General features: G+C 31.5%; 2 protein-coding genes across 2 annotated transcripts; both read right to left on the bottom strand.

The window, feature by feature from the left end:
• Positions 1 to 27782: 27782 nt before the first annotated feature.
• On the bottom strand, positions 27783 to 31225 carry LOC139872954 (PLASMODESMATA CALLOSE-BINDING PROTEIN 1-like). The gene is made up of 4 exons (XM_071860889.1): positions 30981 to 31225; positions 30444 to 30686; positions 30208 to 30241; positions 27783 to 28252 (listed from the first exon to the last, which is right to left on the bottom strand). The coding sequence occupies exons 1-4, from the start codon at positions 31033 to 31035 to the stop codon at positions 28009 to 28011; spliced, it is 576 nt and encodes a 191-aa protein (XP_071716990.1). The 5' UTR covers positions 31036 to 31225; the 3' UTR covers positions 27783 to 28008.
• Positions 31226 to 46203: 14978 nt separating this feature from the next.
• On the bottom strand, positions 46204 to 48787 carry LOC139870678 (uncharacterized). Its single transcript, XM_071858459.1, has 11 exons — positions 48632 to 48787; positions 48205 to 48472; positions 48015 to 48111; positions 47789 to 47919; positions 47582 to 47666; positions 47335 to 47476; positions 47116 to 47167; positions 46992 to 47049; positions 46790 to 46910; positions 46472 to 46708; positions 46204 to 46386 (listed from the first exon to the last, which is right to left on the bottom strand). The coding sequence occupies exons 1-11, from the start codon at positions 48785 to 48787 to the stop codon at positions 46204 to 46206; spliced, it is 1530 nt and encodes a 509-aa protein (XP_071714560.1).
• Between the last annotated feature and the right edge of the window lie 23302 nt (positions 48788 to 72089).

The raw sequence follows: 72089 nt of genomic DNA, 5'->3' as shown, positions 1-72089 counted from the left end.
TTGTAGTAAAAATATGCATACGACGGAACTGAACAATGCAAGGTTGGCCTCGGATTCACGAACCTATATCATTTATATATATTAACACATATAATCATAATCGAACAAGTTATATATATATATATATATATATATATATATATATATATATATTATTTCAATTGTTTATATTTTTATATGTATATACTTTTTATATGTTTTATATATGTATTTTAATAACAAATTTTTATTGTAATAATAATAATGTTAAAAATAATAATATTAATGTTAAAAATAATAATAATGATGATAATAATAATAATAATTATAATTTTTATAAAAATAATAATAATGATAATAAGAAAATGATAATCTTAGTAATAATAATAATAATAGTTTTGATAATAATGATAAAAATAATAATAAAGAGTTACATATATTTATACTTAATATTTCAATGATCGTGACCATAACTATAATCGTTCTAATATCTTAATAACATTATTATATCACCATTTTTATTATAATAGCTATAGCCATATTATTTCATTCTAAATTCATATCATTAATCCATTTAAATCATATCTTAACTTTAATCGCTCTTGTAATAATATTTGTATTTATAAGTTTTATTCTAATAATCATAACTTAATATTCATAATTTTAATTATCTTAGTTTTAATGATAATAATAATAATACTAATAATAAAAATATTAGAAAGGCTACCTTGATGTATAAGCCTTTAAAAAAAAAGACGCCACTGCCCAGGCTCGAACTCAAGACCTCTTGGTTATACCAAATGACACCAAACCATCCCTCTGATCTATCATATATGTTTTATTCCGGATTACAGTTTATATAACCCATATTTGCTGCCTTCTTTTTCAACATCATCATTCCTTACTTATTATGGCCCAACATATACACAGAATTGTGGCAGCACAATTATTTATGGTCCAGTATTTACAGCCCATTAATACTAATCTAACTCATGGCCCAAGTAGAAAATCCACCAAATAAATCCTAATTTAACTAATTGGCCCGTCTTTGAATCATCATAGTCAAAAAAAATATTAGAGAACACGACCCATTTATTTTAGGTTGGTATAACTGGCTCGTCACAGAATTTGAAGGCTTGCGGCCTGATTTCCATTCAATTTTAAGTTTCCTTGCCACTTGCACAAAAGATGAATGGTTTTGGACACGTATACTTGAGGGAAACAACCATGGTCCACCATATTGATTAGCTAGCAAGTGGAGATTGTTTTGTTTAGTGAATGTCAGCTAAAAAAAAAGTATAAATTAGTAGTTGTAGGTTTCGATGGTGCCATGTTGGGTCTACACGACTAGAAGGAAAAGAAAAAAAATATAACAACAAGTGAGCATTTTACGATAGTTCAATTAGTGGTGTTCGGTTGTAATGGTATATGGGGTTTTGCATTGAATTAGACTAAAAACTGATAACGGAATAGCAGTCGGTGGTTGTTTGTTCTCGGTTAGCAAGCTACAACAACAAAGATGAGTTCATGATGGTTGGCGTGTGAACAAGAAACAGAAACAACAATGGCTGTAGCAGTAGTAAAACAGTGATATCATGATCAAGTTGCACACTAGAATTTTGTAGTGGTGGGGTTCACTAGAACAACAATCACGTAGCTTTTAACTTATTTACAGCTCAATCAATCTTTTATGTGAGGTTTGGCTTTTGGCTCAATCAATAAAAAGAACGGACTGCATAAAAAGTAAACGCGACTTAATCCCCTTAATCTTCATATTGGTCGGCCATTTATTTGTATAAAGCCTCACATGAGTATTTTGTCATTGAATCGAGAAATCAAAATTTGCAGCTTGTCATAGTAAAAAAAATATAACGTTGATGGTTCTTCTTTGAAGTGTGTGGTTGTCGGATGAAAACAGAAAATAGATTGTAAGAACTGCAGTTTGCAAGTAACAGATACAATTAATATAGCAGCCGTAGTCTAGAAGGTTTGGCTTGGTTCGTTTAAAACAGAAATATGCAGCAGTGATGATGAACAAAAATATAAATGGGTTTCGATCATAAAGGTGGCTTATTGTAGGTGAACAAATTAAACATACGAAGAAGTGGTGTAGAGGTGACGGTTTTAAGTGGCCAAACAAGAAACAGAAAAACCGTAATAGTAGTGCTTCTCATGGTGGTGATTGTTAGAAGGTGGCGAGGTGGGTGTTCAAACAGGAAGAATAACAGCTGCCGTTTTTAACTTTGGTGATGATTAAATGGGTGTTGGTGGTTTTGAGTTGTTTTACACCTATCTGTAAGTATGTCGATATTTATATATGAATATAGTATATATGTATGATTATAATAATGTAAATCGAATAATTGAATTTGTAAATTTGATATGATCGATTTGGTTTGTAGTGTAGCTATCGTCGACAAGATATTCGAGCAGGAAGAAGAAGATAAGGAAGATGGGGACTTGAAATAGATTCAATTGAAATTGTTTTGTAGTGTTAATTGAGGTCGACCAAGAATCTTGAGCAGTGGAAGGAAGGACAGGCGACATGTATCAAGACGCAGACAGGGTTCTTCAACCAAGAAGAAGAAAACAAAAAAAAAAGTCAGATTATGACAGGTAACAAATTCGTATATTTTTCTGTTACTGATTTCTATCCAAATTTGTTTTATATTATTGATTGAATTCAGTTTGTATTGAATTGCGATTGACGTGTAACAAGATTCAGACAGGATTATGCAGTAACCAGATTTGAAAGACAATTGTATTGTAGTGTGATTTGAGATCGACAAGAAGAATCAATCAAGAAGAAGAATACAGAAAATAAAAGAAAGGAAAGCGATGGCTAACCGATTCATACTACATTTTGATCTCAATATGTAACAATTTGTATCTGACAGAATTATTATATTAAATGTTGATTCCTATCAGTTCTTATATATTATATAGAGTGATTAATACATGGTGTCGTAGATATTTTTGATTCAATATTGTTTTATAGTGTGATTATGGTCGACAGAATTTTCTTCAAGTCTGACAGGATCAATTAGGAAGACAAAAATAAAATACATCATTCAATCAGATAGTGATGCGTAATAGATTCTGTATAATATCTGAGATCAAATTCGGTTTGTAATTTAGTTTAGATACATGAAACAAAAGTGATACAGTGTGATTGAAACATGAAACTGAATTTGATTCCTTTGTTTAATTCGTATATAATTATTATAAATTAATAATTATATTATTAATAATATTAATAATAATACAAGTACTAATAATAATAATAAAATTAATAATAATGATAATAATATCAATAATTCAAATAATAATAATAATTATATTATTAATAATAATAAATAATAATGATACTAATCATCATAAAAATGATAATTTTAATAATAATAATCATAATAAAAATGATAACAATAATATTATTAATAATACTAATAATAACACTACTTATAATATTAATATTGTTAATGATAATAACAATATTAATAATAATATTATAACAATTTTTACATATTTATTTCTAGCAGTTAAATAGTAATTTATTTCAAATTATATTTCAAATTAATATATATATATATATATATATATATATATATATATATATATATATATATATATATATACATTTAAATATATATGTATATATTTACAAATAGTTATTCGTGAATCGTCGGGAATGATCGAAGGCCAATTGAATATATGAAAAAGTTCAAAATTTTTGAGACTCAACCTAACAGACTTTGCTTATCATGTCGGAAACATATAAAGATTAAGTTTAAATTTAGTCGAAAATTTTCGGGTCGTCACAATTGATGCGAATCCTAAAGGTTGATCTACGGGAACTAACAACCCCCATTCTGGAATTTGGAATGCTTTAGTACTTCGATATTATCATGTCCGATGGGTGTCCCGGAATGATGGGGATATTCTATATGCATCTTGTTAATGTCGGTTACCAGGTGTTCACCATATGAATGATTTTTATTTCTATGCAGTTTGCGAAATGAAATGTCCCGTTCTTATTGATTAAAAACGTTCCATATTAATTGATTTCGTTGCGAGGTTTTGACCTCTATATGAGACGTTTTTCAAAGACTGCATTCATTTTAAAACAAACCATAACCTTTATTTCATCAATAAAGGTTTAAAAAGCTTTACGTAGATTATCAAATAATGATAATCTAAAATATCCCGTTTACACACGACCATTACATAATGGTTTACAATACAAATATGTTACAACAAAATAAGTTTTTTGAATGCAGTTTTTACACAATATCATACAAGCATGGACTCCAAATCTCGTCCTTATTTAAGTATGCGACAGCGGAAGCTCTTAATAATCACCTGAGAATAAACATGCTTAAAACGTCAACAAAAATGTTGGTGAGTTATAGGTTTAACCTATATATATCAAATCATAATAATAGACCACAAGATTTCATATTTCAATACACATCCCATACATAGAGATAAAAATCATTCATATGGTGAACACCTGGTAACCGACATTAACAAGATGCATATATAAGAATATCCCCATCATTCCGGGACACCCTTCGGATATGATATAAATTTCGAAGTACTAAAGCATCCGGTACTTTGGATGGGGTTTGTAAGGCCCAATAGATCTATCTTTAGGATTCGCGTCAATTAGGGTGTCTGTTCCCTAATTCTTAGATTACCAGACTTAATAAAAAGGGGCATATTCGATTTCGATAATTCAACCATAGAATGTAGTTTCACGTACTTGTGTCTATTTTGTAAATCATTTATAAAACCTGCATGTATTCTCATCCCAAAAATATTAGATTTTAAAAGTGGGACTATAACTCACTTTCACAGATTTTTACTTCGTCGGGAAGTAAGACTTGGCCACTGGTTGATTCACGAACCTATAACAATATATACATATATATCAAAGTATGTTCAAAATATATTTACAACACTTTTAATATATTTTGATGTTTTAAGTTTATTAAGTCAGCTGTCCTCGTTAGTAACCTACAACTAGTTGTCCACAGTTAGATGTACAGAAATAAATCGATAAATATTATTTTGAATCAATCCACGACCCAGTGTATACATATCTCAGTATTGATCACAACTCAAACTATATATATTTTGGAATCAACCTCAACCCTGTATAGCTAACTCCAACATTCACATATAGAGTGTCTATGGTTGTTCCGAAATATATATAGATGTGTCGACATGATAGGTCGAAACATTGTATACGTGTCTATGGTATCTCAAGATTACATAATATACAATACAAGTTGATTAAGTTATGGTTGGAATAGATTTGTTACCAATTTTCACGTAGCTAAAATGAGAAAAATTATCCAATCTTGTTTTACCCATAACTTCTTCATTTTAAATCCGTTTTGAGTGAATCAAATTGCTATGGTTTCATATTGAACTCTATTTTATGAATCTAAACAGAAAAAGTATAGGTTTATAGTCGGAAAAATAAGTTACAAGTCGTTTTTGTAAAGGTAGTCATTTCAGTCGAAAGAACGACGTCTAGATGACCATTTTAGAAAACATACTTCCACTTTGAGTTTAACCATAATTTTTGGATATAGTTTCATGTTCATAATAAAAATCATTTTCTCAGAATAACAACTTTTAAATCAAAGTTTATCATAGTTTTTAATTAACTAACCCAAAACAGCCCGCGGTGTTACTACGACGGCGTAAATCCGGTTTTACGGTGTTTTTCGTGTTTCTAGGTTTTAAATCATTAAGTTAGCATATAATATAGATATAGAACATGTGTTTAGTTGATTTTAAAAGTCAAATTAGAAGGATTAACTTTTGTTTGCGAACAAGTTTAGAATTAACTAAACTATGTTCTAGTGATTACAAGTTTAAACCTTCGAATAAGATAGCTTTATATGTATGAATCGAATGATGTTATGAACATCATTACTACCTTAAGTTCCTTGGATAAACCTACTGGAAAAGAGAAAAATGGATCTAGCTTCAATGGATCCTTGGATGGCTCGAAGTTCTTGAAGCAAAATCATGACACGAAAACAAGTTCAAGTAAGATCATCACTTGAAATAAGATTGTTATAGTTATATAAATTGAACCAAAGTTTGAATATGATTATTACCTTGTATTAGAATGATAACCTACTGTAAGAAACAAAGATTTCTTGAGGTTGGATGATCACCTTACAAGATTGGAAGTGAGCTAGCAAACTTGAAAGTATTCTTGATTTTATGAAACTAGAACTTTTGGAATTTATGAAGAACACTTAGAACTTGAAGATAGAACTTGAGAGAGATCAATTAGATGAAGAAAATTGAAGAATGAAAGTATTTGTAGGTGTTTTTGGTCGTTGGTGTATGGATTAGATATAAAGGATATGTAATTTTGTTTTCATGTAAATAAGTCATGAATGATTACTCATATTTTTGTAATTTTATGAGATATTTCATGCTAGTTGCCAAATGATGGTTCTCACATGTGTTAGGTAACTCACATGGGCTGCTAAGAGCTAATCATTGTAGTGTATATACCAATAGTACATACATCTAAAAGTTGTGTATTGTACGAGTACGAATACGGGTGCATGCGAGTAGAATTGTTGATGAAACTGAACGAGGATGTAATTGTAAGAATTTTTGTTAAGTAGAAGTATTTTGATAAGTGTATTGAAGTCTTTCAAAAGTGTATAAATACATATTAAAATACTACATGTATATACATTTTAACTGAGTCGTTAAGTCATCGTTAGTCGTTACATGTAAGTGTTGTTTTGAAACCTTTAGGTTAACGATCTTGTTAAATGTTGTTAACCCAATGTTTATAATATCAAATGAGATTTTAAATTATTATATTATAATGATATTATCATGTATGAATATCTCTTAATATGATATATATACATTAAATGTCTTTACAACGATAATCGTTACATATATGTCTCGTTTAAAAATCATTAAGTTAGTAGTCTTGTTTTTACATATGTAGTTCATTGTTAATATACTTAATGATATGTTTACTTATCATAGTATCATGTTATCTATATATATATATCCATATATATGTCATCATATAGTTTTTATAAGTTTTAACGTTCGTGAATCACCGGTCAACTTGGGTGGTCAATTGTCTATATGAAACATATTTCAATTAATCAAGTCTTAACAAGTTTGATTGCTTAACATGTTAGAAACATTTAATCATGTAAATATCAATCTCAATTAATATATATAAACATGGAAAAGTTCGGGTCACTACACGAAATGCCTGATATGAGATGTATGTTCATGAAAATGAAAACTTGTGGTCTATTAAAATGATGGAAATGAATGTTTATGATAAACTAATGAACTCACCAACCTTTTGGTTGATACTTGAAAGCATGTTTATTCTCAGGTATGAAAGAAATCTTACGCTGTGCATTTGCTCATTTTAGAGATATTACTTGGAGTCATTCATGGCATATTTCAAAAGACGTTGCATTCGAGTCATTGAGTTCATCAAGATTATTATTAAGTCAATTATAGTTCAATATATTATGAAATGGTATGCATGCCATCAACTTTCGATGTAATGAAAGATTTTCTTTTCAAAAACGAATGCAATGTTTGAAAAATGTATCATATAGAGGTCAAGTACCTCGCGATGTAACCAAATGTAATGTATTCGTCCAGATGGATTAGAGCGGGTCATTAGAGGTGGTATCAGAGCAGTGGTCTTAGCGAACCAGGTCTTGCATTAGTGTGTCTAACTGATAGTTGTTAAGATGCATTAGTGAGTCTGGACTTCGACCGTGTCTGCATGTTAAAAGTTTTGCTTATCATTCTTGTCAAAAATTATATGCTTACCATCCTTAGTCTATACACATCTTACTGCATTGATTGCATGAATAGTGTATAGATAAAAATTCATTTCTTAGCGTATCTGCTAATTCATATCTTAGCGTACCGGTTACTGTAAACTTTGCCTGACATATTCCGTAGATTCTTCCGTAACTTATGGGATTTTGGTATTATATATGCATATGTAAATTATATATTGCAGAGTACTAATCTACATCCTATAATATATTTCTTATTGAAAATCCTTCATCTGATCGTACGCGATGAATCCCTCAACCAGTTCGAGTCCCTCGGATTCCGATAGCTATTCCGATAGTTATTCTGACAACTATTCCGACATGGATGTTCACCTAAGCTCCGGAAGCAAAGTCACCAGAATGAATCAGCCAATCAGCTATCCCCAATTCATCTGGTGGGTTCGTAGTCTACTAAATCATTGGAGACAAGAAGCAGGGGATCCTTTTCATCCACCACATTGCCCTCTTGGTGAAGAACCTGAAGCACTTACCGGCGAACCTGTCCGAAACACTAGTTTCTCTCTCATTTCCAGAGTATCTCATCATGATTATATACTACATCAAATTCTAGATTTTATTTATCCGCTCGTCCGAATCTACAATCACCCCGGTGTAATAGAAGAAGTCAACGAGCTTCAAGCTCGGGTGGTGGCTTTGGAGAATATGGTGCAAATGTTACAAACACCAGCAGTAGCATCAGCAGCATAAACAGTATCACCATCAGCAACACCAACAGTACCATCACCACCATCAACAGCAACATCCGCATCCCATGCCTCAACATCTCATTCTGTACCACGAGTATAATCATCTTTCTACGTGACGTTCTACATTATTTATCTTCGTTCGACATGATGATTATGTAATATCTAATGTTTTAGAGATTATGTACTCTAATTCTAACCGAAAAGCAAATGAGTTTAATATTATATTAACTCATTAAATCCATAATTACATCTGAAGAAAATATATATGTATATATGTTTTCATAAAGATTGTAATTAAAAATTCTTTTGTACAAACTGTTAATGGTGAAAATATTATAACGGGTAGGTAATACCCGAGGAATATTTAGATTTCACATTAATAAATTACACTGTACATTATTCGAAGCTGATTCAACAGACATTCACTATCCTACTTATAACCACCGATATACGTATCCGTTCACCGCAGAATAACTATTTTCATCCAGTTTCATATTTGGATTTTGATTTACCAGAATCCAACAAGTGGCATAATAAAGAAAACATTGGACAAAATAAAATTTGTTAGAAACAAACAAATTAACTATGAGAAATTTTGTTAAGAATCCACGCTAACTGTTCCTAGCTAACTGTTCCTAGCTAACTGATTACATTTTATTTATCGCAATTTAATTATCCCAATTTATATTCTCGCAATTTTATTTATCATCATTTAATTTCTGTTATTTATTTTACGCACTTTAAATATCGGGACACGTATACAAGGTTTTGACATATCATATCGACGCATCTATATATATTATTTGGAATAACCATAGACACTCTATATGCAGTAATGCTTGAGTTAGCTATACAGGGTTGAGGTTGATTCTACAATAATATATATACTTTGAGTTGTGATCGAGTCTGAGACATGTATATAATGGGTCACGATACGTATTAATTAATTCGAATATTATATATTAAACTATATATGAATTGTTGAACTACAAATTGTGGACTGCTAACTGTGGACTGTCAATATTGGACAATTAAAATGAATTAAAATATTGATTATAACATATGAAACTAAACAATTCTTCAAGTTTGCCACTAGATTTCATCTTAAACCTCATTTGTATCTTGACAATTACAATCTGCGTACAAATCTTTCATGATTCTTGAAAACACCTCAATCGAGAGGATGAACCAACCGCACTTCATCTACGGAAGAAGATATTGACGCATATAGTTATGCACCTGAAAACACTCGGAACTTGAGTAAACGTTTAACACGTAGCTGTGCTAATTCCTTTAGTGTTATTATTACCCAAAATAACTTTACAATCCCTTTTCAAGGTAGCAAATTTTGTCACAGCTCCAGCAAATCAACTTCGACTTTCATTCAAATAAACCTTATTATAAAGGTTACCCCTTCATCATCGTTACCGGAGAACCGTTTATATTCCACCACATTAGCAGTAAACTTACCAGCAACTTCATTACTCATTGGCTAATGTTGCTCCGAAGAACCATATTACTTGTTCATTAAGACCTTATCATATATTCATCCGTATATTATAACGATAATTACCATACCAAATACCGGGAGGCATCAATCGATAATCTCGGAATTTTCAGCGATTCTACGACAACAATTTTATATATATATATATATATATATATATATATATATATATATATATATATATATATATATAACTTCTATCTCCTGGATTTTCGAACTTCAATTCTAAATTTCTGAAAAGTGCTTTAGCCTATAAATTAGTTTTCTGAGTTTTGAAAAAGCTGATGAAGCAGTGAAAACTGAAGACTGCCTTAACAGTCAAAAGTTTGATAATAAAGAATGGTATGCAGAAAAAGCTCAAAAATTTTAATACTGAAAAACGAATTGAGCAAATCATGAAGGAGACTCTAAATAAATCACAAGGACTAAACTTGTACATAGAGAATCCAGATGATTCTGTTTCTGATGAAATCTTTAGCGAATACCTTGTTCTGTAATTATTCTAAATCATTGTGAATGAATTTCTTCATCACATTTTGATTGTAGAATTATAAGGTATTATCGTATCTTTCATAATAAATATTCTCAATATTTCTGAAGATATCTTCATAAATATTCTTGTTCGATATTATTTATCTCTCCGAGCTATCTGTGTTACATCATAAAAGAAACTGTTTTAGTTTCTAAAATTTTGAAAAATTTGAGTTTGAATTATGAATGTTTTGAAATAGTGTTGGAAATTGATGCATGATTTAGTATAATATAATGACACTTGATCAACGTGATTATATTACAGTAAGTCATGCTGAGTTTCTAATGAAACATCATGATTCACAGACCATAACGTCATCATGTGCCATGTTACACGATTCTTACATTCTGAATAATCTCCAAATATATCGAGAACATAGCTTTCTGATAAATCTATCTTTCTCTTAAATTCTGGTAATTTAACCAATTAAGATCATGCTATTATAATCACTCTCTTAGAACATTAACTATGTTCATTCTGAAAATTCATATCTACAAATTCTGGACTATTATTCGCTTGACTTAAAGTCGGGAAGAGAAAACAAAGGTATGGAACTCCAAAATTAAAGGAAACGAAGGGAATGGATTTATAGTGAAATATCCGACAGAGCAATCGAAACAGATTATTGCATTTAAGCAAAGGGAATCCTAATTTCCTGAATTACTTAAGAATTAAATCTTATATAGATTTCAAAGAGTATCTTTAAATCCTTGGAATTCCGGAATTCAACCAAGACAACGTCAAAAGTTAAGACACACCTTATTTACTAAATTCAACAGTGACTACGTCAAAAGCAAGACGAATCTTTATCCTCCACATTTCACACTTTTGTGATAGCTTCACTTGTACTCTTCGAGTAATCAAAATGTCTTATCCATATTACCCTATGGTAATAAAACTCTATTTATCAGCTCATATTCGTCAGGAAAACATTCTTATTGCTAGCCATGACGATCTCGATCAAATTTCGGGGACGAAATTTCTTTAACGGGTAGGTACTGTGACAACCCGAAAATTTCCGACCAAATTTAAACTTCATTCTTATATGGTTTTGACATGATAAGCAAAGTCTATTTAATTGAGTCTCAATTTGTGGAACAGTTTACATGAATACATTTGACCATGACTATTTTCAACGATTCGCGAACCTTTAATTGTAAGCAGAAATGTAAAAAATAAAAAAAATAAAAATAAAAATAAATAATTACATATGTAAATAATTATAGTAAATATATTAATAAACCATTATGTAAACTAAAACTTGTTACTTTAAATAGATAGGGCATATTGGATATAAACGATTTCAAACATAATTTGTCAATGTTATCAATGTATTAAAGGTGTAATATTATATTTTGAGTTTAATTGTTTAATATATATAATTAGTTATCTAACTAATATTTAAAAACATAAATTGTATATATAGTAGTATACATATGAATCTGTATATGAATTCTATTCATGATTATTATTAAATTGTAATATATACATATTAAATGTTCAATCAATGTTGTCAAATAATATATGATATGATAATATTACATAATTAATAAAATGTAATGTATTAAATGTAATTACAAGTTAAACAAATAGTTGTTATACTAAAATTATTATTACTTCCGTTACTATTAATAATATCAATATGAATATTAAAATCAGTGGTAGTCATATTATTATTTTCAATAGATAATATAGGAAAGTTGATACACATAAATTGTTATGATATTATTGTATCATTATTAAAATCATTATTTTATTATAATGAGTAATAAAAGTTTGATTAAGATTATTATTATTATGATTTTTGTATTTATCATTATCATTAAAATCATTACTATTATTATGAATATTATTAGAAAAATAATAAAATTTATTATTTGTATCATTCATATTATTACTATTATTTTAGATTGTATTATTATTATTATCTTTATTACTAGTATCACTAGTTTTATTATTAAAAATTAATATTAATGATTAATAGTAATATTTGTATTAGTAATAAAAATATGTTTACTTAATAGATAAAATGAAGACATAAATATATCTATATATAAAAATTCTGATAAATAGATATAAAACACGATATTATGTATATTATATTTATATATTTACAAAATACAGAATAGATATATATATATATATATATATATATATATATATATATATATATATATATATATATATATATATATATATATATATATATATATATATATATATATATATATATATAAACACATTATATATATATAAATACAGAAAAATTCTTAATCTGTTTCAAATTGTTAACAGCTGTAGTAATGGATATTTTATTTTCCAATTCATACAAATCACGACTATATTCACAGATATCTATCGAATCAGTTGGCCATCGTAATCAAATTTTCTCTTTATGTTATTTAAATTATTTTCTGTACTACCGAATATATTCCTGTCTAGTTGTGATTGAAATTGTTATACGTCCCTCTCAAAAATTCAATTATGATTAAATTTAAGTGCTAAATCATAATCTCAATTCCATTATATGTAGTACTATCTGCAACTTGAAGATTTAACAGCAAAATATATAAAAAAAAAAGTGTCGACCTCTGTTTCAAACTCAAATGATCAAAGGCTCAATTTCGTAGTTGTTTTCAAAATGTAATAATGCAGTTGTGCTTGTAATCTCTACTTCAAACTATCTGCAAGTTTTTAGTTCTTAATTTCTACGATTGATTTCGAATTTTGGAGTCAAAGGTTTTTGAATAAAAAGTCAATCAAGTGATCTAAGATCAAATTAGGGATTTATAAGTCGTTTCTGTTGAAATTAAGGATTCCTAAAGTTTTTATGAATCATTTGAAACATAATACATGTTGTAATTTTTTTCTAAAACATCCTAAAACTCAAAGTCAATGATTGAGTTCATACGTATTTTCTTTCTATCTGTTACAGCCTTTAATCCCATTTAATTTCTTTTCCTGTGTTAATAAATCAACTCACTCACATCTGTATTGTTTACGTTCATTTTTCAACACCTAATTTAATCCTAAACGCATTGCTATTGATTCTTGCTGTCATCAATTTTCAATTGTGAAGAAGGAGGGAAATAGGAAATATTTATATACAGATTAAATATAAACGAGTTCTGTGTTATTTCGAAAATTGGGCAACAGCTCAACTGGTTAAATGTGTTGACGGGTTTTCGAGAGGTCAGGGGTTCGAGCCTCGCATGAGGCATAATTTTTTTGGAACCAATTCTTTTGAGGTAGTATTTTGTTATTTATTATTATTATTATTATTATTATTATTATTATTATTATTATTATTATTATTATTATTATTATTATTATTATTATTAGTATTTATATTATTATTGTTGTTATTATTATTATCATTTTCATTATTGTTATTATGATTTTAACTATTATTATTATTATTATGATTTTAACTATTATTATTATTATTATTATTATTATTATTATTATTATTATTATTATTATTATTATTATTATTATTATTATTATTATTATTAGTATTAGTATTATAACTATATTATCACTATTACTAGTAGAAGTATTAATTATCAAATATTCTTATTATTACAAATATAGTTATAATTATAATTATTATTATTATTGTAAGTAAGTGTTAATGAGGATTATCATTATTGTAGTATTATATATATGTATGATGAACATTAATATTTTATTTATGATTATCATTACCATTATTAATTATTGTTATTATTACCATAACTATAATTGATATTATCATCATTAACATTTATATTAAGATTATTATTATTATCATTAATATGATTATAAGAATTATTAGTTATATTATCATGAGTAAAATTATGTAATTACAAAAATTATATTCACAACAGTCGTTAACAGAAAAATTAATATTTTTATAGTTACTATCATTAATATTATCATTTATAGAATTATTAATACTATTATCATTATTATTATTGTTATCACCTAAAAATATTATCTTAGTATTATTAACATACTACTTTAACAACCAAAGGATATTTCTATATAAATATATTTAATACATATAACATAACAAAATGTAATATTTTTATGTATCAAATGAATATATGAAACATATATATATTATTAATATAAAAAGAATTTAACTAGTAAATTTATATATATATATATTTATTCGAATACAACTTTGTATATTAATAAATATACAAATGATATAGGTTCGTGAATCCGAGGCCAACCCTGCATTGTTCAGTTGTTCAATATCGTCATATGTATTTTTACTACAAAATACAGTATTGTGAGTTTCATTACTCCCTTTTTAAATGTTTTGCAATATATATTTTTAGGACTGGGAATACATGCGCTGTTTTTATAACTGTTTTACGAAATAGACACAAGTAATTGAAACTACATTATATGGTTGAATGGATCGAAGCCGAATATGCCCCTTTTAGCCAGGTAATCTAAGAATTAGGGAACATCACTAATTTTGAGAATTAGTGCACCCCTAATTGACGCGAATCCTAAAGGTAGATCTACGAGAACTAACAACCCCCATTCTGGAATTTGGAATGCTTTAGTATTTCGATATTATCATGTCCGATGGGTGTCCCGGAATGATGTGAAATGTCCAGTTCTTATTGATTAAAAACGTTCCATATTAATTGATTTCGTTGCGAGGTTTCGACCTCTATATGAGACGTTTTTCAAAGACTGCATTCATTTTTAAAACAAACCATAACCTTTATTTCATCAATAAAGGTTTAAAAAGCTTTACGTAGATTATCAAATAATGATAATCTAAAATATCCTGTTTACACACGACCATTACATAATGGTTTACAATACAAATATGTTACAACAAAATAAGTTTCTTGAATGCAGTTTTTACACAATATCATACAAGCATGGACTCCAAATCTCGTCCTTATTTAAGTATGCAACAGCGGAAGCTCTTAATAATCACCTGAGAATAAACATGCTTAAAACGTCAACAAAAATGTTGGTGAGTTATAGGTTTAACCTATATATATCAAATCATAATAATAGACCACAAGATTTCATATTTAAATACACATCCCATACATAGAGATAAAAATCATTCATATGGTGAACACCTGGTAACCGACATTAACAAGATGCATATATAAGAATATCCCCATCATTCCGGGACACCCTTCAGATATGATATAAATTTCGAAGTACTAAAGCATCCGGTACTTTGGATGGGGTTTGTTAGGCCCAATAGATCTATCTTTAGGATTCGCGTCAATTAGGGTGTCTGTTTCCTAATTCTTAGATTACCAGACTTAATAAAAAGGGGCATATTCGATTTCGATAATTCAACCATAGAATGTAGTTTCACGTACTTGTGTCTATTTTGTAAATCATTTATAAAACCTGCATGTATTCTCATCCCAAAAATATTAGATTTTAAAAGTGGGACTATAACTCACTTTCACAGATTTTTACTTCGTCGGGAAGTAAGACTTGGCCACTGGTTGATTCACGAACCTATAACAATATATACATATATATCAAAGTATGTTCAAAATATATTTACAACACTTTTAATATATTTTGATGTTTTAAGTTTATTAAGTCAGCTGTCCTCGTTAGTAACCTACAACTAGTTGTCCACAGTTAGATGTACAGAAATAAATCGATAAATATTATCTTGAATCAATCCACGACCCAGTGTATACGTATCTCAGTATTGATCACAACTCAAACTATATATATTTTGGAATCAACCTCAACCCTGTATAGCTAACTCCAACATTCACATATAGAGTGTCTATGGTTGTTCCGAAATATATATAGATGTGTCGACATGATAGGTCGAAACATTGTATACGTGTCTATGGTATCTCAAGATTACATAATATACAATACAAGTTGATTAAGTTATGGTTGGAATAGATTTGTTACCAATTTTCACGTAGCTAAAATGAGAAAAATTATCCAATCTTGTTTTACCCATAACTTCTTCATTTTAAATCCGTTTTGAGTGAATCAAATTGCTATGGTTTCATATTGAACTCTATTTTATGAATCTAGACAGAAAAAGTATAGGTTTATAGTCGGAAAAATAAGTTACAAGTCGTTTTTGTAAAGGTAGTCATTTCAGTCGAAAGAACGACGTCTAGATGACCATTTTAGAAAACATACTTCCACTTTGAGTTTAACCATAATTTTTGGATATAGTTTCATGTTCATAATAAAAATCATTTTTTCAGAATAACAACTTTTAAATCAAAGTTTATCATAGTTTTTAATTAACTAACCCAAAACAGCCCGCGGTGTTACTACGACGGCGTAAATCCGGTTTTACGGTGTTTTTCGTGTTTCCAGGTTTTAAATCATTAAGTTAGCATATCATATAGATATAGAACATGTGTTTAGTTTATTTTAAAAGTCAAGTTAGAAGGATTAACTTTTGTTTGCGAACAAGTTTAGAATTAACTAAACTATGTTCTAGTGATTACAAGTTTAAACCTTCGAATAAGATAGCTTTATATGTATGAATTGAATGATGTTATGAACATAAATACTACCTTAAGTTCCTTGGATAAACTTACTAGAAAATAGAAAAATGGATCTAGCTTTAACGGATCCTTGGATGGCTCGAAGTTCTTGAAGCAGAATCATGACACGAAAACAAGTTCAAGTAAGATCATCACTTGAAATAAGATTGTTATAGTTATAGAAATTGAACCAAAGTTTGAATATGATTATTACCTTGTATTAGAATGATAACCTACTGTAAAAAACAAAGATTTCTTGAGGTCGGATGATCACTTTACAAGTTTGGAATTGAGCTAGCAAACTTGAAAGTATTCTTGATTTTATGTAACTAGAACTTGTAGAATATATGAAGAACACTTAGAACTTGAAGATAGAACTTGAGAGAGATCAATTAGATGAAGAAAATTGAAGAATGAAAGTGTTTGTAGGTATTTTTGGTCGTTGGTGTATGGATTAGATATAAAGGATATGTAATTTTGTTTTCATGTAAATAAGTCATGAATGATTACTCATATTTTTGTAATTTTATGAGATATTTCATGCTAGTTGCCAAATGATGATTCCCACATGTGTTAGGTGACTCACATGGGCTGCTAATAACTGATCATTGGAGTGTATATAACAATAGTACATACATCTAAAAGCTGTGTATTGTACGAGTACGAATACGGGTGCATACGAGTAGAATTGTTGATGAAACTGAACGAGGATGTAATTGTAAGCATTTTTGTTAAGTAGAAATATTTTGATAAGTGTATTGAAGTGTTTCAAAAGTGTATAAATACATATTAAAACACTACATGTATATACATTTTAACTGAGTCGTTAAGTCATCGTTAGTCGTTACATGTAAGTGTTGTTTTGAAACCTTTAGGTTAACGATCTTGTTAAATGTTGTTAACCCAATGTTTATAATATCAAATGAGATTTTAAATTATTATATTATCATGATATTATCATGTATGAATATCTCTTAATATGATATATATATATACATTAAATGTCTTTACAACGATAATCGTTACATATATGTCTTGTTTAAAAATCATTAAGTTAGTAGTCTTGTTTTTACATATGTAGTTCATTGTTAATATACTTAATGATATGTTTACTTATCATAGTTTCATGTTAACTATATATATATATATCCATATATATGTAAGCATATAGTTTTTACAAGTTTTAACGTTCGTGAATCACCGGTCAACTTGGGTGGTCAATTGTCTATATGAAACATATTTCAATTAATCAAGTCTTAACAAGTTTGATTGCTTAACATGTTGGAAACATTTAATCATGTAAATATCAATCTCAATTAATATATATAAACATGGAAAAGTTCGGGTCACTACAGTACCTACCCGTTAAATAAATTTCGTCCCGAAATTTTAAGCTGTTGAAGGTGTTGACGAATCTTCTGGAAATAGATGCGGGTACTTCTTCTTCATCTGATCTTCATGCTCCCAGGTGAACTCGGGTCCTCTACGAGCATTCCATCGAACCTTAACAATTGGTATCTTGTTTTGCTTAAGTCTTTTAACCTCACGATCCATTATTTCGACGGGTTCTTCGATGAATTGAAGTTTTTCGTTGATTTGGATTTCATCTAACGGAATAGTGAGATCTTCTTTAGCAAAACATTTCTTCAAATTTGAGACGTGGAAAGTGTTATGTACAGCCGCGAGTTGTTGAGGTAACTCAAGTCGGTAAGCTACTAATCCGACATGATCAATAATCTTGAATGGTCCAATATACCTTGGATTTAATTTCCCTCGTTTACCAAATCGAACAACGCCTTTCTAAGGTGCAACTTTAAGCATGACCATCTCTCCAATTTCAAATTCTATATCTTTTCTTTTAATGTCAGCGTAGCTCTTTTGTCGACTTTGGGCGGTTTTCAACCGTTGTTGAATTTGGATGATCTTCTCGGTAGTTTCTTGTATAATCTCCGGACCCGTAATCTGTCTATCCCCCACTTCACTCCAACAAATCAGAGACCTACACTTTCTACCATAAAGTGCTTCAAACGGCACCATCTCATTGCTTGAATGGTAGCTGTTGTTGTAGGAAAATTCTGCTAACGGTAGATGTCGATCCCAACTGTTTCCGAAATCAATAACACATGCTCGTAGCATGTATTCTAGCGTTTGTATCGTCCTTTCGCTCTGCCCATCAGTTTGTGGATGATAGGCAGTACTCATGTCTAGACGAGTTCCTAATGCTTGCTGTAATGTCTGCCAGAATCTTGAAATAAATCTGCCATCCCTATCAGAGATAATAGAGATTGGTATTCCATGTCTGGAGACGACTTCCTTCAAATACAGTCGTGCTAACTTCTCCATCTTGTCATCTTCTCTTATTGGCAGGAAGTGTGCTGATTTGGTGAGACGATCAACTATTACCCAAATAGTATCAAAACCACTTGCAGTCCTTGGCAATTTAGTGATGAAATCCATGGTAATGTTTTCCCATTTCCATTCTGGGATTTCGGGTTGTTGAAGTAGACCTGATGGTTTCTGATGCTCAGCTTTGACCTTAGAACACGTCAAACATTCTCCTACGTATTTAGCAACATCAGCTTTCATACCCGGCCACCAAAAATGTTTCTTGAGATCCTTGTACATCTTCCCCGTTCCAGGATGTATTGAGTATCTGGTTTTATGAGCTTCTCTAAGTACCATTTCCCGAATATTAAGATGCTTCTCCGATCCTTTGGGTATTTCATCCTTTAAATTTCCCTCTTTTAAAACTCCTTGTTGCGCCTCCTTTATTTGAGTAGTAAGGTTATTATGAATCATTATATTCATAGATTTTACTCGAATGGGTTCTCTGTCCTTCCTGCTCAAGGCATCGGCTACCACATTTGCCTTCCCCGGGTGGTAACGAATCTCAAAGTCGTAATCATTCAACAATTCAATCCACCTACGCTGCCTCATATTCTGTTGTTTCTGATTAAATATGTGTTGAAGACTTTTGTGGTCGGTATATATAATACTTTTGACCCCATATAAGTAGTGCCTCCAAGTCTTTAATGCAAAAACAACCGCGCCTAATTCCAAATCATGCGTCGTATAATTTTGTTCGTGAATCTTCAATTGTCTAGACGCATAAGCAATCACCTTCGTTCATTGCATTAATACACAACCGAGACCTTGTTTTGATGCGTCACAATAAATCACAAAATCATCATTCCCTTCAGGCAATGACAATATAGGTGTCGTAGTTAGCTTTTTCTTCAATAACTGAAACGCTTTCTCTTGTTCATCATTCCATTCAAATTTCTTCCCTTTATGCGTTAATGCAGTCAAGGGTTTTGCTATTCTGGAAAAGTCTTGGATGAACCTTCTGTAGTAACCAGCTAGTCCTAAAAACTGGCGTATGTGTTTCGGAGTTTTTGGGGTTTCCCACTTTTCAACAGTTTCTATCTTTACCGGATCTACCTTAATACCTTCTTTGTTCACTATGTGACCGAGGAATTGAACTTCTTCCAACCAAAATGCACACTTTGAAAACTTAGCGTACAATTTTTCCTTCCTCAATACTTCTAACACCTTTCTCAAATGTTCACCGTGTTCTTGGTCATTCTTTGAGTAAATAAGTATGTCATCAATGAAAACAATGACAAACTTGTCAAGGTATGGTCCACACACTCGGTTCATAAGGTCCATGAACACAGCTGGTGCATTAGTTAAACCAAACGGCATGACCATAAACTCGTAATGACCGTAACGTGTTCTGAAAGCAGTCTTTGGAATATCATCTTCTTTCACCCGCATTTGATGATACCCGGAACGTAAGTCAATCTTTGAATAAACAGACAAGCCTTGTAGTTGATCAAATAAGTCGTCGATTCTCGGTAGTGGGTAGCGGTTCTTGATGGTAAGTTTGTTCAACTCTCGGTAGTCGATACACAACCTGAATGTACCATCTTTCTTCTTGACAAACAAAACAGGAGCTCCCCACGGTGATGTGCTTGGTCGAATGAAACCACGCTCTAAAAGTTCTTGTAATTGGCTTTGTAGTTCTTTCATCTCGCTGGGTGCGAGTCTGTAAGGAGCACGGGCTATTGGTGCAGCTCCTGGTACAAGATCTATTTGAAATTCAACGGATCGATGTGGGGGTAATCCCGGTAATTCTTTCGGAAATACATCGGGAAATTCTTTTGCAATGGGAACATCATTGATGCTCTTTTCTTTAGTTTGTACTTTCTCGACGTGTGCTAGAACAGCATAGCAACCTTTTCTTATTAGTTTTTGTGCCTTCAAATTACTAATAAGATGTAGCTTCGTGTTGCCCTTTTCTCCGTACACCATTAAGGGTTTTCCTTTTTCTCGTATAATGCGAATTGCATTTTTGTAACAAACGATCTCTGCTTTCACTTCTTTCAACCAGTCCATACCGATTATCACATCAAAACTCCCTAACTCTACTGGTATCAAATCAATCTTAAATGTTTCGCTAACCAGTTTAATTTCTCGATTCCGACATATATTATCTGCTGAAATTAATTTACCATTTGCTAATTCGAGTAAAAATTTACTATCCAAAGGCGTCAATGGACAACTTAATTTAGCACAAAAATCTCTACTCATATAGCTTCTATCTGCACCCGAATCAAATAAAACGTAAGCAGATTTATTGTCAATAAGAAACGTACCCGTAAAAAGCTCCGGGTCTTCCTGTGCCTCTGCCGCATTAATATTGAAAACTCTTCCGCGGCCTTGTCCATTCGTGTTCTCCTGGTTCGGGCAATTTCTAATAATGTGGCCCGGTTTTCCACATTTATAACAAACTACATTGGTATAACTTGCTCCGACACTACTTGCTCCGCCATTACTCGTTTCGACACCATTTGTTCCTTTCGTTCTATTAACCCCTGGTCCATAGACCTCACACTTCGCCGCGCTATGACCATTTCTTTTACACTTGTTGCAAAATTTGGTGCAGAACCCCGAGTGATTCTTTTCACACCTTTGGCATAGCTGCTTCTGATTGTTGTTGTTGTTGTTGTTGTTGCGGTTATTATTGTTATTAGGATGATTGTTGTAGTTGTTGTTGTTGTTGTTGTTGTTGTTGTTGTTGTTGTTGGGCCGTTTGTTGTAGTTGCGATTGATGTTGCGATTGTTGGAATAATTGTTGCGATTATTGTTGTAATTGTTGTTGTTGTTGTTGTATTGGTGATTCTTATCACCGTTTTCCTCCCACTTTCTTTTGACTTGCTTCACATTGGCCTCTTCAGCAGTCTGTTCTTTAATTCTTTCTTCAATCTGGTTCACTAGTTTGTGAGCCATTCTACATGCCTGTTGTATGGAGGAGGGCTCGTGTGAACTTATATCTTCTTGGATTCTTTCCGGTAATCCTTTCACAAATGCGTCGATCTTCTCTTCCTCATCTTCGAATGCTCCCGGATACAATAGGCACAATTCTGTGAATCGTCTTTCGTACGTGGTAATATCAAATCCTTGGGTTCATAACCCTCTAAGTTCTGTCTTGAGCTTATTGACCTCGGTTCTGGGACGGTACTTCTCGTTCATCAAGTGCTTGAATGCTGACCACGGTAGTGCGTACGCATCGTCTTGTCCCACTTGCTCTAGATAGGTATTCCACCATGTTAACGCAGAACCTGTGAAGGTATGCGTAGCGTACTTCACTTTGTCCTCTTCAGTACACTTACTTATGGCAAACACCGATTCGACCTTCTCGGTCCACCGTTTCAATCCGATCGGTCCTTCGGTTCCATCAAATTCCAAAGGTTTGCAGGCAGTGAATTCTTTGTAGGTGCATCCTACACGATTTCCTGTAATGCTAGATCCAAGGTTATTGTTGGTATGTAGCGCAGCCTGTACTACGGCTATGTTTGAAGCTAGAAAAGTATGGAATTCCTCTTCATTCATATTCACGGTGTGTCGAGTAGTCGGTGCCATTTCCTTCAAAATAGTCAAATGGAACAAGTTAATCATACAGAATATTAAGAGTAGTTAATAGTATTTCGTAGCATAATATGAACTCATTTATAAAAGCTTTTTCTTCATATTAGCGTTTTATAAGTTTAAATTCGGGTAGTACTTACCCGTTAAGTTCATACTTAGTAGCTAATATACAATTCAACTACTACAATTCTATATGAAAAACTGATTATAATAATATTTCGCGTTCAAACTTTTATACAATATTTTACAAACTTACAATACCGCTTATTTTACATAAAGCATGAAATATAGCACACAATAACTTTGATACAAGATGGTTGTGAAGATAATTCTAGCTAGTACACAAGTCGTTCAGCAAAGGCAATAAAGACACGTAATTCATACGTCCAGAAACAAGTCATGCATTCTGGTTTTACTAGGATTACTTCCCATCCTTGGTCTTGTGGAACATAACCGTTATGGCCGTTGATAAGACAGCGTGTTGTAACGTCGTCAAAGGGACGAGGGTTACGTAATGTCCAACAGTCCTGTAACAATCTAAAAACCTCATTTCTTACCCCAATTACCGACTCCGTCACTTGTGGGAACGTTTTGTTTAATAGTTGTAGCCCGATGTTCTTGTTCTCACTTTGATGAGAAGCGAACATTACTAATCCGTAAGCATAACATGCTTCTTTATGTTGCATGTTAGCCGCTTTTTCTAAATCACGAAGTCCAATATTCGGATATTTTGAGTCAAAATAATTTCTTAACCCATTGCGTAAAATAGCATTTGGGTTCCCCGCAATATATGCGTCAAAGTAAACACATCGTAACTTATGGATTTCCCAATGTGATATCCCTCATCTTTCGAACGAAAGGCTTTTATAAACTAAGGCATTCTTGGAACGTTCTTCGAATGTCTTACAAACTGATCTCGCCTTAAATAGTTGTGCCGAAGAATTCTGACCGACTCTAGACAAGATTTCATCAATCATGTCTCCGGGTAGGTCTCTTAAAATATTGGGTTGTCTATCCATTTTGTGTTTTTATACTGTAAAATAGACAATAATATACAATACAAGTTGATTAAGTTATGGTTGGAATAGATTTGTTACCAATTTTCACGTAGCTAAAATGAGAAAAATTATCCAATCTTGTTTTACCCATAACTTCTTCATTTTAAATCCGTTTTGAGTGAATCAAATTGCTATGGTTTCATATTGAACTCTATTTTATGAATCTAAACAGAAAAAGTATAAGTTTATAGTCGGAAAAATAAGTTACAAGTCGTTTTTGTAAAGGTAGTCATTTCAGTCGAAAGAACGACGTCTAGATGACCATTTTAGAAAACATACTTCCACTTTGAGTTTAACCATAATTTTTGGATATAGTTTCATGTTCATAATAAAAATCATTTTCTCAGAATAACAACTTTTAAATCAAAGTTTATCATAGTTTTTAATTAACTAACCCAAAACAGCCCGCGGTGTTACTACGACGGCGTAAATCCGGTTTTACGGTGTTTTTCGTGTTTCCAGGTTTTAAATCATTAAGTTAGCATATCATATAGATATATAACATGTGTTTAGTTGATTTTAAAAGTCAATTTAGAAGGATTAACTTTTGTTTGCGAACAAGTTTAGAATTAACTAAACTATGTTCTAGTGATTACAAGTTTAAACCTTCGAATAAGATAGCTTTATATGTATGAATTGAATGATGTTATGAACATCATTACTACCTTAAGTTCCTTGGATAAACCAACTGGAAAATAGAAAAGTGGATCTAGCTTCAATGGATCCTTGGATGGCTCGAAGTTCTTGAAGCAGAATCATGACACGAAAACAAGTTCAAGTAAGATCATCACTTGAAATAAGATTGTTATAGTTATAGAAATTGAACCAAAGTTTGAATATGATTATTTCCTTATATTAGAATGATAACCTACTGTAAGAAACACAGATTTCTTGAGGTTGGATGATCACCTTACAAGATTGGAAGTGAGCTAGCAAACTTGAAAGTATTCTTGATTTTATGAAACTAGAACTTTTGGAATTTATGAAGAACACTTAGAACTTGAAGATAGAACTTGAGAGAGATCAATTAGATGAAGAAAATTGAAGAATGAAAGTGTTTGTAAGTGTTTTTGGTCGTTGGTGTATGGATTAGATATAAAGGATATGTAATTTTGTTTTCATGTAAATAAGTCATGAATGATTACTCATATTTTTGTAATTTTATGAGATATTTCATGCTAGTTTCCAAATGATGGTTCCCACGTGTGTTAGGTGACTCACATGGGCTGCTAAGAGCTGATCATTGGAGTGTATATACCAATAGTACATACATCTAAAAGCTGTGTATTGTACGAGTACGAATACGGGTGCATACGAGTAGAATTGTTGATGAAACTGAACGAGGATGTAATTGTAAGCATTTTTGTTAAGTAGAAGTATTTTGATAAGTGTATTGAAGTGTTTCAAAAGTGTATAAATACATATTAAAACACTACATGTATATACATTTTAACTGAGTCGTTAAGTCATCGTTAGTCGTTACATGTAAGTGTTGTTTTGAAACCTTTAGGTTAGCGATCTTGTTAAATGTTGTTAACCCAATGTTTATAATATCAAATGAGATTTTAAATTATTATATTATCATGATATTATCATGTATGAATATCTCTTAATATGATATATATATACATTAAATGTCTTTACAACGATAATCGTTACATATATGTCTCGTTTAAAAATCATTAAGTTAGTAGTCTTGTTTTTACATATGTAGTTCATTGTTAATATACTTAATGATATGTTTACTTATCATAGTTTCATGTTAACTATATATATATCCATATATATGTAATCATATAGTTTTTACAAGTTTTAACGTTCGTGAATCACCGGTCAACTTGGGTGGTCAATTGTCTATATGAAACATTTTTCAATTAATCAAGTCTTAACAAGTTTGATTGCTTAACATGTTGGAAACATTTAATCATGTAAATATCAATCTCAATTAATATATATAAACATGGAAAAGTTCGGGTCACTACATGATGGGGATATTCTATATGCATCTTGTTAATGTCGGTTACCAGGTGTTCACCATATGAATGATTTTTATCTCTATGCAGTTTGCGAAATGCCTGATATGAGATGTATGTTTATGAAAATGAAAATAAAATCTTGTGGTCTATTAAAATGATGGAAATGAATGTTTATGATAAACTAATGAACTCACCAACCTTTTGGTTGACACTTGAAAGCATGTTTATTCTCAGGTATGAAAGAAATCTTCTGCTGTGCATTTTCTCATTTTAGAGATATTACTTGGAGTCATTCATGGCATATTTCAAAAGACGTTGCATTCGAGTCGTTGAGTTCATCAAGATTATTATTAAGTCAATTATAGTTGAATATATTATGAAATGGTATGCATGCCGTCAACTTTCGATGTAATGAAAGATTGTCTTTTCAAAAACGAATGCAATGTTTGAAAAATGTATCATATGGAGGTCAAGTACCGTGCGATGTAACCAAATGTAATGTATTCGTCCAGATGGATTAGGACGGGTCATTAGATTGGTTATGACGTCACCTTTTCTTATGAATGCAAACTTATTTTAAAACAGCATATAGTGTTTGACCTTGTAATGATCCTGTTGTTGATGATCCGTACACGTTAATTTTGTACGGGGCGTCACAAAGCGCTTGTTGAATGACAAACCTTGACAAATCTTGCTGAAGAGCTTCGGCATCGTATTCAAAAATCGAACCATCGGCCCGAAGTGTTTGTTGTCTCGGGTCTTGACTTGCACTACAACTTTTTTCAAGATGTTTTCTTAACGTTGTCTTACCCGAAACACCCATGAACTACATACATTGTGTACAACGAGCTTTTTCTACACCATTCTTCATTACACACAACTCGAATTTGGACCAAACGTCACCTTTTCGCTTTGTTTCTTTTTTGTATTTAATATCGGTCATAGTGTATTCTCTTGAAGATGTTGCTACGGAAGCAGAAGCTTGTGAATTATCCATTATGGGATAAGTAGAGATTAAAGAATAATTATAGTGTGATTAGATGGTATTTAAAGATGTAGAAAGAAATTTGAGAGTGTATGTTGATGCATTTTCAATCAAAACATTACTATGTATTTATAATGGACTTTGTGGGGTTAAAATGGTAAAAAAAAACTTAAAAAACTGGAAGAAGAAGAAAAGAAAAAAAACTGCAGAAACTACAAAAAAAAAACGGTCATTTTTTTTGAAATATCGAATCGGATCCGGATCCGGATCCAAATCGGATCGCATCAAATCCGATATTTATCCGGGAAAAAATCCGTTTTTCTTGAAATCCTGGATCCGGTTGGAACCGGATCGGATCTCGGATCCGGATCCGGATTTGGTTGTGTCCGGTTCTTGGCGTGTCCAGTTCCGGATCGGTTCATCGGATCGGATCTGGATCCGGTTTTTTTTTGCCCATCTCCACTTGCAACTTGCGAAGTCATCCTAACAACTTTTTTTGGAGGGACAAATTGTTATACTTAGTTTTAAAGAATTGATATTTTTGTTAGTACCCCATTATTGAATGGGTTAGAAGAGTCAGAGACACCCATATGGACCACTAAAGTTGTAGGTTGTACTTGGTACCTATTGTATTAATAATGATTAAAACTATTAATGTTACCATCATGCACCAATCCTGAAGTAAAAAAGTGGTCATAGAATCTAAACAAAAAATAAAGGTGACCTTTAGATATACATAAAAGATGAAAACTTCTAAAAGTCATCAAGAACATCTTAGCATCCCCACAAACACTCATTCACAGATGACAGCCTCATTCAAAAGGCATAAATTCCCCACATAAAAAAGTAGATGAACAGAAAAAACCTTATAATGGAATACAACCAATAATCGATTGCCAACTACAACTGCGTAAATTACAGATTAATCATTGACCACAAAAAATGAACCGTTATGATCAGATAAACCTTAACAATAGCATCAAGCCTGGAACCAAAAGAGTCAGCAAAGCGAGTGAGTTAGAAGACTCGGCCCCACTATTGTCTATTGTGCCACTTGGGGCAATTCCAAACGATGGGGTCAACCCTGTGCCAGTGCCAGTGCCAGTACCTGTGCCGGTGCCTGGGCTAGTACCATTTCCGGTTCCAGTCCCAGTCCCAGTGCCTGTGCCGGGTGGTGATGGAGTCGTTGGGGTTGTTGAGCTGAAACATTCAAGAATCACAAGAAAGTTAAGAATAGAAGGTTTCTAAAATTATCAAGTTACATGTGTAAATAAACTAGTAAAATTAACAACTTTGATAAATAGCAAGCTAATTGGATAAAACTATGAGGTGCATCCTTAAAGATAACTGAGAGAAGGACGAGGATAACAAGTGCCACGTTAAATGCAGATCGTATCATCGTACAAAATGCGTACTACTCGGTCTATGAAGATGAACAGTAATCATAACTATGCCCTTATAGATTTTACAGTTCAATTATTTTATTGGTCACTTTCATCTCCATATCTACCACTGTCCACATTAGCTCACACATGCACTATATGCATAAAAATGTCAAAAATGTTACTTTTTCCATGAAAATAAATACATTGAGAACATCTACAATCATTTGCACCATTGGATTAAGTTTTTTAACCTGATCAAAAGGAGAATACTTGATTTTTTTTAACTAGCAACAAGAATTTGATATTTCTAGCTTTCTGAATCATTTGTTAGCCCTTACAAGTCTCAAGTAAAGTAATGTTCATGCACTTAATTTGTAGCTTTACCACTAAGTTCACATTTCGATTTTCTTTTATGCTAATTCATGTTAGGGGAACAAGAGGTGCTACTCCTATTTATCTTAATCTTGATCACTTGTGCCCCACATGCTAAAGTGGAACTCGCATACACTGATATGCTCTATGTCGTAATATTATTTAAATAATAGGCAACATTATTACTTTTTATTTTACAAATTAATACCGAAATATATCATATGGAAAGCACAATATGACCTAACTTGACCTTTGCTTGATTTATTGTCAAAAAAAGAGCATGAGATATCAATGTCAAAATATCATGATTCTTGACAACTCACATTTGTACTGAATAAAACAGTACCTAGCCTATCATGCTGGATCTACCAAATGATTCTTGAAAGCTGGATCTACATACATAGAACAACTTTCAATGCACGACGTACAGCACCTTAAAATGATTTGGCTCTTGAAAAATGATTTTATAGCTCTAAAACTTAATAATTGAAACTAATACAGTAAGTGAGAGGCACTCTGCCACTACAATCACTAAACAAAGGGTATAACCGTATTACCAATAGTATTTTTATAAATCAGCTAACGAACGAATCCTTTGGACTCCCGCAGAGGGTAAACCTGGGGGAACGAGCCCGCTAAGCGCCAGACCCGCTACCGGGTGAATTGCCTGTGAAGGCACCCCTCACAACAACCTCCCTTTTTGAACAAGCGACCGAAGCCAGACTTGAACCCGGGTGGATTGCTGGGTGGAGCAACTCAGTGGCCATCCAAGCTATGTCCGGATGGTTTTGAAACTAATACAGTAAGTGAGAGGCACTCTGCCACTACAATCACTAAACAAAGGGTATAACCGTATTACCAATAGTATTTTTATAAATCAGCTAAAAATATGAATTAAAAAGTTGTGATGAATTTATAAATATACACGGGTTAATTTGTCACCATAGTTTGATCTTTTGCCCTAAACAAAAAGGCAATTCAATCTACCATAGCTGAAACTATTAAATCCATAGCAATGACAATATATTGATTTGTACATTGGGCATAGAAACATGTATATTAGTTTACTCTGGATTTATATATTGTGCTTTTGAAAAATGGGTTTTCCCAAGAAACATCAAGAAGTGCATCACCATAAAAGATGTGCTTCTTTGGAAACTGAAATCTTGAATTCTTATATATTTACAATCAAAAAGTATAGTTTCTTCATATTTAACCTTTTTATAGTTGATAAAAACAAATTTAAATACTCAAAAAATGTAAAAATGAGAACTTTATGCAAAAAGAAACAAACGCACATAACTAACATTTAAATATGATAAAACCGATTAACAATAGCAATTAACAATAAAAAAGAAAAGTGAAAAAGGTGCAAGATTTAGTTATAAAGATTCATACCCAGGGCTCCCAGCATAACAAGCAGAAGTTGCACCTGCAAATCATCAAAAAACAACTATACAATTTAAAAAAAAAAATGCAAAACGTACTAGTTACTTGGATTAATTACCCTGGATTTTTTTATATTAATTTTTTTTAAGGAAAAGTTTGGTGAGTTTGTTGGTATACAAGTTTCAATACATAAAGTACAAGTGGGTATAGCAGTCTTGCTCAAGAAACTGGTTAGGATGATTTACCGGGTGGGGCTGTTTGGCTGACCATAGCTGTGCCTGAAAAATCACAGCTCCCTTGTATTTCACCCTTTCTTTGATAATAACTGTTAACAGCATAATTGCAATGATCTTTAACAGTATTTGGGTTATAGCAAGCACCATTTTGAAGGATTTGAGTACAATCAGCTCCATTTCCACATGCATAATCGATGTTCTTTTGAAGAACTGTGTCACTCTGTGCAGAGTTACATACACAATAAGCTGCACCTGTTAATAACATACAAGCAGTAATAAAGATGTTAACTTGATGCTCAAAATACAAATCTAAGTAAACCCATTAGACAAAACTCATAAATTCATATTCCCATTTAATAAGTTGAAAACATCACATACCCATTTTAGAAACATGAAAAAAATCAAGAACACACATGATCTTATTTTAGTAAAAAAAAAACAGAGAGTGTAAAACCCATTAAAAAACAATAAAAATATGAATCAACATATGAAAAAAGAAAAAGAAAAATATGAAAAACCCAAGAAAATATAGTAATGAGATCTTACTTGAATAGCCGGTGATGGCCAAAAGAACCACCATTGAAAGTGCAAAAGCAACCATGTTTGTAGCCAGATAGGTGAGATTGTTAATTAATTATGAAGAAATTTGGTGTTAAAATAGGGTTAGTTTTAGAGCAAATATTGAAAGAAGTTTGGAAAGTTTTAATACGGATTCACAGAGTAACTTTTTTTCCAAGACTAAACAAGAAACAGAGGCCGAAGTTGCAGGGTCCAGGGTGATTGAGCGTATATATGTTTGTTGTATTGTATTTGTATTATTTGTATATACTCCGTAATATATATGTATATATATTTTATATTTTATATTCTATTTTCTATTACTCGTGATATTAAAAATGAAATAGGAAAGAGATGTTCTATTAAAATAAATGATTGACTAACTTATTAAATTAGTATAATATAAATCTAATTTTTTTTATAATATAACATAAAACTAGTGGAGGACCCGCGAATTCGCGGGGTTATATGAGTGCTTATACACAAATTATTTTGAACGTTATATCCATTTATTTTATGTCGCCATTATAGTTTTCGTGCATGTAATATATGTAATTAAGTTTTCAAATTAATCCGTGTATATGATTGAAAATAAATTTAAAGTATAATATATTACAGAATACGTAGACACAATTGGATCATACATAAAAAAACAATGATGATGTAACCAATAAGATAATTATTATATCAATAATTTATTTGGAAACTTAAATATTAAAATCCAATAAAAAATGAAATTGAAAAGTTTGTTTGAGGCGTTTGCCTCGTGTGGTTCCAACATCAGACCACGTTTATTTTAACACAACTCTGACTTGTTCGAAACACAATTGTTTTATTTATTAAGAATTTCACTTAGTGCATCTTATTCAGAATGGTTGAGTGTTTGGATTTTTGAGAGATGCAGCTTCATCAGATGTTTGTTGAGTTGGTGTATCTTCAGCAATAACGTTATTTGCGGCTATACTCTTTCGCTTTAGAGAACTTGACTTGGTAAAACACCGTCGAACAAAATTCTTTTTCTGAAAAAATCACACATTAAATATGCAATCATTAATAGTTACTATAATAACAAAACAAAAACAAAAAAAACAGATCATATGATTTCCTATTTAGTAAGTATAATGTGTGTATTTGACTATAAAAATATATAATTTATATAATGGTTTTCACCTGGTATGGTGTGGGTGGTTGGTAAAAAATAACTTCATCTACACGATTGATTGAATTAACATCTTCAAACTGTTTTTTGTTAATCACCTCCAAAACTTCAGGGTCAAATGTAGCGTCAAGAACTACAATGTGAGTCTTGTACTTGTTGTTGATGTAACTCTCACTTTTCTTAGCCAATATAACAATATTTCTGTTGTTAAGATCGAGAAGCTCAGATGGAACATCAACAGCTACATCATACTGCAAAAGAAATTTAGGCAAAACAGTTTACTAAACTGAAGTAACTGAGGTTTGTATCAATAGAAATTAAGACATTATTGATAGGAAGACAACATACTGATTCTGCCATAGCATTAAGCCAACCTTCACTTTTTCCAGCCAACTTAGACAATAGTTTGTCAAACAATATGATATCACATCTACCACTTACATCAGTTACTCTCATTGCAGTACGTATCCTACAAAATTTTATGCCAATGATATTTAATAGTTTCTGATAATTTGTTTTTACGTAAAGAAAACTTAAAAATTAATGAACTAACTTTCGGAACCAATCCGCTTCACAATTGCATTCAGTACACCACCATGTAGTTCCTTCTTTATCAAGTAATTCGATTTCATCAACTTCTTTATCACATTTAACACAACAGCGCATAAACCAACCATGATTGTCACTAACACGCGACACTCGACCACTCTAATAACCCGAACTAATCCATCTGGACAACGTCCATATTGATTATAAACGAATTACAATAGTTGATAACATCGCGAGGTACTTGACCTCTATATGATACATTTTACAAACGTTGCATTTATTCTTAAAAGGCAATCTATCATTACATCGAGAATTGACATATTCACCTAACATTTCATAATAACCAAATGACCTAAACTGTCATTTACTTAATAATAATCTCTAATGAACTTCAATGACTCAAATGCAACGTCCTTGTATCATGGCTTAAATGGTCCCAAGTAGTATCCTTAACATGAGCTAATGCACAGCAGAAGACTTAATTCGTACCTGAGAATAACATGCTTTAAAACGTCAACATAAAGTTGGTGAGATATATAGGTTTGATGCTAGCAGCGATATAATAACCATGGACCACAAGATTTAAAGTTTATACATAATACACTCCTCGTGTATGAAAAGACGTTGAGCACTTGGTAACCATACTTAACTAAAAGCCACAGCAGCATATTCTTAAATAAACCCTACACCGTACCAAAGTGTAGTAACGAAACGAAGTACTGTGCAACCGTTAAATGCTGGTCGTCCAGCCCGGTTGGGGATGTCAGCCCGATAGATCTATCAACAGGATTCGCGTTTACGCTCCTCACGTAATTAGCAGTTACCAAGTATAAAGAGATATGCCATGGTACAACTCAACGTAAAGTTTATTTTTGATCACTTGTGTCCATATCGTAAATCATTTATAAAAACAGCGCATGTATTGTCAGCCCAAAAATATTTAGAGTTTAAAAGGGATCTATATACTCACCTAATGTATTTTGTAGTAAAAATACATATAACACCATTGATAACTTATATGGTTGGCCTTCGATTCACGAACCTAGTTAATTATATATATTTGTATTGATTAATATCTAATTAACAGATAAAGTCAATTTACAGTGTACCACAATCCTAATGCTCGAGACTATTATGCAAAAGTTAACAGAAATTCATTGACTCAAGATAATTTCTAAATTTATACATAATTAAATATCATCATTATATATATATATATATATATATATTTTTAAATATTTTACAAAATTAGTAATAATATACTTCACTTGTTAAAATATTTTAAAACGATGAGTTAATATTTTATAATAATAATGTTTCCTTTAAAGATGATACATTAAATAAAAATGATAATTTTATTAATAATTTTTAATAATGATCAATATAATAATTTAATATTAATAATGATAACAAAAAGAATAAATTAATAATTTTATTAATTATAATAATCAAAATAATATTTTCATAGTTGTTGACAAAAATAATAATTATTTATAGTTACTAACATAAATACTCATAATAATAATAATCATAATAATAATAATAATAACAATAACAATATTAATAATTTCAAAAATAATAATTTTACAGTTTTTGATAAAAATATTAGTTATCAATAATAATAAAAATCATAATAATTTTAATGATAGTAATTATAGTAGTAACGATAATTTCAACGATGACATAAAAATATTCATTTTTAATAATTTGTACAAAAGTTCAATTGACTATAACTTTAAATCCGTCCGTCGAATCCATTCGACATCTAAATGAAAAATTTATAGTTTTTCGCTACCTTTCCAAAAACATATAATTCATATAACTTATCTTGACCGCAGAAGTAACTAATTCAGATTCTATCCTAAGATATAATTTGACAAAAATGAATTTAAAAACATACTCGATCCTAATTTCTCGAGCACTAGTCATGGATACATTATTATTAAATAAAAGTTAAGTTTAGAGTGCTCACGTATCAATATTGAGATTCAATATTGCAGGATAGATATATAAACACCCGGAGACGATATATACTAGTTTAATTCACGAGCAAAACCCCCGATCCATACCCATAATCTCCTTAGCTATTATCCATATTCTCCTAAATTTTGTCCCACTCATCAACCCATTTTTGGAACACTTGGGCAGAGCCCCGTCATAATATATAGGAGATTTTTAATAACAATAACATCTCTAATCTTAGGATTAATAATAATATTAATCTTAGATTAATAATAATAATTATAATTATAATTATGATAATAATAATTATAATAATTAATATGTATGTAAAGTAATATTATAAGTGTATGCGTGTAAGTAATTGTAAAAGTGTGGCTGTGTGCGTGTTTTGATGAAATGAAGTATGAAGTAGGTAAACTTGATCGAGTATTTAAAGACCTGAGCTGTCATCTTGTTTCAAAAAATATCTAGCCGATGAGTTTTATTTAATATTTATATTTATTAATTTATATAATTAAATATTATATTTTATTTAGGTTGATGGTAAAAATATAATTTTTTTACAAAATTTACTTTTACTTTGTCACCCAGTTAAAGTCCCGGTTCCAGTTTTCCAAATAAAGTTTCGTATGCTGAGAAAATTAACGTTTATGTTTTGGGACTCGTACCTTTGTCAAAAATAATAAATTTAAATCACGAAAACAATCTTACCAAAAATGTAACATAATCTTTTGAACACCGTGATCATTTACTTTTATAAATCGGAATCTAGTTATTTTTCCAAAATATATTTTTAAATCGAAATCTTTTTGTATTATATTTAGTCGTTTAGTAAAATACGTAAACATATATTTTTAAAGAACACGTTTTATTTAAATGTTTATTTTTATAAAAATCACGGGCCGTTAAAGTTTACGAAAAGACAAAAGGTTTCTAGAAAAATTCCGACTTTTAAGAAATCGTTAAAACTTTTAATCTTATTAAAATAACTCGTTCATAATTTGACAAAGGCAGTTCCAAATATTTATAAAATTCCGTTAACTTCTACTCTCGCCAATAAATATGATAATCTTATATCGATACCTAATATTACATATCTAATACATTATTATTGTTATCCATAAATAAATATATAACACGTATACACATAAATGTTCGTGAATCGTCAGACTTGGTCAAAGGGTAACTAATCATCCAGATATAGATTTCAGACTTTCTATACTCAACATTAGGGTTTTTGCTTATCGTGTCGGAAACATATAGAGTTTAAGGTTTAAATTTGGTCGGAAATTTCCGGGTCGTTACAGTACCCACCCGTTAAAGAAATTTCGTCCTCGAAATTTGGTAGGAATTGTCATAAATAACAATAGAAATGTTTTCATGACGAATATGAGGTAATGATAGAGTTTTATCATTTTTGAAAGATATGGATAAAACGATTCGATCATGTGAAGCGCACGAGTGAAGCTATCACAAAAGAATGAAATGAGTAATATGGTATCGTTTTAACTGATGACGTGGTTATGATTGATTTCCGGAATTCACGAAATTTAAAGAAAATCTTTTGTAATAAGATTTGGTTCTTCGGAAAATCTGTTGTGATTTCTTTGTCGGATATTTCACTTATAAAACTACCCCCTTCGTTTCCTTATTTCCATATCCCACAACTTCTACTCTTTCTCCTATTTGCTGCGATTGATACTCTAGTTTCTATTTTGGAGCTTCATTCTTTCATTTCCTCTTCCTGTCCTCAAGACAAGCGAGCAATGGTTCGGAATTCGTAGGTATCATGACTAATGTTCTCAGAAAGGAATGGTACAATTTTAATTTGTCAGATTACCCGAATATTTCGGAAAATTAGAACTATCAGGGTGATACGTTCTAATATGCTTGGAGATTGGATAGAATGTAAGAGCCGTGTAACATGGCACATGATGATGGTACTGTGAATCATCATGCTTCATTAGAATCTTAACATGTATTACTGTAATATAATGAAGTTGATCAAGTTTCATTATATTATACTAATTCATGCATCAGTTCCCAACACTGCTTCAGAACATTCCTATTTTAAACTCGAAGGTTTTAGAATTTAGGAACTAACACAGTTTCTTTTGTATTGTAACGCAGAAGTTACGGAAGGATGAAGATATCTCCAAAAATATGGAGATGAAAATATCTTATATTATCTAAGATGAGATGATGATGAAGAATATCATCCGGGCAAGGTTTAGGATAAAGAGTAGGGTTCTTACTGACGGTTTCAGCAGGCACTGAATCATTTTGATTCTTTGGAAGCAGGTTCAGTTCTTGTGATTTATCCACAACCTTTTTTCATAATTTGCTCCATCCATTATCCAATTCCAACCCCTTCTATTTTTCTGAGCTTTTCCAACACACTATACTTTATCATCAAACTTTTGACTGTTAAAGTCGTTTACGGTTTTTGCTGCTTCATCAGCATTTCGAGAACTATCTTTAATTCAAGATGTTTTTCAGAATTTCACATTTGGAGTATGAAATTCTTAGGGATAGACGTTGTAGGTATAACTTGGAGAAGTTCTGCGAGATTTTCAAAATACTGGTCACGGGTTCCGCCAAAGAGACGACGAGTTGCAGGTACATCTGCTGAGGATGTTGTGGAATATAAAAGGTTTTCCGGTAACGACGGCGAAAGGACAAGGTATAAATATCGAGGTTATAGTAGGAGTAGTTTTACTGAGAAGTCAAAGTGGAGCTGTGACAAAATTAGCTTCTTGAAAAGGAATTGTAGGGTTGTTTTTGCTAATAAATTACAAAGGATTCATCACAGGTACGCGTTAAACTATGAATTTTAGTTCGAGAGTTTTTTTTTTTTTTTTTTTTTTTTCAGGTGCATATTCGTATGCATAAATCTTTCTTCCATAGACGAGGTGCGGCTAGTTCAACTTCTCGATCGAGGCGTTTTCAAAAATCATGAAAAGATTTTGAATGCGAATTGTAATCACCAAGACACGAATGAGGTTTAGGATAAAATCAAGTGGCAAACTTGAAGATTAGTTTTAGTTTCATATGTTATAATCAGCATTTTAACTCATTTTAATTGTTCAACGTTAGCAGTCCAATAGTTCAATCGTTCAATAGTTCAATGGTCCAAGGGTTCAACAATTCAATATATTCATATTTAATATAATATATATATATATATATATAATTAATTAATACGTATCGTGACCCGTGTACCGGTCTCGGTGTCGATCACAACTCAAAGTATATATATATTTTGGAATCAACTCCGACCCTGTATAGCCAACTCCCTCCTTCACATATAGATTGTCTACGGTTTTTTCCGAAATATATATATAGATGGGTCAGTATGATAAGTCGAAACCTTGTATACGTGTCCCGTTATTTAAATGCGTAAATTAAATAAGTATATATCATGACCCATGTACCGTGTTGTCTCAGAATTAATCCGACGTATTGCGTACATGTGTCCCGACTTAAAAATGCATAAAATTAAATGACGATAAATAAAATTGCGAGAATGTAAATTGCGATAAATTAAATGTTAATCAGTTAGCTGGGAACAGTTAGCCGGAACAGTTAGCGTGGAATCCTTAATAGATTTACAATTAGTTAATCCGTTTGTTTCTAACAAATTTTATTATATCCAATGTTTTCTTCGTTATGCCACTTGTTGGATTCTGATAGGTAAAAATCCAAATATGAAATTTGAATGAAAATGGTTATTCTGAGGTGAGCGGATACGAATATCGGTGATTGTAAGTAGGATAATAGATAATCGTTGAATCAGATTCAAAGAATGTTCAGTGTAACTTATTAATGTGAATTCTAAATATTCCTCGGGTACTACCCACCCGTTAAAATATTTTTATCATTAACAGTTTGTACGAGAGAATTTTTTTTTTTATTACATTCTTTATGAAAATATACTTGCATATATATTTTCATCGGACGTAATCATAGATTTAATGAGTCAATAAAATATTAAACTCATTTGATTTATCGTTAGCACCGGATTACATGATCTCTAAAACATTAGAGATTACATGATTGCCATGTCGAACGAAGATATATGAGGTAAAATGTAAAGAGAAGGTAATCGATATAGAACGATATGTCAAACGAAAATTTAGTAGATAGAACGATATGTAGAACGGTGACTATACTCAAGGTATAGTTTATGACGTTGAGGTTTACGACGCGGTTGTGGCTGATGCTGGTGTTTGTAACCGTCGCACCATATTTTCCATAGCCGTCACACGAGCGCGAAGTTTGTTAACTTATGCTTGTACACCGGAATGATTGGCGATTGAAGCGAGCGGATGTATAAAATTCGGAATATGAGATGGTATGTAATTATGATGAGATATCCGTAAAAAGGGAAAAAGAAATGGTTTCTCGAACAGGTTCGTCGGTAAGTGTTTCAGGTTTATCGCCAAAAGGATAATTTAGTGGATGGAAAGGTTCCTCGATGTGAAATGATTTTCGGATGTCGTATGATATTCTAACTATATAGAATATCTATATATATTACCAAAGATTTCATAGACTTCAAAGGAATTTACGGCATATATCAGGCAAATCTAGGATGCGCTAAGATATGAATTTTTGTCTATACACTATCGATGCACTAAATGCAGTAAGACATGTCTAGACTAAAGAATGATAAGCAGGAAATTTTCTAAGGATGATAAGCAGATGATTTCCGACTAGAAATGATAAGCAAAACTTTTGACAGGCCGACACGGTCAAAGTCCAGACTCACTAATGTATCCTAACAACTACCAGTTAGACACACTAATGGGTAACCTGGTTCGCTAAGACCAACGCTCTGATACCAACTCTAATAACCCGAACTAATCCATCTGGACAACGTCCATATTGATTATAAACGAATTACAATAGTTGATAACATCGCGAGGTACTTGACCTCTATATGATACATTTTACAAACGTTGCATTTATTCTTAAAAGGCAATCTATCATTACATCGAGAATTGACATATTCACCTAACATTTCATAATAACCAAATGACCTAAACTGTCATTTACTTAATAATAATCTCTAATGAACTTCAATGACTCAAATGCAACGTCCTTGTATCATGGCTTAAATGGTCCCAAGTAGTATCCTTAACATGAGCTAATGCACAGCAGAAGACTTAATTCGTACCTGAGAATAACATGCTTTAAAACGTCAACATAAAGTTGGTGAGATATATAGGTTTGATGCTAGCAGCGATATAATAACCATGGACCACAAGATTTAAAGTTTATACATAATACACTCCTCGTGTATGAAAAGACGTTGAGCACTTGGTAACCATACTTAACTAAAAGCCACAGCAGCATATTCTTAAATAAACCCTACACCGTACCAAAGTGTAGTAACGAAACGAAGTACTGTGCAACCGTTAAATGCTGGTCGTCCAGCCCGGTTGGGGATGTCAGCCCGATAGATCTATCAACAGGATTCGCGTTTACGCTCCTCACGTAATTAGCAGTTACCAAGTATAAAGAGATATGCCATGGTACAACTCAACGTAAAGTTTATTTTTGATCACTTGTGTCCATATCGTAAATCATTTATAAAAACAGCGCATGTATTGTCAGCCCAAAAATATTTAGAGTTTAAAAGGGATCTATATACTCACCTAATGTATTTTGTAGTAAAAATACATATAACACCATTGATAACTTATATGGTTGGCCTTCGATTCACGAACCTAGTTAATTATATATATATTTGTATTGATTAATATCTAATTAACAGATAAAGTCAATTTACAGTGTACCACAATCCTAATGCTCGAGACTATTATGCAAAAGTTAACAGAAATTCATTGACTCAAGATAATTTCTAAATTTATACATAATTAAATATCATCATTATATATATATATATATATATATATATATATATATATATATATATATATATATATATATATATATATATATATATATTTTAAATATTTTACAAAATTAGTAATAATATACTTCACTTGTTAAAATATTTTAAAACGATGAGTTAATATTTTATAATAATAATGTTTCCTTTAAAGATGATACATTAAATAAAAATGATAATTTTATTAATAATTTTTAATAATGATCAATATAATAATTTAATATTAATAATGATAACAAAAAGAATAAATTAATAATTTTATTAATTATAATAATCAAAATAATATTTTCATAGTTGTTGACAAAAATAATAATTATTTATAGTTACTAACATAAATACTCATAATAATAATAATCATAATAATAATAATAATAACAATAACAATATTAATAATTTCAAAAATAATAATTTTACAGTTTTTGATAAAAATATTAGTTATCAATAATAATAAAAATCATAATAATTTTAATGATAGTAATTATAGTAGTAACGATAATTTCAACGATGACATAAAAATATTCATTTTTAATAATTTGTACAAAAGTTCAATTGACTATAACTTTAAATCCGTCCGTCGAATCCATTCGACATCTAAATGAAAAATTTATAGTTTTTCGCTACCTTTCCAAAAACATATAATTCATATAACTTATCTTGACCGCAGAAGTAACTAATTCAGATTCTATCCTAAGATATAATTTGACAAAAATGAATTTAAAAACATACTCGATCCTAATTTCTCGAGCACTAGTCATGGATACATTATTATTAAATAAAAGTTAAGTTTAGAGTGCTCACGTATCAATATTGAGATTCAATATTGCAGGATAGATATATAAACACCCGGAGACGATATATACTAGTTTAATTCACGAGCAAAACCCCCGATCCATACCCATAATCTCCTTAGCTATTATCCATATTCTCCTAAATTTTGTCCCACTCATCAACCCATTTTTGGAACACTTGGGCAGAGCCCCGTCATAATATATAGGAGATTTTTAATAACAATAACATCTCTAATCTTAGGATTAATAATAATATTAATCTTAGATTAATAATAATAATTATAATTATAATTATGATAATAATAATTATAATAATTAATATGTATGTAAAGTAATATTATAAGTGTATGCGTGTAAGTAATTGTAAAAGTGTGGCTGTGTGCGTGTTTTGATGAAATGAAGTATGAAGTAGGTAAACTTGATCGAGTATTTAAAGACCTGAGCTGTCATCTTGTTTCAAAAAATATCTAGCCGATGAGTTTTATTTAATATTTATATTTATTAATTTATATAATTAAATATTATATTTTATTTAGGTTGATGGTAAAAATATAATTTTTTTACAAAATTTACTTTTACTTTGTCACCCAGTTAAAGTCCCGGTTCCAGTTTTCCAAATAAAGTTTCGTATGCTGAGAAAATTAACGTTTATGTTTTGGGACTCGTACCTTTGTCAAAAATAATAAATTTAAATCACGAAAACAATCTTACCAAAAATGTAACATAATCTTTTGAACACCGTGATCATTTACTTTTATAAATCGGAATCTAGTTATTTTTCCAAAATATATTTTTAAATCGAAATCTTTTTGTATTATATTTAGTCGTTTAGTAAAATACGTAAATATATATTTTTAAAGAACACGTTTTATTTAAATGTTTATTTTTATAAAAATCACGGGCCGTTAAAGTTTACGAAAAGACAAAAGGTTTCTAGAAAAATTCCGACTTTTAAGAAATCGTTAAAACTTTTAATCTTATTAAAATAACTCGTTCATAATTTGACAAAGGCAGTTCCAAATATTTATAAAATTCCGTTAACTTCTACTCTCGCCAATAAATATGATAATCTTATATCGATACCTAATATTACATATCTAATACATTATTATTGTTATCCATAAATAAATATATAACACGTATACACATAAATGTTCGTGAATCGTCAGGCTTGGTCAAAGGGTAACTAATCATCCAGATATAGATTTCAGACTTTCTATACTCAACATTAGGGTTTTTGCTTATCGTGTCGGAAACATATAGAGTTTAAGGTTTAAATTTGGTCGGAAATTTCCGGGTCGTTACAACCACGAAGTAGAAATTCAGTTTCCTGTTTAATTAATCCGTGTAAGTCATAAATTTAGGTAACTTGCGTATAATAAATAGAAATCGTGTTTTTATGACGATTACTAAACAAATAACTTGTTGATTTTTTAATAAAGTTATCGATAATATTACCTTAGGCAAATACTTCATATATGCAATTTTAATTTCCCGATGATAAATAAATTCTGGTTTGAAAGATATGGTATCCTCATGATAGTAGTCAGAAATGGTTGGCACGTCCATCAACATAGGAAGGTCTGGATTATTTGCAAACCTATTTGGAAAACATTATTTGTGAATTATATTTCCAAAATAAAAAAAAAAGTGTTATTGTATAATGGATACATGAACACAAGTGGATATAATGGACAGTTGATTAAAAATACAGTGGAATAACATTATGAATTGGTGGTAACTTACAGTGATTTGAACATATATATAGGTTCAATTTTTTCATTGAGATATAAACGACTTGGATGTGATATATTTCGCACTATGGGACCTGTATAATAAATCATTAGTTATTGAAAGAGTAATATGATATATTTAAATTGCTTAAGATATACAGCATGTTCTACTAACCTACGCACTCTCTAAGCTTACAATTATGGATTAAAGCTACCAATGGTATACCATTATGGTGACTTATTCTTGCAACTCGTAGTAGTTTAATTGCATGCTCTCCAACCAGAGAACAATTGATGTATTTTCCCCTGTAGTTTTTCATCAAACATTTACAAAAATTAATATAACATTCTAATTAGTAGAACAATAAATTAAATTAAAATAAAATAAAAATGAAAAAATATTACGATGGACTTTGCAATTGAAAGTTGATTATTTTCCGTTCACCATTATTTTCTTTGATGGTTGTAAACTTGTTGATGTTAACAACTCTTCCCACGACATCTAGAAAAAAAGAGTAACATATTAGATCATATAAAAATTATAATACTATTCGAATTAATTGAAGACATAATTAATTTTGGTATATTTGGTTATTAATTAACATACCAAAAACTTCTTTAGGAGCTATCAAATATAGGTTGACATCATCATAATCAGCAATACGATAAAGGTCAGGGTGGATAGAGAAGTCTGGAGACATTAGGACGTTTGTAGATCTATTAATAATGATCTTGTAATCATTGTCTATGAAAAATCCTCTTGTCATTTGCATCTGCTACTATGAAGTTAGTCAGATATAAGAAGGATCCTTGTGTAAAGATATCATCATAGTACGGAATATCCTCGTTTCCTATGGTAGCTCTTATTGTCTTTCCCTGTTAAAAGAATAAATATTTGAATGGTTATTAATCTAGTTGTTATGAGTCATTTATGGTATATAAGAATAGGTACGGTCAAGAATAGATAAGCAGTAGTTGTTGTAACCCTCTAATAAACATTAATAGTGAATTTCTTTGATTTAAATGGTATATTCTATTGATGAGGAATTTAAAATACAATTAGATAGTTTCAAATACAACTGTTTTAATACACATTTCTGAGATTCCTGATATAACATTTTCATTCATTTAATTAAGAAAACTCAAAGCTCAAAGTAAGGTATTTTGATTGTTAAGATGAATGATAGGCAAGTAGTATTAAAGATGATAAGTAATGTTTATACCTTTTGGTCTACCAACACCATTTCAAGAGATGATGGATTGTTGGTTTTCGACATCTTGTTCCAAGCAAAATGTACTTTAACCTGAACCTTGTAACCATTATTACCTTTGGTAAGTTGGTCGATAGGGGTTATTATAATTAGTTGTCATTATAATTATTTAAAATTGTGTTTTGAATTGGATGAGACGTTTAAATACTGAATAGAGTGAAGTTACCATAAACGGAGACTTTGGATATCTTAATATCTTGAAGAAAGATGGCTTCTCAATGTTGATAGACATGATTGTTTAATCTGAATTACGCGAAGTATAATTTAGTAAAAGGATTGCTTAAACAGTAAGTTGATATAATCATGACAAATAACAAATTAGACAATATTATTAACTGTATGAAAATAAAAAATATTTCCATATTCGAAGATCGAATCAACGGTGACAACTTGTAATCACAAGTCATTTGTGAAGTATGGCATTGAATAATCCGTAGGTATATAACACGTTACTGTGACTGGTTTTTACTTTGCCAAAATCTAATTTTACAATTAACAATTTAAATGTACTTAAATAACTCCTATTATCTAATTAAACTAAATTCTATGCGTATACCTATTTGAGTACGAAGCCGTTTGGGCTTATCAATAGAAGATCTTTCTTTGATCCTATAATCTACTCAAACTAACATTGCATGCATATACTTAATTCAACACGAATCCATTTGGGTACAGAAGGATGCATAGAAAGTATTTTAGCAAGAGTGAAGAGGAACCACCCTTGGTGGAATATACTTTTGGGTATACACATAACAACCGGATCAAAAAATCAATTGTTACAATAGCCTTTTGGGTATTATAACACTCAACAATATCAAAACATTATCAATTAGAGACAAATCGAAACAGGATGGAAGTAACTAACGTTACTTGAATAGATATAATCAGGAAGATATACAGACTTACTTCGATCTGATGTTCGTGATTACAGTTAATCTTCAAGAAACCCTTTTTGGGATGATCGGTGTTGGAAAATGTGTATGTATAGTGAAGATCTTTGTGTTTCCCAGTGCAGATACTTTCATCGTGTCAATTTTAACAAAAGATTATGTGTGTTTAAAAAATGCCGTCACATTTCTCTGCAATGATATTGGACTAAAATTGTGTATTCGTTTGCACTGGCCCAAATAGTAGAGGCATACTGGGCTTTTTATCTTAAGCCCAAATAGTAAGTTGCAGTTTCGCTTATAATTCAATTTTTTTTTCTTCATAAAATTGTTACCAAATCTTAAAGTAATTGTCTGTAACAAATGTTTTATTAAACTAATATATTATAAAATGTAAACTTGGCAATGATGTTTAATCTAAAGTATAAGTATCTTGTAACTAAGATTTAGGCGATCTTGTTAATTTGTAAGTATAATTATCTTGTTACAACAACTTGACAATGATGTTTATTTTAAAGTATAAGTATCTTGTAACCAAATTGTGTAATAAGTAATTGTAAGGTTGTGCTTCAAATGTTGAAAAGTCAATGAGTTTTTTTTTGTTTAATCTTAATGTCTTGAATAAGTATATTCATATATGGATTAAACCGTCTACATGTCTACGTTCGGTAGATATACTTAAACAAAAATAAAAATAAAAAAATCAAAAAAGATTATGTAAATAATAACAAAAGATAAAATTTATTGCTTTAATTAAAATAGCAAGAACCAATCTTGCGATAATCGTTCAAATTAAACAAAAAAAAGCCCAGTAAAAAAGAAACACAATCAACATAGTATCAAAGACTCCAACTTTGACATGGCAGTTACTCAAAAAACATTAGAGCAACGCTTTATTTCTAATAATAATATGTGAAAAAATCTTGAACACCGTCGAAGGCGTAATCAAAGCGATTCCATCTTAGGAATTTTAAGTGCTCCGATGCCAGCAGATGTACCACCAGTGGGGGTGTCTTCATCGTTACCATCAGGTGTTTCAAACATCTTACGCTTTCCATCAGATGTGTCACCACCGTTGCTTTGACTGGAACTTGAAAAATCATTGGTATTTCTAAAAGTCCCTTCAGTCTATCCATGCACATAAAAATATTTTGACTGGTGATAATAAGTAATTTAATTGCATTATAAAAAGTAATTTAAAAATATAATTAACCTTGGACTGTTTGGGTGTTTCGTATTCAGCCTCAACATTGATAACTTCAAGCGGAAGACCCATTGCACTGAGCTTTTTTTGAACCTCATCAAGCACAACTAATTCATCGGTTGCATCCAATACGGTATAAGCATTGTAATTGTTTTGAACATTAAAATGTGTCTTTTTAGCGAGAAAAACAAAACTCTTGTTCAATACTTCATTGAGTACGTGAGGTACATCAAACGGATCAACACACTGCATTAAGTAAGAAAGTACACATGGTTAAAGTTTAAACCAAATTGTCATGACAAAAATGGTTTTATATCAAATACTTACAGCTTGTGCCGTCGCATTCAGCCAAGTTGAGCTTCTATTTACAATTTTAGACAATTGAGAATCGAACAAAATGAGCTGACACTCGTCAGTCTGATCCTTAATTGTCATAGTCGTGCGAATTCTGCATTGCGAAATCATGTGAAATTTTTTTAACCATTTCTGAATATGTGTATATAAACTACTAATAAAGAGACAGGTATACCTTGGGTTCCACTTTTGATCATCCGACTTACACACGTCACACCACAACACTTGTTTTTCTAACTCAACATTAAACACATAATACAACCTCTTTTCTCACACCGGACAGTACTGCTGAAACCAACCATCACTTCCAAACAGTTTGACAACGTTTCCCAAAAGCACAAAATACACATCCTAATTAATGGTTGGTAAAAAAACCAAAAAAATTCAAAAAAACAATGGTTAGAAAAGTGTATATACAAATTTTGAAAGAGTTTGTTCAGCATCAATTCTGGCATATTTTATTGTAGATTATCAATATTCTTTGATTAATTCCTTTTTTTTTAATATGTTATTGTCACCTTTGGCAATTTGAATATGGCAGAAACGAAAACTGGATGAGTAGCAGTAAACTTGTTGCTAGTTATTTCTTCAGCATCGCTAAAGTCAGGTGACATAGTAGGAATTAAAGTGAACTCAGCTAGCCTCGGAGAGCTTGATAACCTGAAAGTTATGTTTTATCGTGAGATGAAGATAACGCGATGAGTTAGGACTATGTATCATAAAAATGCATGTTTGATAAAAAGAAACAATAAAAGTCTAACTTACATTTGATTGAATTGATCGATGGGTGGAACCGATTCGTTCAGATACAATCGGGTTCCAAAAAAGATGTTATTAACTTCCGGAGTGCCTAAATGGAACGTTTTAATAGAAGGGATATATGTTATTAAAAATAAAAAATAGAAATGCAAGGTTAAAATTCATTCATTGGAAAACTAAATAATTATTGAGTGTTTATTATATAAAAATTACCATCCCAATTCTTCAACAGACAATTGTGGATGAGGGCTATAACTGGAGATCCACTAATTTGATGTTTCTTGGCAACATCTAATAGACGAATACCATGATCGCCCCACAATGCACAACGAATAATTTCACCACTATAAAGGATATAAAGGAATTTAGTTAAAATCACAATTGTCACTTATTGGTGCAGTAAACTATCAAGTTCATTATATTTGATTAAAATGTGTACCTATGAAAAAGCAATTGAAACTCTAGCTTCTTGCGGACACAATTCTTATCCCTTATAGTACGAAAGTTTAAAACGTTCACCACCCTTCCAACAACATCTGTAAGAATTATGTTAAAAAAGTATAGCGAAATAACGATTGCGATGATGATTCAGTCAAAACATATATTTGATAGAGGCTTAAGTTGCTTACCAAATACTTCATCAGTCTTGAGGACCCTGTTATTAACTTGGTCATAGGTAGCAAAACGGAACACATCCCTTTCAATGAGAAATTCTGGAGCCTTCTTAACAATACTGTTTTTTAAAATAAGCAACTTAAACCTGTTATCAATGAATTTGGTGTGGTCATTCTCATCGACAACTACAAAGCCACCCATTATTAAGAATCGTCCATCTATGAAAGTTTGTTCAAAATAGCGTACAGTATCTTTCTCAATGCAAGCTCTAATCTTATTGCCCTGAAAAAAATAGTACACGAACAAAGGATGAATAAATGACAGAAGATCTGATAATTCTACATATATGTGATCGTCGAAACCATGATTCATAGAGATATTCAAAATGAGAATGAGATATTGTTCATACAATATTAATTTACAGCAGCAAGACATGTTTACCTGTTGGTCGACCAAAACCATCTCAATTGATGCTACAGAAGTAGGATTGTTGAGCCAAAACTTTTTCCATACAAAGTGTACCTTGACCTTGACATTGTATGAATCAACACCTTTTCTAATCTGATTAAGTGGAGTAAACTCTTCAACAGCTGCCATATCGAAAACCGAATAATGTGTTACTTGGTTGGTGCTTGCAAAACGATGATGAGTGAAACAAATAGAATAGAATGCTGCTTAAATAGAGAGGCGATCAATCATAGCTCAATGATTTAAGGTAACAATTATTCGGTCTTATCAATTACATTAATTTTGATTGGTGTAATTTCAGCAACTCATAGGGCGGTTAAAGGGTGGATTTACGTTATATATGGACCAAAATTTGAATTCCAAAACAATGTTTACAATAACGCGCTAAACAGTTAATACTCAATATAATAGCCAAAAATAGATAGGATCAACTATGTATTACAGCTCAAGCACATCGATGATAGTGGCTTTTTGATTTATATTTACGATTCTGTGAATTAAGTAAGAGTATTACTTGCTAATTTAGAATATATGTACGAAATAAAATCTGTCAATATCTGTTTTGTATCAAACATAAGTTGTATCAATTGTGACCTATAAATTAAAAAATTATTAAAATGGTATGAAAAAACTAAGGAAAAAAAAGTATATGAAATGTATGGTGGTTTAAAGTAGTAATTGAAACCATAACAAAATTTTAAAAGTCGAAAAAAACTTTGTGTTGGTGATAACTATGATTATTCAAATTGTAACTTATTGTATGATCAGATTAATCAAAACAGTTATCCACATGTTTGTTCAACTTATCAAGGTTTTCAAGTCTGGATAAGCGCTTATTAAATATATGATGAACATAAAAATTAATCAAATCAAACAAAGAATAAAAAACAGAATGATTTGAACATACATCTACCATTTAACGTCAGATTAATCAAAACTGTTATCCACATGTTTGCTCATCTTAGAAAAGTATTCTTATCTGAATATGCGCCTATCAAATATATTTACGAAGATCGCCTATAATCAAATAAAACACAAAAACAAAAACATAAATTGATGAACATACATCTACCATATCTAAAGACAAATTACTTTAAGGAAATAATACCTAGATATTTGCGAAAGGATCAGATCTGGAGGTAAATCAAAGGAACAAAATAAAGATGAATATTCTCGGATTCGCTATTACATTGATTATAGACGCAAATCGATTACTACGAACAAAGGATAGGTGTATCATCAATCGAAAAACACAGGTGGGATGTAAAAATCAGATCAGAGATGAATTTGTCGTTAAAATGTTGAATTGTTATATGATTTTGGGAGAAAACACAAGAAACTATTAATAAGTCAAATGAGGATTTGTTGAGTGACCCCTACAAACCGAACACAAGCCCGTGTTTTTTTTTCAGAAGGGTAGTTTGGTCACTATGTAAACAATTTAATCAAATATCACGTGACAAATCGAGGTTTAGTGATTGTACGGTTAGGATTGGTATAGTTGAACAATTTAGATGGCTAGGATTGAAAGTTGAATGGAATTATCACTTACTTGTGTGTTTGCTTTAAGTATTAAGAGAGATCTATTGTTCTTCTATTTACTAACTTATACATAATACATATTTAACTAGAAAGAAAGGCTCCGCTTTCTCCAAGTGTTGATCTTAGCTTAGCGTGCTAACCATTGCTTCATTTCGTATAGTGGCAACGCTTTCTACGGGTATATGTTAGTATTAGATTAAATTGAGGCCATGATGGCCTATAGGATTGAATTCTTTACAAATATATCGACAAATATTGATCCAACGGTTCTTAAGCATAATGACTTTTTGATTGAAGGGGTAATACTTTGACATGTCTCTCTCTTTTTTTTTTTTTTTTTTTTTTTTTTTGTCAAATTGCTTTGTAAATCTACCGTTTGTTATAATATATAAAGAGAGGATTAGAGAAGAGATGAGATGTGGTTTACGATAATAAAATAAATAGTTTGGTTACTAATATAAAATAAAATCTCTAACATATGTTATTTAAATTAATAAATTAACTAGGAGTGACTAGATAAATATATTAGACTTAGACTTACTAAAAATTAGAAATCGAAAAGTGATTATTGGAAAGCATAAAGTTTTAAACATGGGGTGAAAGGGAGAATGAGTGTTAAAATTAATCTATATTCATATAAATATCTAAAATGACCTTTTAATTTTTATATTGATAATGTCATTACTCGTATTATTTTATATATTAATTTACTTACTTAAAAATTTAGAAAATACAAAATAAAAACAAATAATAATACCGATAATATATGCATGCCGATTTTGAAGGAAATAACGTTTTATGATTTTAAATTATATATACAAAATAAAAACAACTACAAACCGATAATATCATTTTATTGATTTACATTATAAAATTAATTCTAATGAAGAAAAGATACAAAATAAAAATAAATAAATACCCAGAATATATAAATACCCACATGACCACATGTACAAACCTTTTAACAAAATATACAATCTTTTACAAAACAAACCATGAACACTTGTACAAACTTTAAAATATATTGTACAACATTCATATAATAATTTTAATTTAAGTTTAAAAAAATTTAAAGAAGCATTTGTTATTACTAATAATTATTGGAGTATTAAAAATATAAATACTCAATTTTAAGTAAAGTTTATTATTATTATAATAATAATAATAATAATAATAATAATAATAATAATAATAATAATAATAATAATAATAATTATTATTATTATTATTATTATTATTATTATTATTATTATTATTATTATTATTATTATTATTACTCCTGAGTTCTCTTTATGGGATTAATTACGTTAGATATGTATCTGAACTACATGTCTTAATAAAAGGTTGTAATGTAGGTTTTTATGACAAGGAAAACAGTAATTGTGATGAAAATTGGAAGAGGGTGGTGAGAGAATGAACGTAGTTCATTTATTCTGACCAAAGTTTGTAAAAACAATGTCAAGTTTCTTAGTCTGAATTCGTGGTTTCACGGGTCATTAAACTAAATGAATTTAACATTTATGTTGGTTAGTAATCCAATATAAATATTCAAATGTTAAAAACTTTGTTTTGATGATGACACCACGTCTTGTGTGCTTACAACAACGTATAGAACAACACAAGTTCATAAGCCTACACTATCTCTAGCAAACGACCAATACACAAAATCGTAAAGTCAAAAGAGTCATTTAAAAAACACTGAAGGAAGCACGGTTGGGTCCACGGTCGACTGTAGGTCAGACTATGGATGTCCTGTACCTTTGTTCTTCGAAACAAGGTACATGGTCGACTCCACGGTCAGCCGTGGGTCGATCGCAATTTCCCACTATCCGGATTTTTGATTGAGAAATGTTTGACTACTTCGGGGCATCTATAATTTACAAAACATGTTTAAACATACTTAGAATAGTTGCCCCCTTCATATTCAAATGAGTTTTGATCACTAAAACACTAATTTTGTTAATCACTGTGACGATCCTTCCAAATCCCTTTGGACGAATACATCATTCATTGATTTCATAGTGAGGTTTTGACCTCTATATGATACGTTTTGTAAATATTGCATTCTTTTCAAAAGGTACGCAATAAATGAATATCAATTTCTAAGGTTTTCAACGTTTGATGATTTCTACATATAGACAATCACCATAAATAATAGTTTACCATAATACATTCATTGACAATGCAGTCAAAATAAGATACACGGTGATGATTTTGTAAATGCAAAGTTTTCTTGAATAAAGCATGTATGACTCCATGCACATAGCTTGTATCACATATAAGCAAACAGCGGAAGACTTCTAGAAACCTGAGAATAAACATGCTTAAAAGTGTCAACACAAAGATTGGTGAGTTCATAGTTTTAATGTTGCGCATAATCTGTATATAAAGGTGAATCACAAGTTTTCAGTTGTTTCATCCAGAAACGTTTATCAAAATATTCTACGAAATTGAGCACCCTGGTAACTAAACTTAACGTATATATAATTTATACCTTTTGTATAATCATCTTAATAATACACGCAAACCAACGTGTACGCTCCTCAAATAGCATACGTATGTTAAAAGGCTAGTGCTCTAGCTCGGACGGGGATATCAAGCCCTATGGATCTATATACTACTACTCGCGCCCACCAGTTCTTATAACCGGCAGTTACTATTTACCAAAGCTAAGGGATTTTCGGTTCAAACTCGGTGTAGAATTTAATATGTACTTGTATCTATTGCGTATAAAATAAAGTGCATGTATTCTCAGCCCAAAAATATAGATTGCAAAAGCAATTAAAAGGGGAGCAAATGAAACTCACCTTAACAGAACATAAAGTAATTCTCCGGAATGTGATCGAAACTAAGAATGTAAAATAACCGTAGATCTCAACCTAGAGAACATATGTTGGTCAATACATGTCTAACAAATTAGGTCTGGTCATAGTGTATCACAATCCTAATGCTCGAGACCGACATATACAAAAGTTAACAAAAGTCATCTCAAAAGTTAACCTTACCCAAAATGATCTTTAAATCTATACATGTCTATTAACATAATATAAGTCTTGATAATTGAACAAATTTATAGTTTATCAAACTCAAAATATTATTTATTTCAGGAGCTATATTATATTTGAATTATCATGGCAATCAAACATGTTTTATTATTTCATATAGATTTTCCAATACTTGTAAAATCAGATTATAGTATTTATAAAGCTTTAAAACATGATAAGACAGTAAACTTTGACAATTGTTCAACAAGACGAGATGTGCCTTATATAGAAATTCATTTACTCGATTAGTAATATTTAAAAATCCAATTTATCAATCTCATAAACAAGTTGTTTAAATATCAATTGCATATTCAAAAGCAATTCCGATTAATGTTAATCATAATTCAGTTGACCATAACTTTTAATCCGTTCCTTGAAAACACACGATTTCTAAATGAAAAGTTATTAATTTTTCGACAGCTTTCCAAAAACATGCATATCATATACCTTTTATCAATAACACATGTATTTAATTCGTGATTCATCATAAACTATCTAACGACAAAATTAAAGCATACAAGCATGCATAAACATATATACTCGAGTACTAGACATGGATACACTATTAATATATAAAAGATAAAAATATATATGCTTACATATCAATATTGTGATTCAATATTGCAGAAAAGTACGTAAACGCAACGGAGATGATAAACACTAGGTTTGACCTTTGACTCATGGTCGTAACCCCCAAGTAATACCCATAACCTCCATAGCTATAACCCATAATTTCCTTAGCTTTAACCCGTTCGAAAAGCTTGTTTTGAAAATAACATGCTCATGACTCCGTCGTAGTATTTTATGTATAAATACGAATACTACTAATAATATTAATAATAATAATAATAATAATAATAATAATAATAATAATAATAATAATAATAATATAAATATAAATATATATAGGGAGAGCAGATAGATAGAGAAGGATATATGTTTTTACTCGAACTGAAATCGAACGAATTTATAGCATCATTTCTGTCCCAGCACCTCATGCGATCGCATGAGGTTTGTATGGGATTCTCATGCGATCGGATGAGTCCCTCAGCCAGCTCACAATGATTTGTCTCGTTGTTCGTCGACATATTATTTAATTATATATAATATATTTAATTTATATAATTAATTATATATTATATTATATTCACGTGTATAGTTGACTTGTAATTTTTGGTCCGTTGACTCGTACGTTGTCACTCGACTTATGTCCCGGTTCCGGTTTCTCGAATACTTTTTCGTACGCTTAGAAAACTAGTACTTTTCATTACGCGACGTGTACCTTTATCAAAAATTAAACTTAATCATTGATAAACTAAGTCACTCGAAGTGTAGCTTTAATCAATTAAGTGTTTTGGTTATTTGCTTCTATAAATCATCGCCTCGTAGTATATACATATACATATATACATTTTTATTTTGAAATAGTGTTTTACTGTAGCAAAGTTTTTTACTGTAGTAAATAGTGATTTTCAAAAACACTGTAACTTTTCGGGTACTGTAGCAATTCGAAAATACTGTAGCAAATTAGTGTTTTACTGGTTCATCTTAAACGCTTTAGTTAACTTATCTAAATATCAATCGAATCAATAATCAAATGTTACTATCGTTTACTAGATAACTTGAAATCATATATATATATATATATATATATATATATATATATATATATATATATATATATATATATATATATATATATATATATATATGCACATTAAGTTATATGTATATATATATATATATATATATATATATATATATATATATATATATATATATATATATATATATATATATATATATATATTGGTCGTGAATCGTTGAGAACAGTCAAAGAATAATTGATTATATGAATATAGTTCCAAAACTTTCGTGACTCAACATTACAGACTTTATTATCGTGCCGAAAACATTAAATCATTTAAAGATAAAGTTTAAATTTGGTCAAAAATTTCCGAGTTGTCACAGTACCTACCCGTTAAAGAAATTTCGTCTCAAAATTTGATTGAGATGGTCATGGCTGACAATAAGTATGTTTTCATGACGCATACGAGCTGAAAATTAGAATTTTATCATCATTGAGTAATATGGATAAAACAATTTGTTTATGTGAAGTGTACGAGTGAAGTTATCACAAAAGAGTGAAATGAGAAAAAGTAAGTTTTGTCATATCTTTTGACGTAGATGGGTTGATTTCCGGAGTTCAAGAGATTTGGAGAAAATCTTTGTAATAAGATTTGATTCTTCGATAATTAAGGAAATTATGATTCTCTTCGATTTAATGCGATGATCTCTCTCGATTTTCCTGTATGATATTATACTATAAATCTACTCCCTTCGTTTCCTTATTTTCCACAGCTCGTACCTTTTATTCTTTCTCCCTCAATTCTTATTTTAAAGCATTCGTCAATATGCTCAATCCAGTTCTTATTCTTAATATACTTCTAACCTTCATATCCGTCATTCTTCTTTTCCATCTACCGCCAGAAGAATCTATTCACTTCTACTATACTCTTGGCTTTATAGTGTTTTTAGTCCTCCCTTGTCTTTATATTGCTATATTCATCGATATATATGGTAAATAATTTCTGGGTAGTTGTTGAGTTTTATATCTTCCCTCATATTTCGATGTCTCTGCTTCTGTCTTTCCATAATCATTGACATCTACGGTTAATGCTCTCTTCCATTTGCTGCGATTTATACTCCAAATTATATTTCGAAGCTTCATACTTTTGTCTTCTCTTCCTGACTTCAAGTTAAGCGAATAATGGTTCAAAATTCCTAGATATTAATTTTGAAATGAACTTAGTTAATGTTCTAAGAAAGAAATTGTAATAGCACGGTCTTGATGTGTCAAATTACCAGAATACCTTGAAAAAAGCCGAATCATCAAGAAAAATATTTTCTTGATATGTTTAGAGTTTAAGTATAATACAAGAGTCGTGTAACATGGCACATGATGACGTTATGATCTGTGAATCATCACGTTCTATTTAGAAACTCAGCATGACTTACTGTAATATAATAATGTTGATCAAGTGTTATTATATTATACTAACTCATGCTTCAGTTCCCAACACTGCTTCAGTAACATTCATAATTTAAGTTCAAACTTTTCAGATTTTAGAAACTAAAACAGTTTCCTTTCTGATGTAACACTGATATTGTGAAGAGATAAATGATTTCAGGTAAGAATAGTTATGAAAATATCTTTAGAAATATCGAGGATATTTATAATGAAAGATACGATGATATCTTAGAATTTCTAATATCGAAAGACGATAAAGAAGATTTGTCCGTAAAGGTTTAGAGTCAGGATCAAGGTATTCGTTAATGACTTCAGAAGATACTAAATCATTTGGATTCTTTGAAGGCAGGTTTATTCTTTGTGATTTATCCACAGCCTCCTTCATACTTTGCTCAATCCGTTTTCCAGTTCCAAACCTTCTTTTTTTTTCTAAGCTTTGCCAACACACTATTCTTTATCATCAAACTTTTGGCTGTTAAGGTCGTTTACAGTTTTTGCTGCTTCATCAGCATTCAAAGTTATCATAACCGAATTTTCGGTTATTAATCCGAGGTGTTTTTCAAAAGTTTGAAGGGTTTGCATGAAGATTGTAATTGTCAAGATACATATGATGTTCTAGAATTTTGAATGATACAAATATTTTTTCTGGGTTTATGAATAGAAGTGATGTTCTAGCACAGTTTTGAAGTTAAAGTATAGCTTTGAAAGATGTAAGAATCTAAGAGTGATGTTTTCTGTTAAATCTTGGCTTGGATTCTGATTTTTCAAAATCAGAATATGTAATCAAATTTGAATGCGAATGGTTGTTTTGATTTCTAGGAAAGAATGTATATCGTTGTGAAAGTAGTGAGTATAGTTGATGATTTGCTGAATCAAAATCGAATAATGTAACATATCAATTGTGAATTCATATATCTTTCGGGTATTACCTACCCGTTAAAAGTTTCACAAGTAATATTTTGTACCTGAGAATTTTATTACAGTCTTTATGAAAATATAAGTATGTATATTTTCTTCAGATGTAATACAGATTTAATGAGTTAATATCATATTAAGCTCATTTGATTTTTAGCTAGAACATAAATGAATAATCTCTAAAACATTAAAGATTTAATAATCTTCGAGGAGTATTTCACTAATGTAATCAATACTTCGTTATTCAGTTTTATTGATATTTCCTTAGTGAATCATGTTGGTGCTTATGAAACTCTTGCTAACTTCGCAAGGTACAAATGATGTTTTCTAGAAAGTTTTGAGTACATCAAAAATGAAAGTGTAAAATCAAACGTGTAATTGAATAATACACTTAGTTTATTATGAAAAGGAATTCATTGAATTTGAAACAGATATTGTAATTAATGATGGTTATGTCGTTAATGAAGGATGTACATCATTGCATATTAGTAATATGAACTAAACGAGTAGTACCTACCAGTTAAGATTCACACGTAATAGCTTAGTACAAAAAGATTTATTTTGATTTCAAAATTCATATATATTAAATATACATATAATTTCTTCAGGGGAAATAATTTAATACTTCATATCTCATTGATACAATATACGCGTTGTTGATTTGTGATGATGTTGGTGATTACGGAATTGGCGAAACTTGTAGTGCTACAGGTTTTGCCGGAGTTGGTGATACTGACGATACTGTTGATGCTGCCGGTAAAACAAGTCTAGCTTATAAATCATGCACCATTTCGGTCAGGGTTTCTACTCTTCCTTCTTTCGTTTCGGTCTACTCATCTGATTTACGGTTATGATTGGAATAGATAATTTCTAAGACTTTAGATATTACAAAATCACCGCAGAATATTTCTCCAATGAAGTTATGAATCAATACTTCATCGGTTATTGTTGTTGGTACTCCTTGGTATCTATGGTGAGTATGACGTTGATGCTCAAGGTACAAATTGTGATGTTGAAGTTTGGGATGTGGATGTTGTTGTTGGTGGTGGTGTGTAGTGACCCGAACTTTTCTATGTTTATATATATTAATTGAAATTGATATTTACATGATTAAATGTTTCCAACATATTAAGCAATCAAACTTGTTAAGACTTGATTAATTGAAATAGGTTTCATATAGACAATTGACTACCCAAGTTGACCGGTGATTCACGAACGTTAAAACTTGTAAAAACTATATGATGACATATATATGGTTATATATATAGTTAACATGATATTATGATAAGTAAACATATCATTAAGTATATTAACAATGAACTACATATGTAAAAACAAGACTACTAACTTAATGATTTTGAAACGAGACATATATGTAACGATTATCATTGTAACGACATTTAATGTATATATATCATATTAAGAGATATTCGTACATCATAATATCATGATAATATAATAATTTAAAATCTCTTTTGATATTATAAACATTGGGTTAACAACATTTAACAAGATCGTTAACCTAAAGGTTTCAAAACAACATTTACATGTAACGACTAACGATGACTTAACGACTCAGTTAAAATGTATATACATGTAGTGTTTTAATATGTATTCATACACTTTTGAAAGACTTCAAGACACTTATCAAAATACTTCTACTTAACAAAAATGCTTACAATTACATCCTCGTTCAGTTTCATCAACAATTCTACTCGTATGCACCCGTATTCGTACTCGTACAATACACAGCTTTTAGATGTATGTACTATTGGTATATACACTCCAATGATCAGCTCTTAGCAGCCCATGTGAGTCACCTAACACATGTGGGAACCATCATTTGGCAACTAGCATGAAATATCTCATAAAATTACAAAAATATGAGTAATCATTCATGACTTATTTACATGAAAACAAAATTACATATCCTTTATATCTAATCCATACACCAACGACCAAAAACACCTACAAACACTTTCATTCTTCAATTTTCTTCATCTAATTGATCTCTCTCAAGTTCTATCTTCAAGTTCTAAGTGTTCTTCATATATTTTACAAGTTCTAGTTACATAAAATCAAGAATACTTTCAAGTTTGCTAGCTCACTTCCAATCTTGGTGATCATCCAACCTCAAGAAATCTTTGTTTCTTACAGTAGGTTATCATTCTAATACAAGGTAATAATCATATTCAAACTTTGGTTCAATTTCTATAACTATAACAATCTTATTTCAAGTGATGATCTTACTTGAACTTGTTTTCGTGTCATGATTCTGCTTCAAGAACTTCGAGCCATCCAAGGATCCATTGAAGCTAGATCTATTTTTCTCTTTTCCAGTAGGTTTATCCAAGGAACTTAAGGTAGTAATGATGTTCATAACATCATTCGATTCATACATATAAAGCTATCTTATTCGAAGGTTTAAACTTGTAATCACTAGAACATAGTTTAGTTAATTCTAAACTTGTTCGCAAACAAAAGTTAATCCTTCTAACTTGACTTTTAAAATCAACTAAACACATGTTCTATATCTTTATGATATGCTAACTTAATGATTTAAAACCTGGAAACACGAAAAACACCGTAAAACCGGATTTACGCCGTCGTAGTAACACCGCGGGCTGTTTTGGGTTAGTTAATTAAAAACTATGATAAACTTTGATTTAAAAGTTGTTATTCTGAGAAAATGATTTTTATTATGAACATGAAACTACATCCAAAAATTATGGTTAAACTCAAAGTGGAAGTATGTTTTCTAAAATGGTCATCTAGACGTCGTTCTTTCGACTGAAATGACTACCTTTACAAAAACGACTTGTAACTTATTTTTCCGACTATAAACCTATACTTTTTCTGTTTAGATTCATAAAATAGAGTTCAATATGAAACCATAGCAATTTGATTCACTCAAAACGGATTTAAAATGAAGAAGTTATGGGTAAAACAAGATTGGATAATTTTTCTCATTTTAGCTACGTGAAAATTGGTAACAAATCTATTCCAACCATAACTTAATCAACTTGTATTGTATATTATGTAATCTTGAGATACCATAGACACGTATACAATGTTTCGACCTATCATGTCGACACATCTATATATATTTCGGAACAACCATAGACACTCTATATGTGAATGTTGGAGTTAGCTATACAGGGTTGAGGTTGATTCCAAAATATATATAGTTTGAGTTGTGATCAATACTGAGATACGTATACACTGGGTCGTGGATTGATTCAAGATAATATTTATCGATTTATTTCTGTACATCTAACTGTGGACAACTAGTTGTAGGTTACTAACGAGGACAGCTGACTTAATAAACTTAAAACATCAAAATATATTAAAAGTGTTGTAAATATATTTTGAACATACTTTGATATATATGTATATATTGTTATAGGTTCGTGAATCAACCAGTGGCCAAGTCTTACTTCCCGACGAAGTAAAAATCTATGAAAGTGAGTTATAGTCCCACTTTTAAAATCTAATATTTTTGGGATGAGAATACATGCAGGTTTTATAAATGATTTACAAAATAGACACAAGTACGTGAAACTACATTCTATGGTTGAATTATCGAAATCGAATATGCCCCTTTTTATTAAGTCTGGTAATCTAAGAATTAGGGAACAGACACCCTAATTGACGCGAATCCTAAAGATAGATCTATTGGGCCTAACAAACCCCATCCAAAGTACCGGATGCTTTAGTACTTCGAAATTTATATCATATCCGAAGGGTGTCCCGGAATGATGGGGATATTCTTATATATGCATCTTGTTAATGTCGGTTACCAGGTGTTCACCATATGAATGATTTTTATCTCTATGTATGGGATGTGTATTGAAATATGAAATCTTGTGGTCTATTGTTACGATTTGATATATATAGGTTAAACCCATAACTCACCAACATTTTTGTTGACGTTTAAAGCATGTTTATTCTCAGGTGAATATTAAGAGCTTCCGCTGTTGCATACTAAAATAAAGACAAGATTTGGGAGTCCATGTTTGTATGATATTGTGTAAAAACTGCATTCAAGAAACTGATTTCGATGTAACATATTTGTATTGTAAACCATTATGTAATGGTCGTGTGTAAACAGGATATTTTAGATTATCATTATTTGATAATCTATGTAAAGCTTTTTAAACCTTTATTTATGAAATAAAGGTTATGGTTTGTTTTAAAAATGAATGCAGTCTTTGAAAAACGTCTCATATAGAGGTCAAAACCTCGCAACGAAATCAATTAATATGGAACGTTTTTAATCAATAAGAACGGGACATTTCAGTTGGTATCCGAGCGTTGGTCTTAGAGAACCAGAAAATTTGCATTAGTGTGTCTTATCGAGTTTGTTAGGATGCATTAGTGATTCTGGACTTCGACCGTGTTTTCTTTAAAAATGATTGCTTAACATTTTTGTTGGAAACTATATATTTTTTACATATGAATATTATGTGATATATTAATCTCTTAACGTGTTTGATATTATGTGATAGATGTCTACCTCTAGAACAAGTCCCATTGACTCACCTAATAATAATGAAGAGTCAAATGTAAATTGGAATGATTCGTAGACTGATTCACAAGTTCTCGAAGAGGAACCGGAAGAAGAGTCGGAACCGGAAGAAGAATCGGAACCGGAAGAAGAATTGGAACCGGAAGAAGAATCGGAACCGGTGGGGGAAATAATAAAACGGTTAAGTAAAAGAGAATCCTCAACCAACCGACCAAGGTTAATTATGGTCAATGGTGTTTCCGCCAAGGAAGCAAAATATTGGGAGGATTACCAATTCTCCGATGAATCGGATTCTGACGAGAATTCCAATGATGTTATAGAAATTACCCCAACTGAATTTAAAAAGGCAAAAGAAAATAATAAGGGAAAGGGCATAAAAATAGAGAAATCTAATTCCAACCCCGATGAACTTTATATGTATCGTCAACCCCCGAAGTCCTTAAGTTGTAACAATGACCCGGGAACCTCTAAACCACCAGGTTTTTCTAAACCAATGTGGACAACGACGGCTCGTATTAGGGGAACATCATATATCCCTAGAAACTTGGCAAAACGAACCAAAACCGAAGAAGAAGAAACGAGCGAGTCGGAATAAGATAGTTGTATTCGTGTGGTGTAATATATGTAATATAGTGTTCTTATGCTTTATGATATATGTAAAAATTGCTTGTATTAATAAATATTTTTTTATGAATCTAACTCTTGTCTATTTTATAGTTTAAAAACACAAAATGGATAGACAACCCAATATTTTAAGAGACCTACCCGGAGACATGATTGATGAAATCTTGTCTAGAGTCGGCCAGAATTCCTCGGCACAACTATTTAAGGCGAGATCAGTTTGTAAGACATTCGAAGAACGTTACAAGAATGTCTTGGTTTATAAGAGACTTTCGTTTGAAAGATGGGGGATAGCACATTGGGAAACCCATAAGTTACGATGTGTTTACTTTGATGCATATATTGCGGGGAACCCAAATGCTATTTTACGCAACGGGTTAAGAAATTATTTTGACTCAATATATCCGAATATTGGACTTCGTGATTTAGAAAAAGCGGCTAACATGCAACATAAAGAAGCATGTTATGCTTACGGATTAGTAATGTTCGCTTCTCACCAAAGTGAGAACAAGAACATCGGGCTACAACTATTAAACAAAATGTTCCCACAAGTGACGGAGTCGGTAATTGGGGTAAGAAATGAGGTTTTTAGATTGTTACGGGACTGTTGGACATTACGTAACCCTCGTCCCTTTGACGACGTTACAACACGCTGTCTTATCAACGGCCATAACGGTTATGTTCCACAAGACCAAGGATGGGAAGTAGTCCTAGTAAAACCAGAATGCATCACTGGTTTCTGGACGTATGAATTACGTGTCTTTATTGCCTTTGCTGAACGACTTGTGTACTAGCTAGAATTATCTTCACAACTATCTTGTATCAAAGTTATTGTGTGCTATATTTCATGCTTTAAGCGGTATTGTAAGTTTGTAAAATATTGTATACAAGTTTGAACGCGAAATATTATTATAATCAGTTTTTCATATAGAATTGTAGTAGTTGAATTGTATATTAGCTACTAAGTATGAACTTAACGGGTAGGTACTACCCGAATTTAAACTTATAAAATGCTAATATGAAGAAAAAGCTTTTATAAATGAGTTCATATTATGCTACGAAATACTATTAACTACTCTTAATATTCTGTATGATTAACTTGTTCCATTTGACTATTTTGAAGGAAATGGCACCGACTACTCGACACACCGTGAATATGAATGAAGAGGAATTCCGTACTTTTCTAGCTTCAAACATAGCCACAGTACAGGCTGCGCTACATACCAACAATAACCTTGGATCTGGCAGTACAGGAAATCGTGTAGGATGCACCTACAAAGAATTCACTGCCTGCAAACCTTTAGAATTTGATGGAACCGAAGGACCGATCGGATTGAAACGGTGGACCGAGAAGGTCGAATCGGTGTTTGCCATAAGTAAGTGTACTGAAGAGGACAAAGTGAAGTACGCTACGCATACCTTCACAGGTTCTGCGTTAACATGGTGGAATACCTATCTAGAGCAAGTGGGACAAGATGATGCGTACGCACTACCGTGGTCAGCATTCAAGCACTTGATGAACGAGAAGTACCGTCCCAGAACCGAGGTCAATAAGCTCAAGACAGAAATTAGAGGGTTACGAACCCAAGGATTTGATATTACCACGTACGAAAGACGATTCACAGAATTGTGCCTATTGTGTCCGGGAGCATTCGAAGATGAGGAAGAGAAGATCGACGCATTTGTGAAAGGATTACCGGAAAGAATCCAAGAAGATATAAGTTCACACGAGCCCGCCTCTATACAACAGGCATGTAGAATGGCTCACAAACTAGTGAACCAGATTGAAGAAAGAATTAAAGAACAGACTGCTGAAGAGGCCAATGTGAAGCAAGTCAAAAGAAAGTGGGAGGATAACGGTGATAAGAATCACCAATACAATAACAACAGCAATTACAACAATAATCGCAACAATTATCCCAACAATCGCAACATCAATCGCAACTACAACAAACGGCCCAACAACAACAACAACAACAACAACAACAACTACAACAATCATCCCAACAACAATAATAACCGCAACAACAACAACAATCAGAAGCAGCTATGCCAAAGGTGTGAAAAGTATCACTCGGGGTTCTGCACCAAATTTTGCAACAAGTGTAAAAGAAATGGTCATAGCGCGGCGAAGTGTGAGGTTTACGGACCAGGGTTTAATAGAACGAAAGGAACAAATGGTGTCGGAACGAGTAATGGCGGAGCAAGTAGTGTCGGAGCAAGTTATGCCAATGTAGTTTGTTATAAATGTGGAAAACCGGGCCACATTATTAGAAATTACCCGAACCAGGAGAACACGAATGGACAAGGCCGCGGAAGAGTTTTCAATATTAATGCGGCAGAGGCACAGGAAGACCCGGAGCTTGTTACGGGTACGTTTCTTATTGACAATAAATCTGCTTACGTTTTATTTGATTCGGGTGCGGATAGAAGCTATATGAGTAGAGATCGTCTGTTACAAAAATGCAATTCGCATTATACGAGAAAAAGGAAAACCCTTAATGGTGTACGGAGAAAAGGGCAACACGAAGCTACATCTTATTAGTAATTTGAAGGCACACAAACTAATAAGAAAAGGTTGCTATGCTGTTCTAGCACACGTCGAGAAAGTACAAACTGAAGAAAAGAGCATCAATGATGTTCCCATTGCAAAAGAATTTCCCGATGTATTTCCGAAAGAATTACCGGGATTACCCCCACATCGATCCGTTGAATTTCAAATAGATCTTGTACCAGGAGCTGCACCAATAGCTCGTGCTCCTTACAGACTCGCACCCAGCGAAATGAAAGAACTGCAAAGCCAATTACAAGAACTTTTAGAGCGTGGTTTCATTCGACCAAGCACATCACCGTGGGGAGCTCCTGTTTTGTTTGTCAAGAAGAAAGATGGTACATTCAGGTTATGTATCGACTACCGAGAGTTGAACAAACTTACCATCAAGAATCGCTACCCACTACCGAGAATCGATGACTTATTTGATCAACTACAAGGCTTGTCTGTTTATTCAAAGATTGACTTACGTTTCGGGTATCATCAAATGCGGGTGAAAGAAGATGATATTCCAAAGACTGCTTTCAGAACACGTTACGGTCATTACGAGTTTATGGTCATGCCGTTTGGTTTAACTAATGCACCAGCTGTGTTCATGGACCTTATGAACCGAGTGTGTGGACCATACCTTGACAAGTTTGTCATTGTTTTCATTGATGACATACTTATTTACTCAAAGAATGACCAAGAACACGGTGAACATTTGAGAAAGGTGTTAGAAGTATTGAGGAAGGAAGAATTGTACGCTAAGTTTTCAAAGTGTGCATTTTGGTTGGAAGAAGTTCAATTCCTCGGTCACATAGTGAACAAAGAAGGTATTAAGGTGGATCCGGCAAAGATAGAAACTGTTGAAAAGTGGGAAACCCCGAAAACTCCGAAACACATACGCCAGTTTTTAGGACTAGCTGGTTACTACAGAAGGTTCATCCAAGACTTTTCCAGAATAGCAAAACCCTTGACTGCATTAACGCATAAAGGGAAGAAATTTGAATGGAATGATGAACAAGAGAAAGCGTTTCAGTTATTGAAGAGAAAGCTAACTACGGCACCTATATTGTCATTGCCTGAAGGGAATGATGATTTGTGATTTATTGTGACGCATCAAAGCAAGGTCTCGGTTGTGTATTAATGCAACGAACAAAGGTGATTGCTTATGCGTCTAGACAATTGAAGATTCACGAACAAAATTATACGACACATGATTTGGAATTAGGCGCGGTTGTTTTTGCATTAAAGACTTGGAGGCACTACTTATATGGGGTCAAAAGTATTATATATACCGACCACAAAAGTCTTCAACACATATTTAATCAGAAACAACTGAATATGAGGCAGCGTAGGTGGATTGAATTGTTGAATGATTACGACTTTGAGATTCGTTACCACCCGGGGAAGGCAAATGTGGTAGCCGATGTCTTGAGCAGGAAGGACAGAGAACCCATTCGAGTAAAATCTATGAATATAATGATTCATAATAACCTTACTACTCAAATAAAGGAGGCGCAACAAGGAGTTTTAAAAGAGGGAAATTTAAAGGATGAAATACCCAAAGGATCGGAGAAGCATCTTAATATTTGGGAAGACGAAACCCGGTATAGGGCTGAAAGGATTTGGGTACCAAAATTTGGAGATATGAGAGAAATGGTACTTAGAGAAGCTCATAAAACCAGATACTCAATACATCCTGGAACGGGGAAGATGTACAAGGATCTCAAGAAACATTTTTGGTGGCCGGGTATGAAAGCCGATGTTGCTAAATACGTAGGAGAATGTTTGACGTGTTCTAAGGTCAAAGCTAAGCATCAGAAACCATCAGGTCTACTTCAACAACCCGAAATCCCAGAATGGAAATGGGAAAACATTACCATGGATTTTATCACTAAATTGCCAAGGACTGCAAGTGGTTTTGATACTATTTGGGTAATAGTTGATCGTCTCACCAAATCAGCACACTTCCTGCCAATAAGAGAAGATGACAAGATGGAGAAATTAGCACGACTGTATTTGAAGGAAGTCGTCTCCAGACATGGAATACCAATCTCTATTATCTCTGATAGGGATGGCAGATTTATTTCAAGATTCTGGCAGACATTACAGCAAGCATTAGGAACTCGTCTAGACATGAGTACTGCCTATCATCCACAAACTGATGGGCAGAGCGAAAGGACGATACAAACGCTTGAAGACATGCTACGAGCATGTGTTATTGATTTCGGAAACAGTTGGGATCGACATCTACCGTTAGCAGAATTTTCCTACAACAACAGCTACCATTCAAGCATTGAGATGGCGCTGTTTGAAGCACTTTATGGTAGAAAGTGCAGGTCTCCGATTTGTTGGAGTGAAGTGGGGGATAGACAGATTACGGGTCCGGAGATTATACAAGAAACTACCGAGAAGATCATCCAAATTCAACAACGGTTGAAAACCGCCCAAAGTCGACAAAAGAGCTACGCTGACATTAAAAGAAAAGATATAGAATTTGAAATTGGAGAGATGGTCATGCTTAAAGTTGCACCTTGGAAAGGCATTGTTCGATTTGGTAAACGAGGGAAATTAAATCCAAGGTATATTGGACCATTCAAGATTATTGATCGTGTCGGACCAGTAGCTTACCGACTTGAGTTACCTCAACAACTCGCGGCTGTACATAACACTTTCCACGTCTCGAATTTGAAGAAATGTTTTGCTAAAGAAGATCTCACTATTCCGTTAGATGAAATCCAAATCAACGAAAAACTTCAATTCATCGAAGAACCCGTCGAAATAATGGATCGTGAGGTTAAAAGACTTAAGCAAAACAAGATACCAATTGTTAAGGTTCGATGGAATGCTCGTAGAGGACCCGAGTTCACCTGGGAGCGTGAAGATCAGATGAAGAAGAAATACCCGCATCTCTTTCCAGAAGATTCGTCAACACCTTCAACAGCTTAAAATTTCGGGACGAAATTTATTTAACGGGTAGGTACTGTAGTGACCCGAACTTTTCCATGTTTATATATATTAATTGAGATTGATATTTACATGATTAAATGTTTCCAACATATTAAGCAATCAAACTTGTTAAGACTTGATTAATTGAAATAGGTTTCATATAGACAATTGACTACCCAAGTTGACCGGTGATTCACGAACGTTAAAACTTGTAAAAACTATATGATGACATATATATGGTTATATATATAGTTAACATGATATTATGATAAGTAAACATATCATTAAGTATATTAACAATGAACTACATACGTAAAAACAAGACTACTAACTTAATGATTTTGAAACGAGACATATATGTAACGATTATCATTGTAACGACATTTAATGTATATATATCATATTAAGAGATATTCGTACATCATAATATCATGATAATATAATAATTTAAAATCTCTTTTGATATTATAAACATTGGGTTAACAACATTTAACAAGATCGTTAACCTAAAGGTTTCAAAACAACATTTACATGTAACGACTAACGATGACTTAACGACTCAGTTAAAATGTATATACATGTAGTGTTTTAATATGTATTCATACACTTTTGAAAGACTTCAAGACACTTATCAAAATACTTCTACTTAACAAAAATGCTTACAATTACATCCTCGTTCAGTTTCATCAACAATTCTACTCGTATGCACCCGTATTCGTACTCGTACAATACACAGCTTTTAGATGTATGTACTATTGGTATATACACTCCAATGATCAGCTCTTAGCAGCCCATGTGAGTCACCTAACACATGTGGGAACCATCATTTGGCAACTAGCATTAAATATCTCATAAAATTACAAAAATATGAGTAATCATTCATGACTTATTTACATGAAAACAAAATTACATATCCTTTATATCTAATCCATACACCAACGACCAAAAACACCTACAAACACTTTCATTCTTCAATTTTCTTCATCTAATTGATCTCTCTCAAGTTCTATCTTCAAGTTCTAAGTGTTCTTCATATATTTTACAAGTTCTAGTTAAATAAAATCAAGAATACTTTCAAGTTTGCTAGCTCACTTCCAATCTTGTAAGGTGATCATCCAACCTCAAGAAATCTTTGTTTCTTACAGTAGGTTATCATTCTAATACAAGGTAATAATCATATTCAAACTTTGGTTCAATTTCTATAACTATAACAATCTTATTTCAAGTGATGATCTTACTTGAACTTGTTTTCGTGTCATGATTCTGCTTCAAGAACTTCGAGCCATCCAAGGATCCATTGAAGCTAGATCTATTTTTCTCTTTTCCAGTAGGTTTATCCAAGGAACTTAAGGTAGTAATGATGTTCATAACATCATTCGATTCATACATATAAAGCTATCTTATTCGAAGGTTTAAACTTGTAATCACTAGAACATAGTTTAGTTAATTCTAAACTTGTTCGCAAACAAAAGTTAATCCTTCTAACATGACTTTTAAAATCAACTAAACACATGTTCTATATCTGTATGATATGCTAACTTAATGATTTAAAACCTGGAAACACGAAAAACACCGTAAAACCGGATTTACGCCGTCGTAGTAACACCGCGGGCTGTTTTGGGTTAGTTAATTAAAAACTATGATAAAATTTGATTTAAAAGTTGTTATTCTGAGAAAATGATTTTTATTATGAACATGAAACTACATCCAAAAATTATGGTTAAACTCAAAGTGGAAGTTTGTTTTCTAAAATGGTCATCTAGACGTCGTTCTTTCGACTGAAATGACTACCTTTACAAAAACGACTTGTAACTTATTTTTCCGACTATAAACCTATACTTTTTCTGTTTAGATTCATAAAATAGAGTTCAATATGAAACCATAGCAATTTGATTCACTCAAAACGGATTTAAAATGAAGAAGTTATGGGTAAAACAAGATTGGATAATTTTTCTCATTTTAGCTACGTGAAAATTGGTAACAAATCTATTCCAACCATAACTTAATCAACTTGTATTGTATATTATGTAATCTTGAGGTACCATAGACACGTATACAATGTTTCGACCTATCATGTCGACACATCTATATATATTTCGGAACAACCATAGACACTCTATATGTGAATGTTGGAGTTAGCTATACAGGGTTGAGGTTGATTCCAAAATATATATAGTTTGAGTTGTGATCAATACTGAGATACGTATACACTGGGTCGTGGATTGATTCAAGATAATATTTATCGATTTATTTCTGTACATCTAACTGTGGGCAACTAGTTGTAGGTTACTAACGAGGACATCTGACTTAATAAACTTAAAACATCAAAATATATTAAAAGTGTTGTAAATATATTTTGAACATACTTTGATATATATGTATATATTGTTATAGGTTCGTGAATCAACCAGTGGCCAAGTCTTACTTCCCGACGAAGTAAAAATCTGTGAAAGTGAGTTATAGTCCCACTTTTAAAATCTAATATTTTTGGGATGAGAATACATGCAGGTTTTATAAATGATTTACAAAATAGACACAAGTACGTGAAACTACATTCTATGGTTGAATTATCGAAATCGAATATGCCCCTTTTTATTAAGTCTGGTAATCTAAGAATTAGGGAACAGACACCCTAATTGACGCGAATCCTAAAGATAGATCTATTGGGCCTAACAAACCCCATCCAAAGTACCGGATGCTTTAGTACTTCGAAATTTATATCATATCCGAAGGGTGTCCCGGAATGATGGGGATATTCTTATATATGCATCTTGTTAATGTCGGTTACCAGGTGTTCACCATATGAATGATTTTTATCTCTATGTATGGGATGTGTATTGAAATATGAAATCTTGTGGTCTATTGTTACGATTTGATATATATAGGTTAAACCTATAACTCACCAACATTTTTGTTGACGTTTAAAGCATGTTTATTCTCAGGTGAATATTAAGAGCTTCCGCTGGTGCATACTAAAATAAAGACAAGATTTGGGAGTCCATGTTTGTATGATATTGTGTAAAAACTGCATTCAAGAAACTGATTTCGATGTAACATATTTGTATTGTAAACCATTATGTAATGGTCGTGTGTAAACAGGATATTTTAGATTATTATTATTTGATAATCTACGTAAAGCTTTTTAAACCTTTATTTATGAAATAAAGGTTATGGTTTGTTTTAAAAATGAATGCAGTCTTTGAAAAACGTCTCATATAGAGGTCAAAACCTCGTAACGAAATCAATTAATATGGAACGTTTTTAATCAATAAGAACGGGACATTTCATGGTGATGGTACTGTTGGTGTTGCTGATGGTGGTACTGTTCCTGCCGGTGCTGCTGCTGGTGCTTGTAACCTTCGCACTATATTCTCCAAAGCCACTACCCGAGCGCGAAGCTCGTTGACTTCTTCTATTACACCGGGATGATTGTTGGTTCGGACGAGCGGATGAATGAGATCTAGAATGTGAGATAGTATATAATCATGATGAGATACTCTAGAAATGAGAGAGAAAATGGTATTACGAACATGTTCGCCTGTAAGTGCTTCAGGTTCTTCGCCAAGAGGGCATTGTGGTGGATGGAAGGGATTGCCTTCTTCTTGTCTCCAATGATTAAGTAGACTATGAACCCATCCCCAATTCATCCAGAATAGATGATGGCTAATTGGTTGATCCATTCCAGTTACACTGTCTTCGTAGTTCAGGTGAATATCCATATCGGAATAGCTGTCGGGGTTTAAGGAATTTGAACTAGATAAGTGATCCATCTTGTATAATCAGGGAATTGATTTTTGATATGAAATAGATTATAGAATTTAGATTGGTACTCTTCAATACATAATTTACATATGTATATATAATACCAAAATCCTGTAAATTACGGAGAAATTTTCGGAAGATGTCAGGTAAAGTTACAGTAACAGATATGCTAAGATATGAATTTTGTTGGTACACTAACTATGCAGTAAATGCATTAAGATGTGTCTAGAGTTAGGAATGATAAGCAGGTAATTTCTGACAAGAAATGATAAGTAAAACTCGATAAAAACAGATACGGTCATAGTCCAGACTCACTAATGCATCCTAACAATTACTAGTTAAACACACTAATGCAAATTCTGGTTCCCTATGACCTCAAGCTCTGATACCAACTGTGACAATCCTTCCAAATCCCTTTGGACGAATACATCATTCATTAATTTCATAGTGAGGTTTTGACCTCTATATGATACATTTTGTAAACATTGCATTCTTTTCAAAAG

This window comes from Rutidosis leptorrhynchoides, chromosome 10 (genome assembly GCF_046630445.1).
Source record: "Rutidosis leptorrhynchoides isolate AG116_Rl617_1_P2 chromosome 10, CSIRO_AGI_Rlap_v1, whole genome shotgun sequence".
NCBI lineage: Eukaryota > Viridiplantae > Streptophyta > Magnoliopsida > Asterales > Asteraceae > Rutidosis > Rutidosis leptorrhynchoides.
Note: the sequence above shows the minus strand (reverse complement) of the source record. Positions and strands in the feature narration are given on the sequence as shown.

Excerpts from the sequence above, each read along its gene's own strand:
- LOC139872954 (XM_071860889.1), bottom strand. The coding sequence starts at position 31,035 with ATGGTTGCTTTTGCACTTTCAATGGTGGTTCTTTTGGCCATCACCGGC. Across the intron at positions 30,687-30,980 it reads GGCCATCACCGGCTATTCAA|GTGCAGCTTATTGTGTATGT; the intron begins GTAAGATCTCAT and ends TGTTATTAACAG. Across the intron at positions 30,242-30,443 it reads CAGCCAAACAGCCCCACCCG|GTGCAACTTCTGCTTGTTAT; the intron begins GTAAATCATCCT and ends GATGATTTGCAG.
- LOC139870678 (XM_071858459.1), bottom strand. The coding sequence starts at position 48,787 with ATGGCAGCTGTTGAAGAGTTTACTCCACTTAATCAGATTAGAAAAGGT. Across the intron at positions 47,667-47,788 it reads TCTGTTGAAGAATTGGGATG|GCACTCCGGAAGTTAATAAC; the intron begins GTAATTTTTATA and ends CGTTCCATTTAG. Across the intron at positions 47,477-47,581 it reads ATCGATCAATTCAATCAAAT|GTTATCAAGCTCTCCGAGGC; the intron begins GTAAGTTAGACT and ends CATAACTTTCAG.